At 41.5% G+C, this 67,500-nt stretch overlaps 2 protein-coding genes and 1 long non-coding RNA gene across 4 annotated transcripts in view; 2 read left to right on the top strand and 1 right to left on the bottom strand.

Moving 5' to 3' along the window:
- stk38b (serine/threonine kinase 38b) overlaps positions 1-5,681 on the top strand; it is a 27,734-nt gene extending 22,053 nt beyond the window's left edge. The window contains exons 10-14 of the mRNA XM_036559599.1: positions 468-585; positions 777-900; positions 3,279-3,374; positions 4,064-4,158; positions 4,596-5,681. Coding sequence (XP_036415492.1) covers positions 468-585; positions 777-900; positions 3,279-3,374; positions 4,064-4,158; positions 4,596-4,729 — 567 coding nt within the window. The 3' untranslated portion in view covers positions 4,730-5,681. The remainder of the gene's footprint in view (positions 1-467; positions 586-776; positions 901-3,278; positions 3,375-4,063; positions 4,159-4,595) is intronic.
- Positions 5,682-10,832: 5,151 nt separating this feature from the next.
- cacna1sa (calcium channel, voltage-dependent, L type, alpha 1S subunit, a) lies at positions 10,833-55,679 on the bottom strand. Of its 2 annotated transcripts, XM_036559049.1 has the most exons (44): positions 55,543-55,679; positions 54,319-54,511; positions 51,726-51,831; positions 45,008-45,147; positions 44,619-44,761; positions 43,367-43,519; positions 42,988-43,193; positions 42,434-42,537; positions 41,906-42,051; positions 41,121-41,202; positions 39,094-39,254; positions 38,378-38,603; positions 37,320-37,527; positions 36,616-36,736; positions 33,211-33,325; positions 32,715-32,814; positions 32,515-32,584; positions 32,151-32,283; positions 30,827-30,956; positions 30,266-30,325; positions 29,557-29,663; positions 29,326-29,413; positions 28,891-28,998; positions 28,439-28,491; positions 27,302-27,448; positions 26,542-26,743; positions 25,924-26,082; positions 25,505-25,615; positions 25,150-25,233; positions 22,159-22,206; positions 21,496-21,522; positions 21,117-21,242; positions 19,851-19,916; positions 18,337-18,428; positions 18,102-18,261; positions 17,742-17,869; positions 17,549-17,645; positions 16,270-16,372; positions 15,743-15,844; positions 15,038-15,168; positions 14,836-14,961; positions 14,357-14,559; positions 13,805-13,937; positions 10,833-11,062 (listed from the first exon to the last, which is right to left on the bottom strand). In XM_036559049.1, exons 2-44 carry the CDS (start codon positions 54,504-54,506, stop codon positions 10,859-10,861), a joined length of 5,397 nt encoding a protein of 1,798 aa, XP_036414942.1. In that variant the 5' UTR covers positions 54,507-54,511; positions 55,543-55,679; the 3' UTR covers positions 10,833-10,858. The 2 variants fall into 2 exon arrangements, with proteins under 2 accessions (XP_036414942.1, XP_036414943.1); XM_036559050.1 differs by lacking the exons at positions 51,726-51,831; positions 54,319-54,511; positions 55,543-55,679 and adding an exon at positions 45,490-47,511.
- Positions 11,058-15,354, top strand: LOC118799300. Its single transcript, XR_005006107.1, has 3 exons — positions 11,058-12,919; positions 13,820-14,562; positions 14,843-15,354. It is a non-coding gene; the product is annotated as an uncharacterized LOC118799300 (long non-coding RNA).
- Positions 55,680-67,500: the final 11,821 nt, after the last annotated feature.

Consider the following 67,500-nt stretch of genomic DNA (forward strand, 5'->3'; position numbering starts at 1 on the left):
GCCAGAATGTAACTGCTGCACCATTTAAGGTGGAACAGAAAATTCAAACTTCACTAACAGGATACAGGGAGGTGTGTGAGTGGGAGGTGGTGAGCAGTGAGCACCCTGTTCATTGGGAGGGTGTAAGTTTCCTTACTGATAAAACTAAAGAGCCCAACAAGCCCTGATTGGCCTACATTGGGAAAAAATCAGGGAATATGACTTTTTTCACTGAAGCATCACTTTAATGAATAATGATTATCAGCTGATTAGAGCTGTATTTGATGTATTTTTGTAAGAAAATGTGTAATGCTGTAAAATTCCCGATTTTTATTTTTATGTTTTGTCCTTTTTGTCCTTTTCCCACTACAAACATTGCAGTAGATAAAAAGTTTGGGCGCCCCCTGATTCAGAGTCCCAGCTGAGCCTTCATAATGGGCTGTTATATCAGCAGTAATGTGGACCGACTGCTCTGATCTCTCTCTCAGGCCTTCTCCACCGTGGGGACTCCGGACTACATCGCCCCAGAGGTGTTCATGCAGACTGGATACAACAAGCTGTGTGATTGGTGGAGTCTGGGGGTCATTATGTACGAGATGCTGATCGGTAGGGCCGTCACTGTCTGACCTGAACACATGACTTTAGTGTATTTCTGAGACCTGAGAAAGATAGTTTTCCTTTTTTTATTTGACCATATATTTATTTCAATCTCAGGGACGCGTCACATTCACACAAAGGTGAACCTGGTTTGTTGGTATTGTTTGTTTATATTTGTGTTTATGTGTGTGTTTGTGCAGGTTATCCTCCGTTCTGCTCAGAAACTCCTCAGGAGACGTATAAAAAAGTGATGAACTGGAAAGAGACGCTAATCTTCCCACCTGAGGTTCCGATCTCTGATAGAGCAAAGCACCTCATCCTCAGGTTAGAACTAAACGTATACACTCTTATATACACTAAACGCTTCATTCTCAGGTTAGAACTAAACTTATACACTCTTATATACACTAAACACTTCATTCTCAGGTTAGAACTAAACTTATACACTCTTATATACACTAAACGCTTCATTCTCAGGTTAGAACTAAACTTATACACTCTTATATACACTAAACGCTTCATTCTCAGGTTAGAACTAAACGTATACACTCTTATATACACTAAACGCTTCATTCTCAGGTTAGAACTAAACTTATACACTCTTATATACACTAAACACTTCATCCTCAGGTTAGAACTAAACGTATACACTCTTATATACACTAAACGCTTCATTCTCAGGTTAGAACTAAACTTATACACTCTTATATACACTAAACGCTTCATCCTCAGGTTAGAACTAAACTTATACACTCTTATATACACTAAACACTTCATCCTCAGGTTAGAACTAAACGTATACACTCTTATATACACTAAATGCTTCATTCTCAGGTTAGAACTAAACTTATACACTCTTATATACACTAAACGCTTCATTCTCAGGTTAGAACTAAACGTATACACTCTTATATACACTAAATGCTTCATTCTCAGGTTAGAACTAAACTTATACACTCTTATATACACTAAACGCTTCATTCTCAGGTTAGAACTAAACGTATACACTCTTATATACACTAAACGCTTCATTCTCAGGTTAGAACTAAACTTATATACACTAAACGCTTCATTCTCAGGTTAGAACTAAACGTATACACTCTTATATACACTAAACGCTTCATTCTCAGGTTAGAACTAAACGTATACACTCTTATATACACTAAACGCTTCATTCTCAGGTTAGAACTAAACGTATACACTCTTATATACACCAAACGCTTCATCCTCAGGTTAGAACTAAATGTATACACTAAACACTTCATTCTCAGGTTAGAACTAAACGTATACACTCTTATATACACTAAACGCTTCATTCTTAGGTTAGAACTAAACGTATACACTCTTATATACACTAAACGCTTCATTCTCAGGTTAGAACTAAACTTATATACACTAAACACTTCATTCTCAGGTTAGAACTAAACGCATACACTCTTATATACACTAAACGCTTCATTCTCAGGTTAGAACTAAACGTATACACTAAACACTTCATTCTCAGGTTAGAACTAAACGTATACACTCTTATATACACTAAACGCTTCATCCTCAGGTTAGAACTAAACTTATACACTCTTATATACACTAAACGCTTCATTCTCAGGTTAGAACTAAACGTATAAACTCTTATATACACCAAACGCTTCATCCTCAGGTTAGAACTAAATGTATACACGAAACACTTCATTCTCAGGTTAGAACTAAACGTATAAACTCTGATATACACTAAACGCTTCATTCTCAGGTTAGAACTAAACGTATACACTCTTATATACACTAAACGCTTCATTCTCAGGTTAGAACTAAACGTATACACTCTTATATACACTAAACGCTTCATCCTCAGGTTAGAACTAAATGTATACACTAAACACTTCATTCTCAGGTTAGAACTAAACGTATACACTCTTATATACACTAAACGCTTCATTCTTAGGTTAGAACTAAACGTATACACTCTTATATACACTAAACGCTTCATTCTCAGGTTAGAACTAAACTTATATACACTAAACACTTCATTCTCAGGTTAGAACTAAACGCATACACTCTTATATACACTAAACGCTTCATTCTCAGGTTAGAACTAAACGTATACACTCTTATATACACTAAACGCTTCATTCTTAGGTTAGAACTAAACTTATATACACTAAACACTTCATTCTCAGGTTAGAACTAAACGTATACACTAAACGCTTCATTCTCAGGTTAGAACTAAACTTATATACACTAAACACTTCATTCTCAGGTTAGAACTAAACGTATACACTAAACGCTTCATTCTCAGGTTAGAACTAAACTTATATACACTAAACACTTCATTCTCAGGTTAGAACTAAACGTATACACTAAACGCTTCATTCTCAGGTTAGAACTAAACTTATATACACTAAACACTTCATTCTCAGGTTAGAACTAAACTTATATACACTAAACACTTCATCCTCAGGTTAGAACTAAACGTATACACTCTTATATACACTAAACGCTTCATCCTCAGGTTAGAACTAGAAACGTATACACTCTTAAATACACCAAACGCTTCATAATCAGGAGTTTTGAACTAAACTTGAATCAGTTTTACAAAGACTGATATTACGGTAATGATAAACGGTACATTGTACAGCTCTAATGAAGCTGCATGAGTTACGCAGAACACGTTACCGACAGATGGACTGAGGCTCTTATGTGTGCAGGTTCTGCTGTGAAGCGGACCATCGTATCGGAGCTGCCGGAGTGGAGGAGATAAAGAGGAACCTGTTCTTCGAGGGAGTCGATTATGACCATATAAGGTTCTAACTCAAATAGATTTGGCTCTTACTTTGAACTTTATCTAGAACTCTACCCTACTGGTTCTTATGGTGGTATTTATCTATAACTATTTGTTAATGGCCCTTACTGTGATGTTTACCTAGAACTCTAGTTTAATGGCTTTTAATGTGGTGTTTACCTAGAACTCTTTGCTAATGCTCTTACTGTGATATTTATCTAGAATTTTCATAGTGGCACTTGTCACTATGTTTATCTAGAATTGTTATGTTGGCTCTTATTGTAGTGTTTATCTTGAATTTCTTGCTAATGGCTCTTTCTATGGGGTTTATCTAGAACTCGTGTAATAGCTCTTACTGTGGCAGTTATCTAGAACTCTCTTGTAATAGCTCTTACTGTGTTTTTTATCTAAAATCTCTAATAAGAGGATTTTTTCTAGATCCATATTACAACATTAACTGTTTTTGTTCTACTAAAATGTTCTACAAGTTAGTTTCTTTTATCTTGAGCTCTGTTCTCATGTTTGGTTCTCTCTGATTAATGTTTGCTTGAGTTGAGGTGGATTAACTTCTTTTCTTAACCCTCATTACAATAAAGCCTTTTTGGTTTCTGAGGAGTGCAGTGGAGACAGATGTTTGGCTCTGCTGTAAAGGTTTGTTGTGTTTTTGTATCTAGAACAGTGCTGTAATGTCTGTCTCTGTGTGTTCTACAGGGAGAGACCAGCAGCGATCCCCATCGAGATCAAAAGTATTGACGACACCTCAAACTTTGACGAGTTTCCTGAGTCAGACATCCTGCAGCCGGCCGGTGAGTCTGTCTGATCCGCTCTGTGTTCACTGCGGATCTACTGATCCGCTCTGTGTTCACTGCAGATCTACTGATCCGCTCTGTGTTCACTGCGGATCTACTGATCCGCTCTGTGTTCACTGCGGATCTACTGATCCGCTCTATGATTGCTGCTGATCTACCGATCCGCTCTGTGTTCACTGCTGATCTACTGATCCGATTCCTTTATATATCCACAATCTAAACAATACTAAAAATTCAGTACATATGTTTTTATATGTATGTATGTATGTGTGTGTGTGTATGTATGTATGTATGTATATATGATATATATATATATATATGTATATATATATATATATATATATAAAACATAGATGGATTTTTCTGAGGTGCTTTATCTCTCTCTCTCTCTCTCTCTCTCTCTCTCTCTCTCTGTGTCTCTCTCTCTCTCTCAGCTGTAGTCAGTACTCATGCAGACGCGGACTATAAGAATAAAGACTGGGTGTTTATAAATTACACCTACAAACGCTTTGAGGGTCTTACAGCACGGGGGGCCATTCCATCATACATGAAAGGAGGAAAAAGATGAGTGCAGCGCCCCCTACCTTCATCCTGCTCAACACGGACCATAGTTACATTACAGTCATGTCATACATGCACAAAACTGTGCAAAAACCCCAACTTCATTTATTTCATCTCCAGTCAAAACTCAAACCAGCTATTTAAAAAATGACTGATTTTCAGGAGATATGTGTAAAGACATTGGATATAAGATAATCCATGCGCATTAGGAAGAAGAGTCAAAGAAAAAAAGTGAAAAAAACAAGAATTTCTATTGAAAGATCCAAAAGATCTCTTAACAACCACCTGGAAGAGCTGGTCGACCCCAAAACTGCCCCCATCAGATAAACAGCACTTAAAGCTTTCATCTTTGAGAGAGAGGAGAAAATCAAGCTGCAGATCTGACAAAGAAACTTATATTTAACAGCTGTTTTGTCTGGAAATTAAATAAATGTAAGGGGTCTGATTTTTGCACAGCACTGTATCTACAACAAAACTGGTTTATATTCAGCTCTTTAACTGTAATACACACGTCTGATACACGTCGCGTTCCGTCACATATCATGCACATAAGAACTGGACACAGTGCTTTGTCCAGGCCGTCCTTCATGGCTGTACCGTCCACTCTTTACCTGAGATGCAGAAAGTGCAGCAGACCTAGAGGCCTTTTGCCTCTGAGGAGAGTTAAACAGCAGCTGTTCACAGCTGCATTAAAGGAAAACTCCAAAGTTTCTCAACCTGACCTCCTCCTGCTGCATCAGTGGACAGTTAATTACAGCAGACAGTGATTTCAACACGTTTCCCTCAACCTGCTGACTCTAAACTCACTTATTGTAGAAGCCCATTGGCAGATTCAACATTTATGCAAAACATATTTCGAAAGAAAGCATTAATTTCACTCTAACTCAATTTTTTAAGATGTAAACAGACTCATTCAGAGCGGTTCAGAGCCGTTCTGAGTGGTTCAGAGTGGTTTGGTGTGAAACGCTCTGTTCTAGATAAACTTACCGAGTCAGAACTGTTCACAGTGGTGGTGATAGGAACCAGACGTCCACCTCTAAAAGCTCCCTCACAGAAAGTTCCTACATGAAATGGTTATGAATTCACTGCCTGATGACTGAGACACTGTTTTATGATAGTTTAGAGAACTTAAACTCCATTCATGGTGGAGGGATACATGCAGGGCGCTGTGAGGCAAAATAGTCCCCAAAGAAAACTTATTATTTCAGATTTTCCACTATTTTCCATCATCAACATTCCATATAGACTCAGAAGACTCGTGTAGGTTCACTGGTGGTTCTGGATAGTAAATAAAATGTCTATATTTGTGTTGTAGTCATGGCGACCCCTGGTTCCTATCACCACCACTGTAAAGACATCTGAACCATTTCACACCAAACCACTCTGAATCTCTCTGTTTACATCAGAATTCAGCCTCTGCCCATTGACTTCCATTATAAGTGAGTTTGGAATGAAAGAGTTCTCTGTTCTTTTCTAACTTCAGGGAAAGATGTTGAAGTTATCAGCTGTGCTAATTTAAAGTTTACTGCAGATACAGAAAATCAGAATTGGTTTAATAATTGTGGGAGTGTCTCCAATAAAATACACAGTTTAAATACACAATACATTTAACTCTGTCTCTTATACAGACCTGGAGAACAACATTTATAACTCCCGTCCGTGAACAAACACGCACACACACACACACACGCACACACACTCACACACACACACACACACACACACACACACACACACACACACACACACAAACAAACACACACACACACACACTGTTTTTATCTGAATTCTCTGTGGCGAGTAACAATTTTGTAACTTATGCTGGATTTTACCAAAAAACTCTTACTGTATTTCCTAAATAGCCTTTTCATTTTTCCACTATAAGCTCTTTTATAAGCTCTTTGAAAATTGTAATATATATTTTTATAGCTTGTATTTTTACTACTTGCATTTTAGGTTTATTTTTGTATCTTTCACTTTGATGCTGAATGCTGCATTTCATATGTAGTGACGTAAGGACTTGATAATCACGGGAGAAACCAAAGACTTTCTACTTTTTTAGCCAGTTTTACTCTATAATCTGACTTTCTGACTGCGGGAGACGTTGAGCTGCTTCACTTCGGTCTTTTCTCTGCTTTAAATGTGGACGACAGAACAGAACCGGACCGAGACGTTCCTGTAAAGGGGATTACTGACGTCCTCTCGTTCTGAAGCTTTATTTATTTAACGTGTTTATGATTTGCGTTAAGGTACTCGCTGAAGGTACAAAGGTTTAATTAGCGTAGTTTCAAATCTGCTGTCATTGTTGACGTTTTCATGAGAGGAAATATCTGTTTATTGTCTGTCATTCTGGTTTTCTGTCTATGTGCCAATCTGAACTATGAGTTTCCAGAAGAGCGATCAGAGTGATTGATTCGTCAGCCTGTGTGTCATATTAGATATTAAAGTGAGACTTCAGCATCTTCAGCCTGGTCTCTGTCGGCTGTTTCTCTAGTATACGATCGATTACCACAGTCAGTAACTTCAGCAGGTTTGTCTGAAGGTAGAAAAGAACAGGAAGCTCACTGACTCTGAACTGAGCAATAGAAGTCTATGGGCAGACGCTGAATTCGGTCAGTAAATGTTTATATGATCCAGCGATGCTGGACACGGCAGCACCCCGATTTGAAGCCTGCGCTGTTTACGTTAGCGCTGTATTTTTGTTATAGAGGGTTAAAGACGCTTCCCTCGCCAACTGCTGCTCACTTTGGGGCCGCGATGTTAAAACACAAGCAGGTTGAGAAACAAAGAGGGAACGAATATGCATTCTATGAGTTCTAGGCCGGTTCTGAGCCTCATAGCAGCCTAACGTTGTTTTTAAACTTTAAAAATCATCTGACGTAATAATGTCCGCCACCTAAATACACTGGGCCTCGTTCTCCAACCGTCCTTAAGAAGAACTTTGTTCTTAAACCCACTTATGCAGTTTGATGAAGACTCTGACTCACCGATGTTCTCTTATGTGGGATTGGTTCTTAGGTAAGAACAGAATCTACACACACTCAAGAGCACAAAGGGGAGAACAGTTCTGCGCTTTAAGAACACGTCATGAATCTGACAGAGACTTTTTCTTAGGACCTTTATCAAGAACACACTTAAGAACAGACTTAGGAATGAGCCTCGTTCTCCAACAACGTCCTGTTTTCAAACCGTTACATTTCCCGCTTATATGGTGTGATACATTTGGTTACTGTGCCACAAGTCAGTAATATGATTGGTCACTGCTCAGCTCGTTTGCATAATGGTCATCCATCCAAAGCAGGACGGTGAAGATGTGCGTCAGACGTCTGATGTGCTGTGTTTTTTATATTGTTGTCTCTCACCACAGAGATGCTCTGTTTGATGTAAATGATCAAAAAGATTAAAATGGAAAAAGGCAAATCATTTTCACATCATGTACGTCGCTGCAGTCGGGGGAAAAACCTCGTATCTCCATTTGTTGTTTTTCCTTTGCTACATCATTTAAAAATGCCCTGTGTTTTACACTGAGACATTTCATGACGCCCCAAAATCACTTAGAGAAATGTCTGGTTCCATTGACGTACATTAAAAGAGAAGTATGTTTTTCCTTCTCCTGTAAAGTCACCATTGTGGAGATTTGAGGTTTTGTTCCGACAGCAGTGAAATGCTGTGTAAAATTTCTGCACCCCCGACTTACATCTTCCTTTGTTCCTGATGCGAAACGTGTATTTGTAGAAAACCTTAATTCCCCAGTCAGTAATGTAAATCTGTCTAATTCATTCTTTCAGAGATGCGCTAGGTTTGCAAAAACATTTGCTAACGCAGTTTAGCATCTGCCCATTGACGTCCATCATAACCCAGATTAGAGTCGGTGAGCTCTCTGGTTTCTAAGTTCAGGTAAACATGCTGAGGTCACTGTCTGAGATGATCGACTGTACGACACACAGCGGATGGAGATCAGGGTGAAAACGCTGAAGGGCTCCTTTAATCTGGTGTATATTCTGGTGGTGGCATTTTCACTTTAAGACTTTGTATCATATAAATGTAAGTCTGGATAAAAGCAGCTTCATCACTGCTGGAGGTTTGCGGTTGTATGTGTGTGGATTATTCTGTGTTTTGTTTCTAGATTTGATGTAAACCTGCTTTAAACCTGGAAATGGCATAGCTGCTGCAGTGGAACCTGCTTAGCTCTACATGAAATCACACAATAAAAGCTTTCAGACTGAAGGATCTTCAGCTGCTTTTCATCCGTCTCGACTCTAAACGGCTTAAGGTGCTTTTGAAAGTGATGCTTTACCTTGAGAGTAAAGTGAGCTGGTCAGAAAGGCGAAGCTGGAATTTACTGTCACTTAGCTAAAGTTAGCGAGAGTGGAAAGGTGGCTAACGTGGCTAATGCTAGCAGAAAGAGTAAAGTAGCAGCTTTGCTTACTCAGCTTTACGTTCCTCTTGGTGACGTTGGTATTTCTGTAAATGTGTAAATGTGGTAGCCTGGATAAACAGCACAGAGTTCAGCTTTTGTGCTTTTGTTAGTGATAATTTTGCTAAGATATGCTAACAAGAGAATAGTATGTAACTCAGGTACCTCTAAGCTAAGGCCATATATTGCTGCTTTCAAGTCCTGTCAGAAATATCGTATTTACGAGATGGAGGCACACGAACGCCACCGCAACATCGTATTTACTGGTGGGAAACTCCGATTTTTCATTATAAAAAATTATAATGTAATTATATAATTATATAATCAGACTCTCTTTAATAACAGAAATAAAAGTAAACCAACAACATTATTTCCACTTATTTCCAACCAAAACCAATTGAACACAAATCACATCAACGTACGACCTTCGAAGTCGTAAGTAGGATCTTCCGTGGAGGAATTGAAGTTAGTACATGAAAATGTTGGCTAACTTAGCTAACATTATCATGAAAAGTGAGACGTACACTTTTTTGTATAAACACAATCATTTAACCAACAATAACAAGCAAGAGAAATGAGAAGTTAGAGTAAGTTGTGAAAGTTGTAAAGACACATAAATGTGGTAACTGATGTTATTTAGCAATCGCAGCATAAAGTTTATATGTAAAGTTGTTTACATATTTAGCACAAATACTGTAAAGTTGGTGTATTTGTGTGTTTCTGCTGTCAGATGGTGAACATGAGGGTAAAGGTCCATATGTTTGTTTTCACATTTCCGCTGTTACACATTTCAGTTCACTCTAAACACAACAAACAATGAAAAACAACAAATTAAGTCCATCATCTCTTTATTTATTTATTTAGATTCTTCTGCTAATAGAAAACCAGCTCCATCGGCATCATCAGGAACATTTCACAGTTCTAAAAGCGATTATTCTGACTCTGTAATCATATTTAATGTAAATTGTTTTCGAGCCTGTTAAATATTTGCAACCAGAAACACATTTGTGACAAAACAAATTTAAATATTGTTTTGTAAATGTATCCCAACATCTGTCTGTCTCACACAAGTTTGGATCTAAAGGCCCAAAAAATGAAGCCTGGCGGTGTTTATGCCCACCGGATGGCGCTGTAGAGTCTCGTGCATTTTTCAGAGCTCAGGTTGAAGAGACTAAACCATTTTTAGGGACATTTTCATCACCATTTCACAGCAGACACTGGTGGACATATTCGCCATGAGTGAGACAGAAATGTAGGACTCACAGTTTCTCAGTTTAAAGTGTCGTAACAACACAAAATCTCCTTATTGAACATTTATTACGGTGTAATTGCCCCAACACTGCCATTCTGTTAAAAATGTCTCAGAACTGCATAAAATTGTATCTAGGCCAATTATTAAAAAAACTAAAAAATAAAATAAATAAATAAATAAAAATTGCTACCTAGGCTACAGACGAGTGTGTCTGTTTTGCCTAAATATGTTTATCATTAATATAACTTAGGTATTAAGATTAAGGTGTATTTTTCTGTCAATCATTTGTGTGAAGTGTAAAAAAGGTCTTTAAAGTTATGAAAAAGCTGCGTCTATTTTAATGTTTTAAACAACTGAGAAAAAGTGTAATCAAAGCTTTCCTGTCACCACCCACCACCCGCTGCATTATGGGATGTAGCATGTCTAGTCTCTGGCACATTAAACAGTGATTAATATCGGTGTACAGTTTACACCAGGTTCTGTATTTCGTCTGAGTTTGTGGGCGTGGCCGGTGTTCTGGCCCCGCCCCTTGCACGTGCGTTCAGGAGGGCCACTGCTTTTCTCTCCAGCTGGTTGAGGCTCAGGTGCAGCGCTGCAGCCATCTCCGCCTTCGTCACGGCAACAAAGCTGCAGTCCGCAGCCAGCAGAGCCACGCCCCCCGCCTGCAGCACCTGAGGAAACAGGAAGTGAGGAGGAGTCACACCTTTGGAGCCAATAGGTAAACAGATATAAATTATGGCCAAAAATCTCATCACAGTGTAATATTTTACTATCGTTCGATATCGATATTTATTTGAGGCTTCTTCCTGACTGCGCTGAGAAAAGACAGAAGCTTTGGAGCTTTGAAAACAGTGACACCTGGTGGTTTGCAGAAATTACAGCAGCCATTGAAGAACATGCACAGCGTCTCATGCAATGTCAGTTGAAGAACGTGCAGTAAGAGCACCTCCAAATGAACTTATTAACGAGCTGCATGCTGTATGTGTTTCCTTCATTATGTTTCTTTAGACAAGCCCCAGTTCCAAAACCGTTGGGACGGTGTGTAAAATGGCAATTAAAAACAGTAATCAGTAAATTCAGTTGGACCTGCATTCCATTAGAAACAATATTCAGTGTTTAACTTTATGAGCTTCACAGTTTTTTCTAAATATATGCTCATTCCAAATATGATGCCTGTAACAGGTTCCAAAAAGTTGTTACAGGATCATGTTTACACTGAGCTACATCACCTTTCCTTTAACAGCACTTAATAGTCGTCTGGGGACTGAAGACCAAACTGATCCAGCTTTGAAAGCCATTCTTCTATTAAACAAGTCTTCAGCTGTGTAAACAGGGCCTTTGTTGTCGTATTTTGAACTTAATAAGATACACGTTTTCAGTGTGAGGCAGTTCTGGACTGCAGGCAGGTCAGTCTAGAACCCGCGCTCTCTGTTTACGCAGCCGTGCAGCTGTAACAGGTGCAGAACGTTTCTTGGTGTGTCATGTTGAAATAATAATGGACGTCCCTGAAAAAGACGGCGTCTAAAAGGCAGCATGTTGCTCCAAACTGTGTTAAGTGCTAATGGAGTTTTCACAGATGTGCAGATTACCCACTATTACCCCGCCCCCAGTACCACGACAGGTTACCCACTAGTACCTCCCACTAGTACCTTGACAGACGCTGGATTTAGAACTTTACACTGGTAACAATCTGGATGGTTCTTCTCTTCTTTGACCCGGAGAACACAACATCCATTATTTCCATAAACACTCTGACAGTTGGACTCGTCAGACCACAATACATGTTTCCACTGAGCCTGTGTGATGATCTCCATCACAGAAGCATGTCGTTTTTTTAACGCAGTGATGTCCAAAGGGTCGAAGGTCATTCGTAGTTTTCAGCCTTGTTCTTCACGCACAGAAATTTGTCCAGATTTCCTGAATCTCTTGAATATATTTTGTATTGTAGAGGGTGAAATACATTAAATCCTCAATCACTTGTTGAGGAACGCTGTTCTCAAATTGGAGTTTTTGGAAAATATTTTCTTCGGTTTTTTGGAAAAGAGAGAGTCTCAATCCACCCTCGCTCATAAAGGACTTATAACCGAGCAGGATTACATCACCTGATTGAGTTTTTTCAATACTTTGCTCGTCTTAAATTGCTCCTGTCCCAACTTTTTTGGAACGTGCTGCAGAAATCAATTGCAGACTGAGTGCATGTCTAGAAAAAAGCAACGAATTTAGATAAAACAATGAATGAGGTTTAAGATGAATAAATAAATCATTAAATATCTTTGTACTGTTTGTGTTTAAATACAGTCCAACGTAGATTTCAGTTTTTATTTACATTTGTACTTATGTTTTATGTGTTTGTGTTAATTTAGAGTGTAAATGTGCTGCAGTAAAACACCTCTCTGTGGTTTCACTCCGCTCTCTACAGCCTGGAGGACATGAGCTCCAAACTTTAACCATCCCTGCTGCTGATTGGGTGACATCTGAAGCTTTAGAGCTGATCTGATATGAGCAGAAGTCTGCTTTGAAATAAAGAAGTGAGCTTTGTTCCCGTCTGTATTTTGTTCAGGCTTATTGTTTGTGTTTTCTAATACTGAAGTCTGTTTAATATAATATTGTAATATTCCATTTGAACAGTATTTGAACCCTGAAAGAAAAGAAAAGCATGTGGTTTAAGTAAACGGAGCCAGTTTCATTCTCCTCTTCCTCCGAGACATTTTCCGGCTTTTACTGAGAACGTCTGGGGACAACCGTGAGAAGTTTTAGGCTAAGGTTGCATCCAAAACCACGTGCTGCTGTGCTGTGCTTACTAAATTAATGAATGTGTTACTAACGGTACTATTTTGACACTGTTTAGTATGGTGGTACGCGGGTTTGGATGCAAACTAAATGTGGGGGAATGTGGGTTTAGTAGGGTAGGAACACAATTTTTAAACGAATCCAATAAAGGCGTGAAGGTGGAGCTGACAGTAGAGGGCACTGGTGCACTTGTTAACATTGTCTGATACACAACAAACCTGTCATTAGCACATGAACATAACGTAGGTTAGCACTGCTAAAAAAGACCCCCAAAATAACCCAGTTGAGTGTGTAAATGTGAGTAGAACACGTTGAAAAATCTTACAAGAGAAAAACTGTTCTGTTAGCAGTAGCGTGTTGCTGCTAGCTTGTTTTGCTCGTGCTATAGATTGTAATCCGGATGTTAAAAGAGCCGGATCAGGAATTTCGGGGTGGGGTGAACGCTTGTTAGGGCCCAAAAGCATCAGGTCGTCTCCAGACGTTTATTCTAGTTACGAGATCACCGGACTAAGCCTGCAGTAGATATCAGTCGGTCCGTCTCCTGTTCAGTCCAGGCCTTTTACACCATGTTGTCTGCTGTATGTGCTGTTGAAGTGTTTTTGTTGGCTGAGCTCCGCTCTCACCTCCTGAATCAACAGATCAGCAGCACTCACTGGACCCTGCACTGCCCCCCTGCTGCACACTGGGTAATGAAGTTCACTTGTGGATGGAGAAGCAGAGTTGCACTGGACAGAGCCCACACCCTCGAATAAAAACCTGAAAAACAATCACTTTATCATTACAGCCCACAGCATTCCCCACTACTAGATCTGAAGGTGAACATTAATCAGCATCGGTTTTGGAATTTTAGAATCAATTCTAATAAATCATAACATTCAGTAAAAGTATGCGCTCCACCATAAGATGCTCAGACTATTTTCACATGTAAAGAAAGCTTAATGTATTGTTTTTATGGTCTTTATTCCACTACTGTTGGAATATTAGTTGGTCATTATATTTGTGTATGCAGCGTATTTTTAGAAATAATTGAGACATACAAACATTTTCAGTTGAATCAAACTGAACTGTGCTGAAATTTGAAGTTTCATGATGCACTAAATCAGAATAAAATCAGATAATCAGAGACTGACAGCCAGAAAATAAAGAGTTTGAAGCACTTTGCCGCTGGTTCTGACCTGCGTGTGAGGCTGTTGTTGTTTGTGTTGTTGTTTGTGTTGTAGTTGTTTGCGTAGCTGAGGTAAGATGGTGAAGCCTCAGTCTCCTCCGTCCTGCTGTCGGCTACATGCAGGGGGCGCTGGGAGGTCACCTGAGTGGGCAGAGGGGTTCCCCGCTGGAGACTGAAGGGGTCGACATGGTTCCCAAACAGACCGCCCGCACGCTGGTAACCATGGAGACACATAAACAGTGTAATATTCAGCAATGATCATACTACTGATAAGTCACAATTATTAATTATGAATAATTACAGTTATCCCACTTGATTTTTTTCATGGAATTTGTTTATAACGTGTGGTTTCATGTACCAAAAAGGCTGAATGGGTGGAGCTAAACTGCTGTAGGCTGAATGGGCGGAGCTAAACTGCTGTAGGCTGAATGGGCAGCCATATGTAAATATGTATATCGATGTGCTTGTGAGCTGTTTTTTTTAATGTACCCTGTAGATGGCATCCTCTGCGGCCTCGTCCATGGCCCGGTCCATCTCCTCCTCATTCAGCAGGTCACCCGATATCGCCCTCTGCAGTTCCGGAGCCGCCTCATCCTCGATACTCCTTAGCCCAGCCTGCAGGAGGAGAGAGAGATTAAAGAGGTCTGCCTGCTATCAGTGCTGTGAAGAAGAAGACTCTGTGTTTTTCTACCTGAATCTCGTTGGTGGTTTTGTTTTTGGCCGGCCGGTAGCCGTAATACTCCTCCTGCCGCTTCATAAACTTCCTGAAGTGCTCCTGGATCAGGAATGTGGCATAGAACTTCCCCACGGTCACCTCGTCATCTGAAACACGAGGATATGTGAGATACAGAATCCTTATGTATCCCTAAGTGGTGTCAAAGTTAAAGCATTAACAAACTAAATTAATAAAGCTCCATGTTTTCTCTCTCAGTAGGTCAATGTTGCTCTTGTGGGTTACAGTATTCATGTAGAAAGTATGTCCTGTAAATAACTTTCCAATGTCCAATAAATGGCCAATATATTTTACCAACATTCTTCTCTTTTGATGTCAATCCTAATCTCGGGTAGGGCGAATGTAAACATTATCTTAACCAATCACAAGACTGATGTGTTTTGCCCCGCCCACGCAGCTTTAACTAAACTGTGTTCCCCCTATGGTCCCTCTGTGTTCAAGTCAGAGAAACTTATAGAGAGAAAGCTAACCACCAAGCAAAAGCTAACCACCATCGAACAACATGGGACCCCTGAGTACCAGGGGGTCTTTCACACACTGGCTATGACGCTGCTTTTTGTGATTAATTGTGAGTAACTGTTTTAATGGTCTGACAGCTCTGTGACTGTTTTCAACTGCAAGTGTGAAAACATTCAACCGCTGAGCTCTTATTCCTCTGCTCACCTCCGATAGGTGGGATGACCTGGTCCAGCAGCTTCATGCTGGTTCTCTTCCAAATCTTCTTTATAATGGCCCGCAGCTCCTCATTGGCTTGCTGGAAATTACCTGACCGTTCGGACAGACGCAGAGTGGGGTCACATGAGAGACTTAGTAGTGTATATAAATCATGTATGCCCAAATCCTGAATTTATCTTATATTTCATTGTGTTTTTTCCTCTTTAGTTCCATGTTTGTGTAGTTAATTTCTTTCTATACAACCATTTTGCCTTTAGGACTGATATATGCAAATGAGCTCTGATTGCTGCCCTACTGTGCTGCATTATAGTTGTGACATCACATTCATAATGAATTCAAAACAGGCTGCAGTTTAGTTTACATATATGGACTATATGAACTGGGGAATAAACTACACTCTATGAAACTGTTTACATACTACATCAGACTCTTTCATTTAAAAATTGAGTTTTCTGTGGCATACGCCGTTTAAATATTTCACAATATTGCAAAACGTGCAAAACGTGTATGCTTACCCTCTGTTTTGATCCTGAGTGCAGTTCGGACCAGAGCGAACAGTGTGGCGTTGAAGGTCACGGTGCCGTCACTGTTTAGCGGCATGTTCATGGAGATCAGCCTCTGCAGACACAAACACACAAACACACCTGTCAGATAAGAGTCCATATGTGGGTTCAGTTCCTAATAACAACAGAACCTAAACATTAGTTTCATAGTAGTTACTAAGCAATTTGCAGGAGCAGTAGTGGCCGATGTACTGGTTTATCTGGTAAACCAGCTGAAATGCTTTTTAAGGTGTTAGTTTTGTCATTATCATTATGCTGGTATGCAAATAAATGCAGACAACATGACGTACAAACAGTGCAGAACATGCTGAGTCCCTCAACTCTCATGTAGTGGCTGCAGTCTGAGGTCAGGTAGTCCAGTTTAAGGTCAAAGCATTCACATCAGACTGTAATGAGTTGAACGTATATTTATAGGTAGGATATTTTGGTTTAAAACGTTTAAAACACTGAGTTAATATGCTGTACTAATGATCTGCACATGCTCAGTAGGACCGCTCGATGGGGAGGATAAATTGTTAGAGCCAGCCGGCTGCTTCAGGCGACGCCGCGGTCTCGGCCTACAAGCCGAGAGGCTCCGCAGCTCCTCAGCTAAAACTGACAGAGTGAACGTCTGTAATATTTACTGAACTCCAGCAGCGTCTGACGCTCGGAGATTAAAGCTCGAGTGTGAGAGACGCACAAACGAGACAAACGACTTTCAGACGGAAAACTACATTCAGCAGCGTTTAGAGGAGCCGCTGTGGGCTTTACACACACTCACCTTCATCTCGACAGGGTTAGAGAGACACACTGACATCTGACTGAATATTGATCAGTTCTGTTTTTACTGTTTCACCCAGTAAAAATATTTTATCATATTTATCACTTCAGCTGATAAATATGATTCTTATTAAAAGTGAAGGGACGTCCAGAATAACACAGCACTGTTAATCTACAATAAAGGTTACTTAACCATCCAAAATGGTTTTATCTTTATAAAATTATAGAAGTAAATTGTGTGAATTACTGTGATATGTAATGAAACCATCAGTAAATTTTTGCCCGTATCATCCACTACTACATGATATGAATGAATAATTCATAGTAGTTAATGAATAATTCATAGTAGATACTGAATAATAATAGTCTTATGCTTAATAATAATAATAATAATAATAAAGCAAAAGTTTTTGCGGTTCACTATGGGGTTTTGTCTTTGTGAGTCTGAGTCAAGGGGACGTGTGTTAGTTACCTTGCAGGCGACGCGGTGGGGGCAGAATTTGCCAAAGCCAAGTGGGGGCTGGATCCTCCGCAGCAGAGTCACCACATCCAAGTGTTTAATGCGCCCCCTGGAGGACAGCAGAGATATTACAGCCTAGTTAATCATCCTCTGCAGCAGAGGCTTCAAACTGCTGTAATGACTGACTGATCAGTCAGTTACTCACGTGGCTTCAGGGTCGTACTCCGCCCAGATCTTCTTAAACTCGTCCAGATGATGCGGCCCGAGGATGGACCAATCACGGGTCAGATAGTCAAAGTTGTCCATGATGACGGCCACAAACAGGTTAATGATCTAAACAGGTGCAGGTGAGCAGTCAGTGTGTAGTAGTGTGTAGGTTGCATGATTTGTATTTTTATTATTTGTACACATTTTACTCTGTAAAGCAACACTGGATATTAAACGGACTGTATACAAACAGAAAAAATACATGAATAAATAAATGCATCTATAAATCACATATATTTAAATATATATGTGTTAATGCACACACTTTTGTGCTCATGTCTATGTGTGAGTTATTCACCAGGAAGGCGCAGAGCATGTAGAAGCTCATGAAGTAGAGAACGGCGAATCCAGCGCCGCAGGTGTACTCCTCCCCCGGCAGGTAATCTGATTTAGGGTCGCAGCGCTGACCGTACAGGCACCCCAACATCACCTCCTGCCAGCCCTCACCTGTAGCACACCTGCACACAACTGAGTCAGCACCCCACCTCATCTGATATACCTGAGCTCCAGGTGATACATCACATAGCATTTACCTGAACAGCACCAGAACGGCCTGTGGAAACGTCTGGAAGTTGTTGTTGCGATTTATCACTGTTCCATCAATCAGTGCGATCTTCCCGAACACCTGCAGGGGGTCGAACAGAACACAGATGATAATTTATCCACCGAACGTTTAGAGCAGAGTGTCAAACTTAAACACTAAAAGGGCAATTTTAAAAAATCCATGGGCCGGAGAACGCCTATGTTTCTATTGCGTTTTATTTTAGAATAACATTTTGCTGTAACTGGCAAAACTGCAACAGCAAAAAAGGCACTTGAAGTAAACCCTGAAATGTTACATGAATGCTAGAAATAATAAATATATCAAGTACAAAATTCTTCTTTGGTGTTTGGGTCCCATGCTGACTGGCAACTCCAGTGTTGTTCAGATGCTAACCATAGCAGATGCTATGCTGATTCTTCAATGTCAGTAAATGTTTGTTTTATCAGCTGTTCTTCTGTAGAGTCTCTGTTCTAGTGCGGTTCTGCGCTCTTCCTCACAGTAACTGAGATCTTCCTCGTCTCCTCTTCAGTAGAGTCTCTGTTCTAGTGCGGTTCTGCGCTCTTCCTCACAGTAACTGAGATCTTCCTCGTCTCCTCTTCTGTAGAGTCTCTGTTCTAGTGCGGTTCTGCGCTCTTCCTCACAGTAACTGAGATCTTCCTCGTCTCCTCTTCTGTCTTCAGTGTGAGAAATGAGGAACAGTCACTCTTCACTCCAAACTCTTGGGAAACTGGGCGAGTTTTCAGATTTACAGATCTGCTGCAGCTCATTGTAAAGTTTTTCAGAGGAATCCGGGCAGAGTTGCAGTTTCTAGGCTATGAAGGACCAACTGGGTGAGCCAGTCTGCTACAGCGCCACCCTGAGGCAGAGCAGTGCTGCAGCTCTAGTTAGTTAAGAGCACTAAAGACAGAAGCTGATTGTGGGTGAATCAGATAAACAATCAGCTTCACTGAATTTGAGCATCGGCCGTCATAATGGGTTTATTTTTAGGGACTTTGAGATAACTGGGAGGTTCTGGTATATTAACACCTTGAAGAAAAAAACCCCAAAAAACAACAATATATAAAATATATTTTATATATATAAAATTGTGGTGAAAAATTTACCAGCATCTTTTTACTTTTCAACAGTAAATAGATATTAGCATGGTAGCACTGGGGTTGGAGGGCTGATAGGTTGGCAAGATGAACAGGTCAATAGCTGAGTGAAGTGTTTCACATTCACTGATGTTCTCACTAAGGATAAAGCCCTGTTACACAGTCTTATGACTGGAGTTGGAAAGCATTACAAATCGGACAGCAATGTTATACATTTCTTTTCCTGACTGAACAAAGAACCTTTCAGAGAAGATATTAAAGAAATCCAGAGGGATCTTGGGCCACATTTGAAGGTTAATATTTGTTTATCCAGCCAGCCAGCTAACCTCTGTGTGCTGCTGACCTATTACACTGTACACAATCCCTGTTTGTGCCATAATAAGCAAATGTGAATGTGTGTGTTTCTCACCTGCATGCCTATGACAGCGTAGATGAAGAAGAGCATGACTATAAGCAGAGCCACGTATGGCAGAGCCTGCACACAAGAAACAAAATCAATATAATATGTTAGAATATCATCAAAACACAAGAGCAAGTAAAAAATTAGGAATCATGCGTAAATCATCATACAACATTTATTTGTGTAGCGCTTTTTACAACTAGTGTTGTCTCAAGGCAGCTTTACAGGAAATCAGTTTATGGAATAAATCATTATACACCTGCCTTAAACCATGTGGACTTGTTAAGTGATCACTAATAGACTTGCTTATGTGGTAACTGGTGCTGTATGTCACACCAGTATCTATTAGAAGGACTTGATTAAGGTACCTGGATGAATTTGATGAAGACACCTGGAAGGATTTGATATAGGTACCTGGAAGGACTTGATGAAGGTACCTGGAAGGATTTGGTGAAGGTACCTGGAAGGACTTGATGAAGGTACCTGGAAGGATTTGGTGAAGGTACCTGGAAGGACTTGATGAAGGTACCTGGAAGGATTTGGTGAAGGTACCTGGAAGGACTTGATGAAGGTACCTGGAAGGATTTGGTGAAGGTACCTGGAAGGATTTGGTGAAGGTACCTGGAAGGATTTGATGAAGGTACCTGGAAGGATTTAATATAGGTACCTGGAAGAACTTGATGAAGGTACCTGGAAGACCTTGATGAAGGTACCTGGAAGGATTTGATGAAGGTACCTGGAAGGACTTGATGAAGGTACCTGGAAGGACTTGATGAAGGTACCTGGAAGAACTTGATGGAAGGATATGATGAAGGTACAGGGAAGGTTTAGATGAAGGTACTTGGAAGTATTTAATGATCATCCCTCCAAAGATTTGATAAAGGTACCTGAAAGGATTTGAGGAATGTACCTGGAAGGACTTAAAGTACTTGGAAGGTTTTGATGGAGGTACCTGGAAAGATTCAATGGAGGTACATGAAAGGGTTTTGCGGAGGTACCTGAGTGGATTTGATGGCATTCACCTGAAAGGATTAGGTGAAGTTCAAGGGAAATATTTGATGTAAATATTTAGACAGATCTGATGAAGATACCTAGAAGGATCTGACGAAGATGCCTGGAAGGGTTTGATGAAGATAACTGAACAGATTTGATGAAAGTACCTGGAAGCACTTGAAGAAGGTAACTGGATATATTTGATAAAGATGCCTGGAAGGATTTGATGAAGATAACTAAACAGATTTGATGGAGGTACCACGAAAGATTTGATAGAGGTACCTGGAAAGATTTGATGAAGGTCCACAGCAGGTTCCGAATTCCCTCAAAGCGATTCAGCAGCTTCACCAGACGCATCACACGGAACAAACGGAAGAGTGTTATGGATACACTCATATTTTCGGAGTCCTGTAAACAAACACCAGTCAGCGAATCTCTCATTAATTCAGTTTAATGATTAGATGATTATTGCAAAGCACAAATATGATTATTGAAGATTATTAAAATCACAGATATGCAGATACAGAAACATGTTTTACAAAAAATGACAAAAGAATTTGCTGAGAAAATCAGCAATTTGTGTCATTGTAAGCTTTCAGGAAAAATACATGCAAAATTACAGTCTATTATTTTACCAAACACGGAAAGGGTCAGTACTCACGGCTATAGTCTGCATTGGGTTCACATCCTGAAAAGAGGAAATAGATAAACAGTTTTCAGTCATGAAAGTGCAATTATTTTCAGATAAACCAAGCAGATGTTGTTTAAGCAAATGTCATTGAGATCACTATTGAGCATAAATTGATTTGTGAGTTTGGACCGTGCTTTCAACAGATAGTGGCAGTATAAGGGGAGACTGATTGAGGGGGGGTGGGGGGGACTCTGAGAATTCAGGATATAGTTCTGGGGCCGTTAAGCTGCTGTTACTGATGTAAAAGAGGTCAAATGAAACTAAAATGTGACAAACTGTAAGTAGTGAATACTGTGAGAGCGCCCCCTGCTGTTCATCAGAGCATCGCCGCTCCCCAGTTTCAGTCTCCATTTCCCAAACGCTTTAGCCAAGCTTGCTTGGAGCTAGAAGGCCTGATCTCACTCTTTTTTGCACAGTGGCAGGACTGATATAAGACTGAGGAACAGGGAGGGAGGGGTGCAAAAACTTTGTATAGGTATAGATGGGAATTTATTGGGCATTAGATTGGAAGAGGGGAGGGGTTCCAGGCATGGTCCTCCTGACAAATTTCAGTCCAACATTTCAAATGGAAATTAATATCAACTTTGCAGTTTGGTGTAAGACTGAAAACATTGACAAGTGTGAGACAGTTACCGCACAGCCAGTCAGACAGTAGAGTCCACCCTGAGCAGCAAGAGCAGCCTGCAGGAGGGAGAAAGAGAGAGAGAGGACGAGTTAGGTGTGTGTAGATACGTGTGTAAGTTTGTGTGAGAGTTGCTGGCGAGGAATGAATGTGAGAGACAGATCCCCGTCCACTTTATCAGAAACCCCTCCCTTGTAGCTCCACCTTGCTGGTGTATAATTAAGACTAGAGGACTCCAATAGGACAAACACAAACGATTGAGTGTTTGTTCCGAAGGCGTGTTTGATTGCTGGAAGATACTAGAACGTTCTCCTCTCGTTCATTCTAGCTCATTTTACTTGTCAGTTCTTTTCCTGAACATTCTAACATTGTGTCCTAACAGCAAGCGAGACGAGCGAGACACGACGACAAAACCAAAACTCTCCCACGTTACGAACCCGGCTGTAATATTCCTGACGACTGTCGTCTTCTGCTGCTGCTTTGTGTGTTTTTTTTGTGTCTCTCTCTCTTTGTGTGTTTCTGTTGAATTATGTGCTGGTCTGGGAGTGGCCACATGGGGGCAGGTCACTGACATGTCATGCATTTTTGTGTTCATTATTTTCCCCCCAAAATAATTTAATAATACAGAACATATACCAAATTATTCAACGGTATCTCTTTTATGTGAATCAATTGTCAGTGCATCCATAAAATAAAAAATTGTTAATTTTTGCCACCAAAAGTCTAAAAATATCAGTTGCTGCAAGCGTCCAATCATATATGTTGATCAGGGAGTTAAGGTAGTTTGGGGTATTTTTGTTTCTTTTATTTTCAGGTTAGTTAGTTTGGTAACCATTAGTTGTTTTGTTGATTATTTTAGGCATGCGCTCGTCACCAAAGTTACCTTCACCTACAGCAGTTAAAGCAGCACAAAATTTGAGGATTTGGAGCCCCCTCTGGTGGAAATGTGTCACTGCACACAACATGTGGAAGAACATTTTGTACTGTGGGTTGTGCTTCAGACCCCCATAAGCAGATGAATCTGACTTTTGCGAGTGCATTGAAAGAGAATTCAAAGAGAATTCATGGTTCATGGTTCTATGTTATTAAAGAACCCTCTGAAGAACCATCTTTTTAAAGAGTATAGCGTAGCTAGGTCTCAATCTATTTTCTGATAGGTCTGTGGTTTGTTTACATTTTGACTTGCTGTTTCCAGTGTAGACGTCGTCACGATGCGATGCAGTACTAGATTCGATCGCTCGCTTGCTTGCTGTAAAGATGAGGGACCCAGTGAGTGCAGACCTGTACGAGGCAGAGTTTTCCAGTAAAGTGTGCGGGGATGATAAACAGAAGGGAAGCAGGAGAGAAGAGAGTTTCTGAAGGAGAAGGAATGAAGGACACACCAGAGATGGTGAAGCTTTCTTCTCCATTACAGAAACCAGCCTGAATCTTTCAATCACTCTGCATAAAGAATCTCCTCAAATCAGTCTGAATCAGTCACTGCGCTGCTGTTGTAACAGAAACGAAAGCCAGGTGATGGCGACAGGTGTGACGGGAGACAGGTGCAAGTGAGGGGGCGTGGCCAGAGCATAGGTGGAGCCAGAGAATTTGTAGTTAGGAAGAACTGCCACTCAGTAAACTCATGATGGAACACTAGAGGGCGCTTCTGAGAGGGTCCAAAATAAATATGCATTGTAAATTTTTTTGTACAAACATTTAATCCAGCACAGCGTTTCAAGATTGTTGTCATATTATTTTGACACCTTTCAACTCAGTTTTACAGTTTTAGGACTTTCCGAAAGTGCCTGTTTATATTGATGACCTTTGTAATCAGCCAATGAGCTGAGCAGCTCCAGCCAGTCAGCACTCAGCACTTACCCAACATTAAAGGAAGTTCCTGCAAACATATTTAAATAATATTTTTTATCTGTTCAGATAAAAAAATTCACTGAAGACTCTCTCTGGCGCCCTCTAGTGTTCTGCACTGATGTTTTTATAACTGGATGAACAGAAAGAGGGTAGGCTCCCCCAAAACTGGAGCTGTGTGGAAGGAAGCAGAGGGCGGAGGTGGAAATGATTGACAGCTGTGCGCCACAGAACAGTGGTGGGTGGAGCTTGGGGGCGGAGCCAGGGGAGACAGGTACAGGTACTGACCGTCTCAGGTGTGCTAGAGTTGAAGAGGAGTGCTGGCGGGGGAGTTTGGCGAGAGCGCCTCTGGTGAATTGTGGGATAAATACAGTCCAGACAGTCAGCACAATAAAAACCTACAGCAGCTACATTTACCTTTAAAACCTACAGTTAAAGCGACAGTTCAGACAAAAATCTGATCTTTTTCCCACCCAACCTTAAACGTAGAAAATTAGTGAAGACGTGTTTGGTGTCTAAATGTTTGCTTCTTTAGTTTTAGTACTGGACCTACGTGGCTAATGTAGCTAACAGGTAATGGAAGCTTATACCCCACCGATTAGCATGATGCTAACTGCATGTCTAAATCATCACAGACTTCTCTCAGGTTTTTTTAACTGCAATTTAATTTTAAAGAGAAATCTCAAATCTCCCTTACTGTACTACAGTAAAACTCCTCTGTAGCATTGGGATTATTTGCACAACTGTACAAATGTTCTTTTTTTCAACACATGTTCATATAATCGTGGTTTATTATGTTATATTATATTATATTATATTATATTATATGTCTACTCAGACCTGCGTATGTACAGATATTCACATATCTCTTTAGCTCCTTTCACATCAGCTCTTTATTCTTCATTCTATTTATTGCACTCTATTATATTATTTGTCTCTTAGTTTAATACTTCTAACAGTCTGTGTGATTGTCTGGTCTGTTCAGTGTGGTTCTAATTCTAATTCTGATTCTGATTCTGATTCTGTTTTTTTCAATCTTGTCCTCGTGGTTTTGTGTCTTGGCTGATCAGGGGATCAGTGGATGGACTAAACGGTAAATCTGAACTATCGCTTTAATACAGAAGGTCAGTTCTGAGAGGCTCAGGGAGGAAACTTACATCAATCTCACTAAGAATAACATCAACAATGCTGCCCACAACGATGACGAAATCAAACACGTTCCAGGGGTCCCCAAAATAGCCCTGAGAGAGAGAGAGGAGGGAGAGAGAGAGAGGAGAGAGAGGAGAGAGAGAGAGGAGAGAGAGAAGAGAGGAGAGAGAGAGGAGAGAGAAGAGAGAGAGAGAGAGAGAGAGACAGAGAATCAGTGACATCAGTGCACATCAAGGGCAGTGTAGTTATTTAAGTAAATGACAGCATATGACGTCACCTTGGCTATGGCATTTTGGATAATGCAGTACAATACATGGTCACTTTTGCATCATGGGTAATGTAGTTAATGAGGTAAAAGCTCACCTTGGCTTTAAAGGCGCCGAGTTTGAGGATCATCTCCACAGTGAAAAGCACTGTGAAGATCACGTTCAGCATGTCGGACAGGTGAGTGATGTGCTCTGACTGATTACAGTGCTGCAAGAGAACAGAACAGAATAGAACAGAATAGAACAGAATAGAATAGAACATAGAGGGATGATACAGCAGATACTCATTTGCAAGTTGCTTTATTACCGTATATACAATAATACTTATACATACTTATAAATGTTTGGATGTTTTATAAAATATTTTATCATTTGCAAAATGCAGTGAAATTGTTTTGGCAACATGGAATCTGAAATCCTTTTTATTGTTTAAACTTTTTTATATTTATATTTTATATTTTAAAAAATCAAAACTTTAGCATGGCAGTGTATTTGCGGAGAGTGTTGCGGAGGTACCTGCATGCCCAGGCACATTGTGTTCAGCATGATGAGGAGAAACATCAGGTATTCGAAGTAGCAGGAGGTGACGATGTACCACACCTGGTACTGGTAGGGGTTTTTGGGAATGTAGCAGCGGAGGGGGCGGGCCTTCAGAGCGTACTGCACACACTGACGCTGCAGAGACACAACACACACACACACACAGGTGTAGCTAAGTAGTTGCGTGTTGTACCTAATCAGGTGTGTGTTGTATCTGAGTGGTTGAGTAGTGTACCTGAATAGGTGTGAGGTGTACCTGAGCAGGGTGAGTGGTATACTTGGGTAGGTTAATGGTGCAGCTAAGTAGCTTATTGGTGTACCTGAGCAGATGGGTGGTGTACCTGAGCAGGTGTGTTGTACCTGAATAGGTGTGTGGTGTACCTGGGTAGGTGAATGGTAATAAGTAAGAAAGTGGTGAACTTTGCAGGTAAGTGGCGTGCCTGAGCAGGTATTTGGTATATCTGAGCAGGTGGTCATGTACCTGGGCAGGTGAAAGGAGTACTTGAGTACTTGTACTTGAGGTGAAGGGTGTACTTGGTGAGTGGTGTACCTGAGCAGAGTGAGTGGTGAGGTGTAAGTGAACAGGTGATTTACCTGATTCTTGTCCAGTTCACAGTTTTTGTACTCCTGCTCTCCCTGCTCCTGGAAGGTGACGATGACGAAGCCGACGAAGATGTTCATCATGAAGAAGGCGATGAGGATGAGGTAGACGATGAAGAAGATGGAGATCTCTGTGCGGTTGTTGTACACAGGGCCCCTGTTCTCCATGTTGGAGTCTATGGCCGTGTACAGCAGCCTACAAACGCAGACTATGGAGTTACTGCAAAGTCAACATGTTTATACCCAAAAAATCCGAACCGAGATTGAACAGAGGGTTTACTGCGTTACACTGAGGTTCAACAGCAGTTTTAACATTAGAAAGACTGTCTGTATAATAAACTGTAGATATATTAATTTGTGCAGAATAGAGATAGAAATCATGCAGTGATGATAACCGTGATCAAGTGAAGGTAAATACATGATGGTGATTGTGTGATGAATGGGTGATGAATGGGTGATGGTGAATGGGTGATGTTGAATGAGCGATTGTGAATGGGTGATGAATGGGTGATGGTGAATAGGTGATGAATGGTTGAAGATGAATTAGTGATTATGCATGGTTGATGAATGGGTGACAGTGAATGGGTGACGGTAAATGAGTGATGATGAATGGGTGATGAAGGATTGATGGTGAATGAGTGATAAATAGGTGATGTGAATGGGTGATGATGGACAGGAGATAGTGAACAAGTGATGATGAATGGGTGATGGTGAATGGGTGATGGTGAATGGGTGATGGTGAATGGGTGATTACTTGGGCCAGCCCTCGAAGGTGGACACAGTGAAAAGTGCCAGCATGCCGTTCAGAATGTTGTCGAAGTTGAAGTCACTGTTGATCCACAGTCGCTGGCAGATCTCCATCTCATGCAGCGCGTTCTCCTGATAGTGGATGTAGGTTCCCCTGAGAACCACGCAGAGCAGTTTAACATTACGGAGGTCGAGTTCTCAGAGAAATATACTTACAATCAGACAATCGGCCACACCCATTCATACGCTCCAGCACTCGGCTCCGCCCCTGACTCCTCCTTCTTAGCCTCTTACACCTGTTCTTCATAACGGACTCATTCAGACCACTATACAAACTCAGCCCTTCACACTGCTTAGTGACAGAACAGGCTGTTCAGTCTTTCTTCCATCTTATGTTTAGATATTCTAACGAATGCTGAATTTTCAATGTATAATGCAGTTTTCTGAGCCTTTTTCTACTTACGTTTACTTATTTACTCTACATGAACTAAGCTTTACCTGCCTTGTACAGTGATGAGTTTTAGTGCCTTTGGTGAACCAAGACTATCAGTGTTAGACCTTCTGTTCTGTCCTGTTTGGCCTATAATTGTCAAAACACCCACTTATAAAATAAGGCTAGTTTCACACAGAGGAATTTGACCTCCGCATTTAACCCATCTGTGCAGTGAATGTACATACACACATACATACCACCCATTTTTTACATTACATTCTGCCCATAACGACTTCCCTAATAGTAGTTTAGTGCTAAGCTAATGCTGATGCACATTTTTTGCCTGAATAAACAGACAAAAAGCTAGTTTTATCTGAGTCTTGTAACAGTCATTATCATATATCTGAGTTTGTGTGTATCAGTGTTACAGTCACTCTCTCAGTAAAGAGTCCTGCATAGAGCTGCTCCTGCTTAGAGTACGACTCATATTCACAGTCAGCGACACACCTAGAACCTACAGAAGGACTAGAATGAGCATAATTGGTTGATTTGCTTCCTTAATATGTTGGTGGGATAATCTGACATGTAAGAACTTCAGTCCAGCTCCTGAAGTCCTGACCAATGGGAGAGCAGCTCAGCTGAATCCACCCAGATGCCACAGACAGAAAATAACTGACCCTCTAAAATATTAAACAGAAGGAAAAATCGTACCTGCACTCTTTCTCAGTCATCTTCAGTGGGTCTGTGCATCTGTAAAATTTACCCTGCGAAACAGAACAACTCACAGTAAAGCTGGTTAAGAAGCGGCTAAACGGAGCTGCTCAAATAACTCATAACTCATTCTGCTGACTTCCTGTTGCTAATCGGCTAGAAATGGTCACTTTACTCTGTAGGTCTGTGGTGGGACTACTTTACTTTATGGTGAAGAAACGGCCCATATAGTGAACATATATTTGAAACAATGTTCTGGGTTTTTTCATGACTGTGTAGAACTGTTATATAAAAACACTGAACACTGAGGTGGTGAGTTACAGTGATCTACTGCGACTCAGTCACAGCCGTGATGATGTTCACCACAATGCACCGCCTCCAGTGTTCTTCTGCTTAAATGAACGATGATCTCTCTCAAACTCTCCTCTGCTTTGATCTTTGGAGTTTCTTACCTTGAAGAGCTGGACTCCTATGCAGGCGAACATGAAGTCCAGCAGCATGGTCACCAGCACGATGTTCCCGATGGTTTTAATGGCCACAAACACGCACTGGACCACGTGCTGAGGCACAGGAGACAGAACACAGCATCAGCCTGTGATACTATAGACGGCTTCGCCAAAAATCAGTGTTGATAATTTGGTCATGCAGTTAGCATGATGCTAATTGGTGGGGTATTAGCTTCCTTGAAGTTAGCTACATTAGCCTCGTAGCTCCAGTGCTAAAAGTGAAGAAGCAAACTTCAGACACTAAACATGTCCTGGCTGACTAACTATGTTTGGGATGAGGTGGGAAAACTGGTGGGTATTCGAGATTTGGCCGAACTATCGCTTTAATGATTTTAGTATGTGACCAGAGTGTACTGACTGTAGATCAGCGCTGTAACTGACCTTCAGTCCTTTGGCTCTGTTTATGGCTCGTAAAGGCCTCAGCACCCTCAGCACTCGGAGAATCTTCACCACAGAGATAGCGCTGGACCTGCAGAGAACCAGAGGAGAACATGATTTTGTAAAAGGCGCAATTTTGATAAAAATTATTATTATTAGTATTATTATTATTATTATTATTATTACTATAGCAATTCAAAACAGCAGCAGACTAAAAGTGAATGGGTAACTCACTCCATTCCCATCGACAGCAGAGAGACTCCGACCACTATCAGGTCCAGGATGTTGAAGGAGTTTCGGCAGAAGGAGCCTTTGTGTAAGAAAGCTCCGTATGTGGTCATCTGGAACAAAAACAGAGTCAAACAAACTGAAAACATACAAACAAGCTCAGGGAAAAGCTGCTACAGCTCTAACAGGTGTTACAGCTTTTCATAACCATCACAGATGTTACAAGCATTGCAGGTGTTACAGGTGTTATAGGTGACATAGCTGTTACAGATGTTACAAGTTATACAGCTTATAGAGCTGTTATCAGTTACAACTGTTACAGGTATTACAGGCGTTACATGTGCTACATGTTCTACGAGTGTTGCAGTTTTACTATTCAGCACAATCTCATCTGTATATATGTTATTGGTTATATAGCTATTACAGATTTACAGGTGCTACAGCTGTTAGAGGTGTTATAGGTTACATCTACTACAAGTGTTACAAGTAACAACGTTACAACAGTTACAAGTGTCACAAGTTACAGGTTACAGGTGTTACAACTATTACAGTTGTCACAGGTGTTTAAAATGTTGTAGTTATTACCAGTGTTTCCGCTGTTACAGGTTACAATTGTTACAGCTGCTACAAGTGTTACACGTAATACAAGTTATAGCTGTTACAAGTGTTGCAGGTGTTCCATGTGTTACAGTTGTGACAGGTGTGACAGTGCTACCTTCAGCACAATCTCAGCTGTGAAGACGGATGTGAAGACGATATCTGCGTAAGCCAGAACCTACAGATAAAAACACACCACCAACCCGAGAGATCATTATTGTCATGTTATTAAATTTAACGCAACAGTTAATCAACTTCTTACAATCCCTCCACCTCCCCCAAAGGTAGTCAGTCCATCATGGCATATTTAGTGTCTGAAGTATGAATGACACACTGTATGTCCATGTTTATGTCCATGTGTCATAAACCAGATAAACGAGTCTATTATAGATTACTGAACAGTTCTACACGGTTGATGATTTAGATATTCAGTTAGCACAAAGCTAATCGGAAGGGGATAATCTTCTATTACTTGTTAGCTACATTAGCCTTGTAGCTCCAACGTCCTGGGTGACTATGTCTGGGTTAAGAGAGGAAACTTATCATTTACATTTATCGGTTAGTTAAAAAGTCGTCTCAGGTTTGTCTTTATGAAATGCTGCGGTGAACAGACATCATTAGGTTCTTTCATCTTTCTCAGGTGTTTCTCACTGAGCTCTCTGAGCTGGTACAGGTGTACCTGGTTTCTGAAGCTCATGGGGTCTATGGGGTCCTCAGCAGCCAGAGAGATGCTACTCAGCAGGATGAAGAGGAGGATGATGTTAGTGAAGGTGGTGGCGTTGATGATCCGGTGGCACAGCTTACGGAACCTGGAGAGAAAATAGGATTAAATAAAAAACAGAATTCCTCACAGAAAAGAGAGCTGAGAGCAGATCAGCTGCAAAAACACGTCTAAACAAATTTTAACCAATAGTGTGGATCATATGAACATTATAGAGGCTTTTTAAATGAAACAGTAGAAGCCATATCGCCCCCTACACTTCCTGTAGAGTATTACAGTCTGTCAGAGTGACTGTGTGGATCATATGAACATTATAGAGCTTTTTAAATGAAACAGTAGAAGCCATATCGCCCCCTACACTTCCTGTAGTGTATTACAGTCTGTCAGAGTGACTGTGTGGATCATATGAACATTATAGAGGCTTTTTAAATGAAACAGTAGAAGCCATATCGCCCCCTACACTTCCTGTAGTGTATTACAGTCTGTCAGAGTGACGGTGTGGATCATATGAACATTGTAGAGGCTTTTTAAATGAAACAGTAGAAGCCATATCGCCCCCTACACTTCCTGTAGTGTATTACAGTCTGTCAGAGTGACTGTGTGGATCACATGAACATTGTAGAGGCTTTTTAAATGAAACAGTAGAAGCCATATCGCCCCCTACACTTCCTGTAGTGTATTACAGTCTGTCAGAGTGACTGTGTGGATCACATGAACATTATAGAGGCTTTTTAAATGAAACAGTAGAAGCCATATCGCCCCCTACACTTCCTGTAGTGTATTACAGTCTGTCAGAGTGACTGTGTGGATCATATGAACATTATAGAGCTTTTTAAATGAAACAGTAGAAGCCATATCGCCCCCTACACTTCCTGTAGTGTATTACAGTCTGTCAGTGTGACTGTGTGGATCATATGAACATTATAGAGCTTTTTAAATGAAACAGTAGAAGCCATATCGCCCCCTACACTTCCTGTAGTGTATTACAGTCTGTCAGTGTGACTGTGTGGATCATATGAACATTATAGAGGCTTTTTAAATGAAACAGTAGAAGCCATATCGCCCCCTACACTTCCTGTAGTGTATTACAGTCTGTCAGAGTGACTGTGTGGATCATATGAACATTATAGAACCTTTAATTAATCAACATTTTTTTACTTTTTTTCATTCAATAGCTTGGTTGACTAATCATTCCACTCCTGGTACAGTATCGCTTTATGAAATATGATTTTATTCACTGCAGTACTGAGCACTAGCACTGTGACTAAATGTCCACACTGACTTGTTTTGTGGGCCAAAGATGAAGAAGGAGCTGGCCTCAGGCATGGGCACCACCGTCTCCTTGAGCTGCAGGTCTGCCATTGGCCGAGGCCGAGGACTGGTGGGGATCTCTGGCTCCTCCTCCTCATCGTCACCTGGAAAGTGTATGATGTACAAAGATAGTAGAGAACTCTATGAGTAGATAAATGCCATAGAACCAAAAGCCTCTACATCTCCAACCGCCTTCGAACGGCCAGATACAGCAAACTACACGCTCGTATGTGTAGCTGTAACTCTTTATTTACGTTCTGTATCACCTTTAGTTAATCATGTAACTGTGAAACAATAATATCTCTAAACGTAGGTTACATGCAGCAGCTGCTCACCTGGAAAATCAGCAGGTGGGAAAGGATCCTTGATCTCGTTAACATTGGATTCAAACTCGTCCACCTTCAGCTGCTCAAAGGAGACATGCGGTCCTGCGTTACTCAGAGTGATATTCGTGCGAAGGTGTAGAGGGTGAAGTGATCATTATCTCTGATCTTTATTAGGCAGATGTTACAGTGAGATATGTGTGACCTCTGACCTTCGCTGTTGTCGGGATTCCTTCAGTCTTTGCTCTCTGCTCCGCCAGTTTCTTAGCCAGTGTGGACTTGTCCTCATCTCCTTTATCAGACAGGTTAGCTCTGCAACAGACAGCAGGATCAGACAGGTTAGCCTAGCTTTGGACAGATCAGCTTAGCATTAGTAAGATTATTTTAGCATACAGAAAAATCAGACATATTGGCTTATGATCCAACAGAATCTGACAGTTTATCAGACATTAGACAGTTTATTAGCATCAGACAGCAGGATCAGTCAAGTTAGCATGAGTTCTAAATCAGACAGCACAATCAGATAGGTTAGCTTAGCATCAGACAGGCTAGCTCTGCATCAGACAGCAGGATCAGTCAAGTTAGTTCTGCATCAGATAGTAGAATGAGACAGATGAGCTGAGCTTCAGACAGCAGAGTCAGGCGGGTCAGTAGCAGAACGGTCCTACAAATCAGAGACAGATTTGACCTTCGACATTTGTTCCACACCTGAGCAGCTTTTTGCGTTTTTTCTCCTCTGCTTTCTCTTTCTGCGCTGAGGTCAGACTCTCGGCCTCGGCCAGGTTGTCCACCGCGATGGCCAGAAACACGTTCAGCAGGATGTCTGCGGCACACAGCTCAGAAAACACTGACAGACAAACAACATACATTTATACATCTGAAACGAACTGAACTGGATATTGGTCTGTGTGAACCAGCAGGTGTTTATTGTGTGTAAACGCTGTGTGTTTATTGTGTGTAAATGCTGTGTGTTTATTGTGTGTAAATGCTGTGTGGTTATTGTGTTTAAAGGCTGTGTGTGTGTTTATTTAAATGCTGTGTGTGTTTATTGTGTTTAAATGCTGTGTGTTTATTGTGTTTAAAGGCTGTGTGTTTATTGTGTTTAAATGCTGTGTGTGTTTATTGTGTGTAAATGCTGTGTGTGTTTATTGTGTGTAAAGGCTGTGTGTTTATTGTGTTTAAAGGCTGTGTGTTTATTGTGTGTAAATGCTGTGTGTTTATTGTGTTTAAAGGCTGTGTGGTTATTGTGTTTAAAGGCTGTGTGTTTATTGTGTTTAAAGGCTGTGTGGTTATTGTGTTTAAAGGCTGTGTGGTTATTGTGTTTAAAGGCTGTGTGGTTATTGTGTTTAAAGGCTGTGTGTTTATTGTGTGTAAATGCTGTGTGTTTATTGTGTTTAAAGGCTGTGTGGTTATTGTGTTTAAAGGCTGTGTGTTTATTGTGTTTAAAGGCTGTGTGGTTATTGTGTTTAAATGCTGTGTGTGTTTATTGTGTGTAAATGCTGTGTGTTTATTGTGTTTAAAGGCTGTGTGTTTATTGTGTTTAAAGGCTGTGTGGTTATTGTGTTTAAAGGCTGTGTGTTTATTGTGTTTAAAGGCTGTGTGTTTATTGTGTGTAAATGCTGTGTGTTTATTGTGTTTAAAGGCTGTGTGTTTATTGTGTTTAAAGGCTGTGTGGTTATTGTGTTTAAAGGCTGTGTGTTTATTGTGTGTAAATGCTGTGTGTTTATTGTGTTTAAAGGCTGTGTGGTTATTGTGTTTAAATGCTGTGTGTGTTTATTGTGTGTAAATGCTGTGTGTTTATTGTGTTTAAAGGCTGTGTGTTTATTGTGTTTAAAGGCTGTGTGGTTATTGTGTTTAAAGGCTGTGTGTTTATTGTGTTTAAAGGCTGTGTGTTTATTGTGTTTAAAGGCTGTGTGTTTATTGTGTTTAAATGCTGTGTGTTTATTGTGTTTAAAGGCTGTGTGTTTATTGTGTTTAAATGCTGTGTGGTTATTGTGTTTAAAGGCTGTGTGTTTATTGTGTTTAAATGCTGTGTGGTTATTGTGTTTAAAGGCTGTGTGTTTATTGTGTTTAACGGCTGTGTGTTTATTGTGTTTAAATGCTGTGTGTTTATTGTGTTTAAAGGCTGTGTGTTTATTGTGTTTAAATGCTGTGTGTTTATTGTGTTTAAAGGCTGTGTGTTTATTGTGTTTAAAGGCTGTGTGTTTATTGTGTTTAACGGCTGTGTGTTTATTGTGTTTAAATGCTGTGTGTTTATTGTGTTTAAATGCTGTGTGTTTATTGTGTTTAAAGGCTGTGTGTTTATTGTGTTTAAAGGCTGTGTGTTTATTGTGTTTAAATGCTGTGTGGTTATTGTGTTTAAAGGCTGTGTGTTTATTGTGTTTAAAGGCTGTGTGTTTATTGTGTTTAACAGCTGTGTGTTTATTGTGTTTAAGTGCTGTGTGTGTTTATTGTGTTTAAAGGCTGTGTGGTTATTGTGTTTAACGGCTGTGTGTTTATTGTGTTTAAAGGCTGTGTGTTTATTGTGTTTAAAGGCTGTGTGTTTATTGTGTTTAAAGGCTGTGTGTTTATTGTGTTTAACGGCTGTGTGTTTATTGTGTTTAAATGCTGTGTGTTTATTGTGTTTAAAGGCTGTGTGTGTTTATTGTGTTTAACGGCTGTGTGTTTATTGTGTTTAAATGCTGTGTGTTTATTGTGTTTAAGTGCTGTGTGTGTTTATTGTGTTTAAAGGCTGTGTGTTTATTGTGTTTAAAGGCTGTGTGGTTATTGTGTTTAACGGCTGTGTGTTTATTGTGTTTAAAGGCTGTGTGTGTTTATTGTGTTTAAAGGCTGTGTGTTTATTGTGTTTAAAGGTTGTGTGTTTATTGTGTTTAAAGGCTGTGTGTTTATTGTGTTTAACGGCTGTGTGTTTATTGTGTTTAAATGCTGTGTGTTTATTGTGTTTAAAGGCTGTGTGTGTGTTTATTTAAATGCTGTGTGTGTTTTTGTGTAAATGCTGTGTGTTTATTGTGTTTAAAGGCTGTGTGTGTGTTTATTTAAAGGCTGTGTGTTTATTGTGTTTAAATGCTGTGTGTTTATTGTGTTTAAAGGCTGTGTGTTTATTGTGTTTAAATGCTGTGTGTTTATTGTGTTTAAAGGCTGTGTGTTTATTGTGTTTAAAGGCTGTGTGTGTGTTTATTTAAATGCTGTGTGTTTATTGTGTTTAAAGGCTGTGTGTGTGTTTATTTAAATGCTGTGTGTGTTTTTGTGTAAATGCTGTGTGTTTATTGTGTTTAAAGGCTGTGTGTTTATTGTGTTTAAAGGCTGTGTGTGTGTTTATTTAAATGCTGTGTGTTTATTGTGTTTAAAGGCTGTGTGTTTATTGTGTTTAAAGGCTGTGTGTGTGTTTATTTAAATGCTGTGTGTTTATTGTGTTTAAAGGCTGTGTGTGTGTTTATTTAAATGCTGTGTGTGTTTTTGTGTAAATGCTGTGTGTTTATTGTGTTTAAAGGCTGTGTGTTTATTGTGTTTAAAGGCTGTGTGTGTGTTTATTTAAATGCTGTGTGTTTATTGTGTTTAAAGGCTGTGTGTTTATTGTGTTTAAAGGCTGTGTGTGTGTTTATTTAAATGCTGTGTGTTTATTGTGTTTAAAGGCTGTGTGTGTGTTTATTTAAATACTGTGTGTGTTTTTGTGTAAATGCTGTGTGTTTATTGTGTCAGGTGAGCAGGATTGCGTGTTATGCTGAAAGCTGCAGTTGTCCGTTTTATCTTAGCATGGCCGACTTTGTGGAGAGGTGTGAATAGTTTTTCACCCACCATTGCTCACTAGCAGCTCAACACTTCACACACAGACAGACAACAGAGTTCTAGTTCATCTGATAACAGAATTACAAGAAAACAATATTTTATTTTATAATATTAGTTAAAAATGTCTGAGTTGGTCTTCATTACACTGGTGGAGTGGCCACTAGGGGGCATTAAATTGAAACCTAAACCACAAAGCAAATGTATATGATGATTTCTGGCAGGTGGAACGCTGATGAACAGCTACGATGTGTGTTTACGTTTTAAACAGACAGACTCTGACGCCGTTGTGAACAAACACACATCCACACAGGCAGGTGTGAAGGATACAGTTCCCACAGACGAAGAGGATGATGAAGTAGATGCTGACGAGGATGCCCGGCATGACGGGACCACCATGAGCCATTATACCATCATACATCACACTGTTCCAGTCTTCACCTGTTAGAATCTACAGAGAGAGAGAGAGAGAGAAAGAGAGAGACAGAGAGAGAGAGACAGAGAGAGAGAGAGAGAGACAGAGAGAGAGAGAGAGAGAGAGAGAGACAGAGAGAGAGAGAGAGAGAGAGAGAGACAGAGAGAGAGAGAGAGAGACAGATACAGAGAGAGAGAGAAAGAGAGAGACAGAGAGTACTGAATTATTCGTTCCACCTTAAATGGTGCTGCTGTTATGTGCTGCACAGAATGCAGTGTCCTAGTTTGCTAGTGTATTCAAACTTTAGCTCCACCTTAAATGGTGCAGCTGTGACATTCTGGCACCCCATTTAAGGCGGAGCTAAAGTTTGAATACACTAGCAAACTAGGAACAGAAAATTCAGTAGTTAATCACCAGCTTCTTTTTCGAATTTTCATTCCACCTTAAATGAGACGCCAGAATGTTACAGCTGCACTATTTAATGCTAATTCACCAGCTAACCCTAACCCTAACCCTCAAATAAGGCATGAAAATGTAATGGCTGCATCATTTTTAAGGTGGAGCGTAAAGTTCCAATGAGAAGCTGCTGAATCCCTGGTTTCTCTCAGCGCCTCGGTACCTGGAAGACGGTGATGAGGGCCTGGGGGAAGTTGTCGAAGTTGCTCCGCCGCACGTTCTGATCGGTGAAGTTAAATTTCCCTCCGAACACCTGCATCCCGAGCAGAGCGAAGATAACGATGAAGAGGAAGAGGAGGAGGAGGAGGGAGGCGATGGAGCGGACCGAGTTCAGCAGAGACGCCACCAGGTTACTGAGAGACGTCCAGTACCTGAGACACAGAGACACTCAGCAGCGAGACCCACCAGACCTTCATGCACTATTTACGTTAAAAAAAACAGATTTTTTAAATTCCACATGAACTTTATTGAATATAATGATACTCCATTATAATAAATTTGAACATTACAGAATCAGTGATCTGGTGTCAAAGCACCAATGCATCATTACACCTCCACTCTCTGTACATTCGGTATACATTTTTATGCATATATTTTAATTTAGGGGCTAATTTGAATATAAAATGGCACAATGGAAGCATAAAATACATTTATCTCCTTCACAGGAGGAGTTAAAACGTTCTTAACTTTCAGTGTAAGTTAATGTAAAGAGACTTTAGTCATTTTGGAGCTTTTCTTTTGATTCAATCATCCTGAAATTGTCCCACAGTGTAAAGATCAGCGGCTGTGTTCAACTGATATAGAAAAGGCAGCAGCTCAGAAAGCTACTTAAGTATTGAGTTACTTATAGAACTGCAGTGGAACCTCTTAGAACCTCCAGCATCTGTCAGCACAGAAACTACGAGGCTGAAAGTGGCTTCTTGTTCGAATTTTTCATTCTGTCTTAAATGTAAAGCTGCACCATTTAGAGAGAAACAGAAAATTCAGTAATCATTTGCTACCCTCTTATTTTTGGTTCCACCTTAATGAGGCACCAAATTGTAACAGCTGCATTATTTAAGGTGGAATGGTATATTCAGTTCTTTTCCATCAGCTGTTTATTAAAATTTGGGTTCCACCACAAATGAGGTGCCAAAATGTAACGTCATTTAAGGTGGACCAGAACATCCAATTAAAAATCTGTATAGAAGCTGAAATTATAAAACGAAGTGGAGTGTGTACTTGGTGACTTTGATGAGGCGCAGAAGGCGAATGCAGCGCATGACGGAGATGCCCATGGCGGACATGACGCCCATGTGGACGAGGATCAGCTCCAGAATCCCCACAGAGACCACGAAGCAGTCGAAACGGTTAAACAGAGACATGAAGTACGACGGCAGCCCCAGAGCGTACATCTTCAGCACCATCTCCACCGCAAACAGCGACAGCAGCGCTTTATTCGCGCTCTCTGTGGACACAAACAGGAAAACCATAAACAATAAATCAACATCACAATCCAACTTTGGTGTCCCACAAGGCTCGGTGCTGGGTCCTCTTCTCTTTTCACTTTACACTCGTTCTTTTGGTGATGTAATATCCTCTCATGGTTTCTCTTACCACTGCTATGCTGAAGACACTCTTCTACAACTAATGCTTCCCTTTCCACCTTCTGATACCCAGGTTTCCAGTTGCATCTCGGCATGTCTGACTGACATCTCTTCATGGATGCTACTCATCCCTGCAACTACCGGTCCTCATCATGATCTCGAGAACTCTGTGATTGTTCAGTCTGAAGATGCAAGAAGTCTTGGTGTGATTCTGAGTGGCCAGTTATTGTTCTCAGCTCGTATTGTGAGCCTGACTCGGTCATGCAGGTTTCTCATTAAGTTAGTTAACTATAGTATATAGATATATATATATATCCAGAGTTTGATAACTGCTGGTCTGTGCTGTCTGACCTTGGAAGTCTGTGAGCGACTGGGACTGCATGTGGTGCTCTGTGGCGATGACGAGTGTGTTGAAGAACACCAGCAGAAACACCAGCCAGTAGAAGAGTTTCGACTTCACCCACACACGACACTTCCTCCTGAAGAACCGGTTCCAGCGCCGGGCGTGACGCCTGAGGAGGACACAGACAGTTTGGACAGTACATTAAAAATCATACAGGCCAATAAAAGTAGAGTCACCGAAACTGAGATATTACTGATGTGAAGGTCTGAATCTGTGACCAGTGGATGAAACACATGGTGGAGTCCTGACTGGTTCTGATGGGCGATAAGTTGGAAATGGATTGATAAGATTGGTTGTAACGACTCAGGAAATGTTCATTAATCGATATGTTTTATTTCACTGGAAACAGAAACACCTGATCAGTCATTCTTTATTCCATTTATATTATTTATTTGGAAAATGAATTTTCTATCATCATTTTTTGCATTTTATTTATCGGCAAAACATCCACAAGCGAACGAATTAGGGACCACTTTCAAAAATGTTCTGTCATGATATTTGTTGTTGGGAGTGAAACATTATTGCTATATTATGATTAATACCAATAACACCTTTATTACAGACATTAAAATGTTTTCTCCATTAACGTTTTCTTTTCTAAAACTCTTTATATCTGATGTTGTTACAAATAGATACGCATCATTTTGGAATGAAACTCTTCATGAATGCACTATGTGGCCAAAAGTAAGTGGACACCCTTCCAAATTATTGAGTTCAGGTGTTTCAACATCAAGCACACAGCAACACAGTCTCCATAGACAAACACTGGCAGTAGAGGGTCGCACTGAAGAGCTCAGTGACTTTAAACATGGCACTGTTACAGGATGCCACCTTTGACCACAAATCAGTTTGTTAAACTTCTGCTCTGCTAGATCTGCCACTATAAGTGCTATTATTGGAAAATGAAACAGGTCAGCCACGAAGCGGTAGACCACACAAACTCACAGAGCAGGGAGTAAAAATCGCCTGTCCTCTGTTGCATCAGTCATCACAGAGTTCCAAACTGCCTCTGGAAGCAACATCAGCACAAGAACTGAGTGTCAGGATCTTTATGAAATGGGTCTCCATGGCTGAACAGCTGCACAGAAGCCTAAGATCACTATGCGTAATGCCAAGTGTCGGCTGGAGGGGTGTAAAGCGTCGCCACTGGACTCTGGAGCAGTGGAACCGTGTTCTCTGACTGATGAATCAGCTTCTCTATCTGTCAGTCTGATGATGAATCTGGGTTTGGTGGATGTCAGGAGAACGTTACCTACCGGAATGCAGAGCCAACAGTACAGTTTGGTGGAGGAGAGATGATGGGCTGGGCTGTTTTTCAGGGTTTGGGCTCCTCAGTTCCAGTGAAGGGTGATGTTGATGCTACAGCACAAAGACAATTTACTCAGTTATCTGCTTCCAGCTTTGTGTCAGCAGTTTGGGGAAGAGCCTTTCCTGTTCCAGCGTGACTGAGACCCCTGTGCTCAAAGCAGCTCCATAAAGACATGGAGTGACCTGTTTGGTGTGGAGGAACTCCAGTGGCCTCACAGAGTCCTGACCACACTGAACACCTTTGAAATGAACTGGAACAGAGATTATGAGCCAGACCCTCTCGTCCAACATCAGTGTCTGACCTCACAAATGCTCTTTTGACTGGACACAAATTCCCACAGACACTCTCCAAAATCTTGTAGAAAGCTTCCCAGAAGAGTGGAGGCAGTTAGAGCCACAAATAGGGGCAAAATGGGACGTCCAACAAGCTCATATGAGTGTGATGTGTAGTATCCACATACTTTTGGCCATATTGTGTATATTTATATTTATTAATCTTGATTTGTGGATTTGTGTTGGAACTAAGCTCAGTTAGCAGCCCTGACTGAACTCCTGAGCTCCTCATGCATGAGAACCAGCTGTGTTAGAGAAGTGTGAACTCTGAGCGGTGCAGAGCTGAGGTTCCCCAGAGTTTTGGACTCGATCGTTCTGGGGTTTTGTTTCTTACACGTAGTACATGAGGCGGTTCAGTCCCTCCAGCTCGTACAGACTCTCCGTGTCTGAGCCTCCTTCCTGCAGCGGCAACAGACCTGAAGGACACACAGGCACAGCAGCTCATCAGTAACATCGTCCAGAGTGAAATTTACTGAAATTATTAAATTATTTCAATTCATTTTTCTGCCGATATGGAAAAATAATATATTCCATGTGTATTTATCAGATTTAGTTTTGCAATGTATGAAAATGGCAAAAAATGTATTTGTTAAATTTATATTTAAAATGCTTTATCAGCATTTATTATTATCTGTGTTCAGCTGTGTGTAATGAAGGTTACGATGTAACTAAACGTACTGACTGTGATCTGCACTGTACTTTACATTAACCACGTACGTCTGCAGTCAGACTCTCACACACAATGTATTTCACATAAACAAGATATCAGATCATAACTGCATTTTCACAGAGTATCAATACCCACAACACTCGCTTCTGTCCTGTTAAAGGATCATTAGATCAGATTTAAAATGAAGATACTGGAACACAAATTCATCTCTAAAGGTATCAGACAGTGAAGGGCATCAGACAAGATTTTGGATATTTTCATACATTTTTAAATGGATTTGACAAACACATTTACACACAGTTATTTTTGTCTGTGTGTAATATTTCCCCATGCATTTTAAAATAAATGTATTTTAAAATATATTGGGTTCATATGGCAACATATTCTAAAATATATTTTAGTGTTTGGAATGACTCAGAGACAGATTCCTCTGCTTTGGTCAGTGTTACCTTGTCTGTCCTGGTCGTTGTCCATGACCTCGGCCTGTGCGATCCACTCCATATAGCCCTTCAGATCCTCATCCAGCTGCTGCCTCTCACGAAGCTTCTGATATTCTCCACTGCGGGAGCTCTTCTCTCGCTCTTTAGTGAACTCACTGCGCAGGACAGGAGCACAAACACACTGATACACACAACATCATCACCACCGCACACTCAGACTGAGCGCCCAGGTATACGTCTCTGTGAATCTGTTATCATGCAGTGTTTGAGCAGGAGTGCTCCAGATGTTGGTGTGTTGTGGTGCAGTTACATGTTTAATGTCAGTTAAAATGTTTAGACAAGAACTGTAAGAGTGTTCATGAGTGATATTCGTTTATATATAAGATGTGTTTGATTATCTTAATAAATACGTTCAGCTGCTGGGGGGTTTTGAGTGAACGCTGGGCTGTTCTGTTTCACTCTGCAGGTGGGAGAGACGTGGCTGCATTTCCATATTGAAAAAATGAGCCTTTAGAAGGTTTGGTGTTGGACACTGACCCACAGAGGACGCCTAGAACCAGATTTAAAATGAAGAAGGAGCCCAGAAGAATCAGAGTCACGAAGTAGAGCCACGGCCACTCCATCCCGACAGCATCATTAACCTACACACACACACAAATCATTATCACAGGTTCATGAAAAGTATGTTTGTCTAAGCACAGCTAGGTTTGTTTAAACCTGGGCTAAAAGCACACTGTTTCAGTTTGGCTTCATTTTTTAAGAATTTAGTTTATCAGTTTCATAACATCTTTCATTTTACTTTACAATAATAATAAAAAATATTAGTGATAATAATAGTTCCACAGAGACAACACTATCAACACAACACAGCTGTGCTTTTAGTGTATTAGGCCCATGATTATGAAATAACCTGATAATCTTTACTTCTACTTTATTAATTTAACCCCTTAAATGGCCAGAGTCCGTCAGCAGGCCCAAAGTTTTGCTACACGTGTCTATAACCCAAGAATAGGTTCCATATGTTTTATAGTGTGTAAAGCTGTACAAATTTACAGAATGTGCTGTGTAAGTAATGCTGATGGGACACAGACCCAGTAGAGGACGTCGGTCCAGCCCTGCGTGGTGATGCACTGGTACACAGTCAGCATGGAGAAGCCAAGGTTATCGAAGTGCGTTATGCCGTTATTGGGCCCCGGCCAGCCCGGCCTGCACATGGTACCGTTCACAGTGCAGCGACGCCCATTTCCAGCCTCGGCACACGGAGACGCCTTCTCATTCTCCACCGTGGAGATGATCTCTGCAGCACAGACAGTGTCACTTGTATTGTGGTACAGATTACTGACAAACTGATTCAAAATGTGATATGTTGCCTAAAGTATGATACGGTAGCTGTACCAGCTAAAATGTGAACGTATATAATGTATCAGCATTTTATTTTGTTTTCTCTTCCAGCTCAGTGAGAAACGTTACCTGTTCCAGTGTAGTAACAGGTTTTGTGCATCTTGCATTTGAAGAGTTCCAGACCAATGATGGCGTAGATGGTGACCATGAAGAAGACCAGCAAGCAGATGTGGAACAGCGGCAGCATGGACTTCAGGATGGAGCTCATCACCACTTGCAGACCTGAAGGAGGCAGAATTGCAGTGAAAGTTTGGTGGTTGATGTTTGATATTTTGCAGTAGATGTTGGGTGATTTATGTTTGGTGATTTATGTTTGGTGGTTGACGTTTGGTGTTTGATATTTTGCAGCAGATGTTGGGTGCTTTATGTTTGGTGGTTGACGTTTGGCGGTTGATATTTGGCAGTACATGTTGGGTGCTTTATGTTTGGTGGTTGACGTTTGTCGGTTGATATTTGGCAGTACATGTTGGGTGCTTTATGTTTGGTAGTTGATGTTTGGTGGTACATGTGTTTAGTAGTGGATGTTTGTGTTTAGTAGTGGATGTTAGTGGTCGATGACTGATGGTAGGTTTGTGGTGATTGAGGTTTGGTAATGGATGTTTTATGGTTGATGTTTGGTAGTGAATGGTAGAGAGTGCTTGGTAGTTGCTGTCTGATGGTTGATGTTTGTAGATGGATGCTTAGTGTTTGGTGGCTAATGGTGATGTTTGGTGTGTGGTTGATTGGTTGTGGATATTAGGTGATGGATGTTTAGTGGTTAAAGGTTGATGTTTGGTGGCAAATGTTAGGTAGTGAATGGTTGGTGGCTGATGTTTGGTGGTGGATGTTTGATGGTGGATATTTGAAGATGAATGGCTGGTGGTTGATGCCTGTTGACTGATATTTGGGAGGAGATGTTTGATGCTGAATGTTTAGAGATCGATGTTCGATGGTGAATCTTGATGGTGATTTGTGGTTGATGGTTAACGGCTGATGTTTTCTTTGTTGATGTTTAATGATAGTTTGATGATGAATGTTCATTTGTGAATGTTTAGTGGTTGACGGTTGTTGATGGATGTTTAGAGGTTGATGTTTGATGCTGAATGTTTAGTGGTTGATGGTTGGTGGCAAATGATTGACAGTGAATGTTAGTGGATGTTTGATGGTTGATGGTTAGTGACTGATGTTTTGTAGTTTACGTTTGATGGTAGTTTGATGGTAAGTGTTCATTTGTGGCTGTTTGGTGGTTGATGGTTAGTGGCTGATGGTTAGTGGCTGATGTTTGGTGGTGGACGTTTGATGGTGCATGTCCATTAGTGGATGTTTGGTGGCTGTGACTCACTGGGGACCCCTGAGACAAGGCGTAGTGGCCGCAGCACTCTGAAAGCCCTCAGTGCCTTCATATCGAAGCCTCCGCCCTTCTGCTCCACTGGAGCTTCTACCCCACTGATGTTATTGATGAAGTCCACAACGATGGTGAACAGCCTGAGACACAGAGGGAGCATGTTAGACACACTGTCAGACCCAAAGAGACTGAAAAGTTCATCCAAACCTTCCTAAATCATCTGCTATTTGTACCTCACTGAACCAAGTCGAGGAGTTTTCTACCGACTGTTAGTCGTAAGTATGAAAGTTTTTTCTTATGACTTAAATTGATGAAAGTTGTTGTTTTGCAGAAAGGAAATACACCCTGAAACTTATGGTTTCTGCCTTAAGAGCCTCCTTTCTTACCCCATGGTGACAATGACAAAGTCCAAAATGTTCCAGCAGTTCCGTAGGTAGGCGTCTGCGTGGAAGAGCAGCCCATACGCCACTATCTTCAGGAAGCACTCGAGAGTGAATATGATCAGGAAGATGTACTCCAGACTTTCCTGCAAACACAGAGCTGCAGTCATGAAATGCTTTAAACGTACCTTTTCATCAGGGCTGCAGTTTTAGTGGCTGTTTCTCTGAATATTAATGTAACCCTCACACACCCTGCTGAACAAATGCATTCTAAACTGCTTATGCTGGTTTAGCTGGTCACCCAGCATGGTCTTCAAGGCTGACCAGCTAAACCAGCATCCAAAACACAACATAAGTTGTACTGGTTTTTCTAGCAGGGTCATCTCAAGTCAGAAATTGGCTAAATGCACAAGACGGCTCAGTTTAATTCTCACTATGCCTTTGATATTGTTCATATGGTGGAATGTATCTCACATCTAAAACAATACCTGACATGTTTTCCATATGGGAACACACTAACCTAGCCACGAGCTAACACACCACAAACTAACCCTCTAGCCACGAGCTAACACACCACAAACTAACCCTCTAGCCACGATCTAACACAGACACTCCAAACTAACCCACTAGCCACGAGCTAACGCACTCACTCCAAACTAACCCTCTAGCCACGAGCTAACACACTCACTCCAAACTAACCCACTAGCCACGAGCTAACGCACTCACTCCAAACTAACTCTCTAGCCACGAGCTAACACACTCACTCCAAACTAACCCTCTAGCCACGAGCTAACACAGACACTCCAAACTAACTCTCTAGCCACGATCTAACACACTCACTCCAAACTAACTCTCTAGCCACGAGCTAACACACTCACTCCAAACTAACCCACTAGCCACGAGCTAACACACTCACTCCAAACTAACCCACTAGCCACGAGCTAACACACTCACTCCAAACTAATCCTCTAGCCACAAGCTAACGCACTCACTCCAAACTAACCCAATAGCCACGAGCTAACACACCACAAACTAACCCACTAGCCACAAGCTAACACACCACAAACTAACCCACTAGCCACGAGCTAACACACTCACTACAAACTAACCCACTAGCCACGAGCTAACACACCACAAACTAACCCTCTAGCCACGAGCTAACACATTCACTACAAACTAACCCACTAGCCACGAGCTAACACACCACAAACTAACCCTCTAGCCACGAGCTAACGCACTCAGTGCAAACTAACCCTCTAGCCACGAGCTAACGCACTCACTACAAACTAACCCTCTAGCCACGAGCTAACGCACTCACTCCAAACTAACCCGCTAGCCACGAGCTAACGCACTCACTACAAACTAACCCTCTAGCCACGAGCTAACACACCACAAACTAACCCTCTAGCCACGAGCTAACACAGTCACTATAAACTAACCCTCTAGCCACGAGCTAACACAGTCACTCCAAACTAACCCACTAGCCACAAGCTAACACATTCACTCCAAACTAACCCTCTAGCCACGAGCTAACGCAGTCACTCCAAACTAACCCTCTAGCCACGAGCTAACGCACTCACTCCAAACTAACCCTCTAGCCACGAGCTAACGCACTCACTACAAACTAACCCTCTAGCCACGAGCTAACACACTCACTCCAAACTAACCCTCTAGCCACAAGCTAACACAGTCACTACAAACTAACTCTCTAGCCACGAGCTAACACACTCACTCCAAACTAACCCTCTAGCCACGAGCTAACACACCACAAACTAACCCTCTAGCCACGAGCTAACACACCACAAACTAACCCGCTAGCCACGAGCTAACACACCACAAACTAACCCACTAGCCACGAGCTAACACACTCACTACAAACTAACCCACTAGCCACGAGCTAAAACACCACAAACTAACCCTCTAGCCACGAGCTAACACACCACAAACTAACCCTCTAGCCACGAGCTAACGCACTCACTCCAAACTAACCCTCAAGCCACGAGCTAACGCACTCACTACAAACTAACCCTCTAGCCACGAGCTAACGCACTCAGTGCAAACTAACCCTCTAGCCACGAGCTAATGCACTCACTACAAACTAACCCTCTAGCAACAAGCTAACGCACTCACTACAAACTAACCCTCTAGCCACGAGCTAACACACTCACTACAAACTAACCCTCTAGCTACAAGCTAACACACTCACTACAAACTAACCCACTAGCCACGAGCTAACGCACTCACTACAAACTAACCCTCTAGCCACGAGCTAACACACTCACTACAAACTAACCCTCTAGCTACAAGCTAACACACTCACTCCAAACTAACCCTCTAGCCACGAGCTAACGCACTCACTACAAACTAACCCTCTAGCCACGAGCTAACGCACTCACTACAAACTAACCCTCTAGCCACGAGCTAACGCACTCACTACAAACTAACCCTCTAGCCACGAGCTAACACACCACAAACTAACCCTCTAGCCACGAGCTAACACAGTCACTACAAACTAACTCTCTAGCCACGAGCTAATACACCACAAACTAACCCTCTAGCCACGAGCTAACACACTCACTACAAACTAACCCTCTAGCCACGAGCTAACACACTCACTACAAACTAACCCTCTAGCAACGAGCTAACGCACTCACTACAAACTAACCCTCTAGCCACGAGCTAACGCACTCACTACAAACTAACCCTCTAGCAACGAGCTAACGCACTCACTACAAACTAACCCTCTAGCCACGAGCTAACACACTCACTACAAACTAACCCTCTAGCAACGAGCTAACACACTCACTACAAACTAACCCTCTAGCAACGAGCTAACGCACTCACTACAAACTAACCCTCTAGCAACGAGCTAACGCACTCACTACAAACTAACCCTCTAGCAACGAGCTAACGCACTCACTACAAACTAACCCTCTAGCAACGAGCTAACGCACTCACTACAAACTAACCCTCTAGCCACGAGCTAACACACTCACTACAAACTAACCCTCTAGCTACAAGCTAACACACTCACTACAAACTAACCCTCTAGCTACAAGCTAACGCACTCACTACAAACTAACCCTCTAGCCACGAGCTAACGCACTCACTACAAACTAACCCTCTAGCCACGAGCTAACGCACTCACTACAAACTAACCCTCTAGCCACGAGCTAACGCACTCACTACAAACTAACCCTCTAGCTACAAGCTAACACACTCACTACAAACTAACCCTCTAGCCACGAGCTAACACACCACAAACTAACCCTCTAGCCACGAGCTAACACAGTCACTACAAACTAACCCACTAGCCACGAGCTAACACACCACAAACTAACCCTCTAGCCACGAGCTAACACACTCACTACAAACTAACCCTCTAGCTACAAGCTAACACACTCACTCCAAACTAACCCTCTAGCCACGAGCTAACACACTCACTCCAAACTAACTCTCTAGCCACGAGCTAACACACTCACTCCAAACTAACTCTCTAGCCACGAGCTAACACAGACACTCCAAACTAACCCTCTAGCCACAAGCTAACACACTCACTCCAAACTAATCCTCTAGCCACAAGCTAACACACTCACTCCAAACTAACTCTCTAGCCACGAGCTAACACAGACACTCCAAACTAACCCGCTAGCCACGAGCTAACACACCACAAACTAACCCACTAGCCACAAGCTAACACACCACAAACTAACCCACTAGCCACGAGCTAACACACTCACTACAAACTAACCCACTAGCCACGAGCTAACACACCACAAACTAACCCTCTAGCCACGAGCTAACGCACTCAGTGCAAACTAACCCTCTAGCCACGAGCTAACACACTCACTACAAACTAACCCTCTAGCCACGAGCTAACGCACTCACTACAAACTAACCCTCTAGCCACGAGCTAACGCACTCACTCCAAACTAACCCTCTAGCCACGAGCTAACGCACTCACTCCAAACTAACCCTCTAGCCACGAGCTAACGCACTCACTACAAACTAACCCTCTAGCCACGAGCTAACGCACTCACTCCAAACTAACCCTCTAGCCACGAGCTAACGCACTCACTACAAACTACCCTCTAGCCACGAGCTAACACACTCACTCCAAACTAACCCTCTAGCCACAAGCTAACACAGTCACTCCAAACTAACCCTCTAGCCACGAGCTAACACACTCACTCCAAACTAACCCTCTAGCCACGAGCTAACACACTCACTCCAAACTAACCCTCTAGCCACGAGCTAACACAGTCACTATAAACTAACCCTCTAGCCACGAGCTAACGCACTCACTACAAACTAACCCTCTAGCCACGAGCTAACACACTCACTCCAAACTAACCCTCTAGCCACGAGCTAACACAGTCACTATAACTAACCCTCTAGCCACGAGCTAACGCACTCACTACAAACTAACCCTCTAGCCACGAGCTAACACACTCACTCCAAACTAACCCTCTAGCCACGAGCTAACACAGTCACTCCAAACTAACCCTCTAGCCATGAGCTAACACACCACAAACTAACCCTCTAGCCACTGTACACACACACACACATATTATATATATATATATATATATATATATATATATATATATATATATATAAGAATGGACCCAAAGAAATGACCCAAGATTACTTAGAAAAATGTCTGGTTCCATTGATTTCTAATGAAGTAGTCATTTCAGAGGTACAAGGTTTTGTACATATGTATATGTATAAATATACACAGTCTGTGGTTTGAGCCACTGTGGAGAGAGTGTGAGGGAGAGAGATCTGCTTTCACTACAGGAACTCTGAGAATGACCTCATTAGCACCAGAGCCACGAGCGGCCAAGCACCCACCACGGCCAAACATCTTTATTGTCTCCACAGATATAAGCGTATGTGTGTGTGTGTTTGTGTGTGTGCGTGTGTGTGTGTGTGTGTGCATGTCAGAGAATGACGTTGTGAAAATAGATGAGTCAACAGCTCCAGCAGCTATTTGAGGTTTGAGGCCTTAATCGGGCATTAAATCTGCACTCACACGCTGTGAACATGTATATTTGGTCAGACCGCTGATCTATAGTGACTAATAATGACGACCACAACGAGCCTGAGACATTACAAATCTGTAAACTATGAAATACAATCACAGCAATGCATTTATAATGTCCCTCAGGTCAGTCATTCAGCCTAATGAGAAACTGTAGAACAGACTGGTTTATATCACAATACCTACATTTAGAGTCAGTTATTCATTCAGCCTAATGAGAAACTGTAGAACAGACTTGGTTTACATCACAATACCTACATTTAGAGTCAGTTATTCATTCAGCCTAATGAGAAACTGTAGAACAGACTTGGTTTATATCACAATACCTACATTTAGAGTCAGTTATTCATTCAGCCTAATGAGAAACTGTAGAACAGACTTGGTTTATATCACAATACCTACATTTAGAGTCAGTTATTCATTCAGCCTAATGAGAAACTGTAGAACAGACTCAGTTTATATCACAATACCTACATTTAGAGTCAGTTATTCATTCAGCCTAATGAGAAACTGTAGCACAGACTCAGTTTATATCACAATACATACATTTAGAGTCAGTTATTCATTCAGCCTAATGAGAAACTGTAGAACAGACTCAGTTTATATCACAATACCTACATTTAGAGTCAGTTATTCATTCAGTCGTTCTACAGTTTCTCATTAGGTTGAATGGGATTATTAGTGTTCTATAAATCTTGTCTAATGTAACAACAGTGGATATGAAAGAATGTGTTTGTGGGCGGAGCCCAAGTAGATCAGTTCACAGAGAGCCGTCCAGGAGCTAAACTTATGTGAACGTATACTGTGTGTGTTCTAAATTTAAAGGTTTTACGCTCTCAGTGGAGAGTCTGAACAGCTGCTGCTCTCAGTCAGTCAAGGACAGAATGGACACTCACACTCGCTGGAGAACAAAGAGAGATCAGCGCAGCAGCCAAACACCGCTGACCATCTCCACTGAGATCTCTGACTCCCTGTGTGACGCAGCACTGATATTCTTTACTAATCCCACCAAGAATAAAGCGGAGCCTCCCTGAGGACAGAAACATCTGAGATCTCCTTCACATCTCTGCACTTTCTCCCAGACGACCATGAGATCAGGAGAACGATAAAGGAGGCTTTAGCTGAAGACTGTCCTGAAGTTCCTCCCCTGGCACTGTGTAATATTGTTAAAGCTGAAAGAAGCTTCATTACTGAGTGAGGAGAATGTAAACAGGCTAAAATACGGTGAGTGTGAGCTGCTGCGAGTTGCCTGTAAAGCCTGAAACAATCATTTAAAAGTCAGAGGCGACAAGTTTTTCACACCACGTCGTACGTCTTTACATATTAACGTCACACACAGACTCAAAAAGAAGGTCTGGCTCGATGTTTCGGCCATAAATGATCTCAGAATCAACATCACACTGATGAAAATGTGATGACAGTAGTAGATAATTGACTCACATCCTCAGAGACGCTCCTTCACCGAGTTTAGACTGAGTTCTCTCTGAATTCTCTTTCAGCCTTACACAAGATTCATCTGCTTGTGGGGGTCCGAATCTACAAAATGCTCTTTCACATGTTGCGTGTAATTACACATTTCCACCAGAGTGGGCTCCAAATCCCCACATCCTACATAGTGTAGCTTTAGGCAGGGATTTTTCAGCTTGTTTTGCAGTGTGTGTGTGTTTGTGTGCTCACCAGGTTGCTGTTGGTGTTGTTGGTGTCCTCCTCAGGCATCGGCATGAACACCGCCAGAGCTACACAGTTAGCGAAGATGGTCAGCAGGATTATAATCTCGAACGGCCTGAAGGGAGCGGTCAAGGAGAATAAAACAACACCACAACAGACTCTCTCTAACTTGCTAAAGCTTTCGGTTCTTCGGAAGATCTTTTAACTGCATGTTACGTGTCTGAAAGTAGATCCCAGTGTTTCTTCTACTTATTTTAAAATGTGTCTTTTTGGATCTTAAACTCAAGCAGAAAAAATTTAAACATCAGAGAGGATTAAAAAACTAAATTCAACTCAATACAAGCTGAATTTTCTCAGCTTCTTGGAGACAAAGCTGCACAAACCACCTGTTTTGAATGAATTGTTTTATATTGACACAAGAAACAGCAGTTTAGCTCCATTCATTCAGCTACAGCAGTTTAGCCCCACCCATTAAGCCTACGGCAGTTTAGCTCCACCCCACCCATTCAGCCCGCAGCAGTTTAGCCCCACCCATTCAGCCTACAGCAGTTTAGCTCCACCCATTCAGCCTACAGCAGTTTAGCTCCACCCATTCAGCCTATGGCAGTTTAGCTCCACCCATTCAGACTAAAGAACAGAGCTCATTTACATATATCAGTCTTAAAGGCACAGTAACAGATCAGCCTGTTTAAAAATAAATTCTGTGTGTTTTTGGAACATAAAGCCACACAGACGTCATCAGTGGAGCTCAGGGGGGAAAATCATCAGCTAATGTAGATACGAGCTCTTTAACTGTGTCTGCAGCAGCTCAAACACACGGTGAGAACACTGATCGGTTCCAGTTTTTTATGATGCTCTAACTGTTAAACGCACTGTCTGTGTTCTAACACACCTGTGACACACACAGTGGCTCAATCAGGGCCTTTAGTGACCTTTGACCTTTTGGTGAGCAAACCCTTTTGTGTGTGTTTCTGTAAATCTGTGTGTTTCTGCTGGAGTGTTCTGTGTGTATGTGTGTGTGTGTGTGTCTGTGTGTGTGTGTGTGTGTCTGTGTGTGTGTGTGTACATTCTCTGATCTTAGCGTGTCTGTTTTTAGTGTGTGAGAGAACACAACAGCTGCACACACACACACACACACACACACACACAGCAGGGTTGAGAAGGTGTTTTAATGTTTTTAACTCTGTTAAAGTATGAAAATGCTGTAAAAATAAAAAAAAATGTTTTACTGAAATCAGTGTGCTTATTATACATGTGTGTTTACATATGTAAATGCATATACATGTAAATGCATCTATATATATATATATATATATATATATAGCTGTTGTCGGAAGAAAACCTGGTATCTCCAAAATGGTAACTTTACAGGAAAAGGAAAAACCTATTTTACTTTTAATGTAAGTCAATGGAACCAGAATTTTTACCAAGTCATTTTGGGCTGTTTCTTTTGGTCCATTCTTCATAATGTAAAGGGCAACAGGTGTTTCAGAGGTATGTCAAAAACTGAAAAAATGACAAAAATGAAGATATGAGGTTTTCTTCTGACAGCAACGATATGTATATATATATATGTGTGTGTCTGTGTGTGTGTGTGTGTGCATGTGTATGTGTGTGTGTCTGTGTGTGTGTCTGTGTCTGTGTGTGTATGTGTGTGTATATGTTTGTCTTTTAAAGGCCTCATATAATGGAAAACCACATTTTTGTAGCGTTTTTGGAGATAAAAGAGTTGTACTAAGTAAACTGTCTCGGTGTTCCAGTATATAAAGGAGCAACTAAACTGCAAAGAATTAAAAACAGTCGGTTTAACCTGCCCATACTAAAGACGTTTATCATCCTGGTCTGCTTTTGAATGAGGCAGCCAATCAGAACAGACTTTATTTACATACATCAGTCTTGAAGACATGGTAATAAAACAGTTTTCTACTGCAAATTCACAACTGGTGTGAAACGTTTGTGTCATGTAAGTGCAGCGTACACTCCTGTGAAAAACAAATGGGCCAAGCTTTGTGTCCACAGCGCCTCCGACTACGGGCCCTTTAACCCTTCAGCACTTAGAGCTGCACTACATGTGTGGAAGGTTCTGAACAAAGCTAATAATAATAATAATAATAATAATAATAATACAATCATTTGAAAATGTGCATTGTAGTAATATAACAATAACATACTATTATTATTATTATTATTATTATTATTTTAAGAGTGTACTCTTCTAATGCTTGGCTTGGTTCTATAGCAAAAACTCCTTTGATGTAGAACCTTTACATTATTTGAAATTCTTTATACTTTAAAAAGGTTCCCAAATCTCAGGAGAACCCGTTTTAGAACCTTCACTTTTAAGAGTGTAATTAGACAGTAACAGTTTTAAAACTCTACAGTAAACACTGTCATTCAGTGATCTCCTGTTTAGTGCAGTGCTATAGAGCTGAATTACTGACACCTCAACCTCCACCCCCCCCTTCTCTCTCCCTCTCTGACTCTCTCTCTGTATCTCTCTCTTTCAGTGCTGAGACGTTCCTGCTCTGAGCTCAGAGGAAGGTGTCTCACTCCTGTGTGAGGAACCTGCTGTAAGAGGTGTGATGGTCTGTGTGAAGGATACTTCCACTCCACGATGCTGATGCAGGCTTTGCGGAAAGGGTTCTTCAGCGTGAGGAAGAGGAGGGAGCGGGCGGGCCGTGGGTTCCCCCCGGTCGCCTGGAGCTTCTTCAGCTTCTCCCTCTGCTTCCTCTTCAGCGTCTCCTCATCCATGATGTAGGAGCTCATCGGAACCTCGCCGCCACCCTCCATCTCACCTAGAACACACACATGCTATAACTAACATGCTATAACACATGCTATAATACACTACAACACACTCTGTGACACACTATAACACACTATAATACACACAATAACTCACACTATAACACACTATAATACACACAATAACTCACACTATAACACACTGTAACAAAATATAACACATGCTACAACTCACACAGTATAACACACTATAACACACTGTAACAAAATATAACACACGCTACAACTCGTACACTATAACACACTATAACTTTATGCTATAACACACTATAACACACACTATAACTCACACGCTATAACACACTATAACACACTGTAACAAAATATAACACACATGCTACAACTCATACACTATAACACACTATAACACATGTTATAACACCTGATGTATATAACACACCCACTATAACACTTCTGCTGTAATACACCATATAACACATTCTATCTCACACCTGCTGCAACACACCTGTTATGAACCTTCTACTATAACACATGCTGTAACCATGCGCTATAGCAAATGCTACAAAACCAGCTATAACACACACTTTATAACAAACACGCTACAACAACTGCTATAACACCACTGAAGCACAGGCTGTAACACACGCTTTAACACTCTCACTGTAATGCACCCTGTATAACACACATCATAACACCTACTGTAACATGTGCTAAAACACGCTATAACACCGCTGAAACACAGGCTGGAACACACTTACTATAACACTCCCGCTGTAACACACACTATAACACCCTCCATAACAGCTACTATAACACTCCTGCTCTAACACACAAGCTATGATTCAACTGCTAGAACACACCATAACATACGCTATAACACTCTTTGTTATAACACACACTATAACGCACGTAATAACACATCTGCTAACCTAGTTTTCACACACTCACTAACACTGTTATAACATACACGCTAACCCCGCTATAACACTCCTGCTATAACACACACTATAACACCCTCCATAACACCTACTATAACACACATGCTGTAACACACACTCACCAGATTTTGGGCAGTTATTCCACTCTGTCTGCTCCTGTATGAACTTCTCTCTCCACCTCAATCTTCACAACTGGTCTCCACCAGTCTGTACTCCCTCTCTCTCTCTCTCTCTCTCTCTCTCTCTCTCTCTCCTCTCTCTCTCTCTCTCTCTCTCTCCTCTCTCTCCTCTCTCTCTCTCTCTCTCTCTCCCTCTCTCTCTCTCTCTCTCTCTCTCTCTCTCCTGGTGTTGGTCAGTAGAGCAGCTGTCATTCTCAGAGAACAAATATAGACAATGCATGTCAGTCAGTGAGGGGGAGGAGCGGAGAATGTGGTCAGAAGTCTGCTGGCCGTAAAGCTGGTCAGGACCGAAGAGCGTCTGAGCGCTGTTTTTTAGTTTATATCACTCTGATTGCTGCTAAACTGCTAAAGCTCTGCTCTGATAGGTCAGCGAGTTAATGACCCCTGGTGTCACCTTACTGAGGAACCTGTCAGGCTAATCATCACTGAGTCCTGCTGGCCGTTTCTGCAGCGTGGACTGGACTGGCCATACATACCGGCGCTAACAGTTGCTTAAAGTGATAGTTCAGCAAAAACTCAAATCTGAACTGAAAGACTTGCCTGCTATCGAGGCAGCAGATACACTGTCAGAAATAAAGGTACTAAACTGTCTCTGGGTCAGTGCTCCTCTGGTCACTGGGGTGGAACCCTCAAGGCTCCATCTCAGTACCTTTAGTCAGGGAACATAACTGAACCATAATCCACTGAAATGATATGTTCTAAGCTGTACTGACTCCACACACCCCGTCTCGTCTCCAGGCTTTTATTTTACTGTTCTGTTTAAAACATTCGGTTATGAAAAGGTACAAATATGAACTTTTCACCTGGAAACACTTATTTAAGGTTCACAATCAGACCTTAAAACCACTGTTGGAGCTTTGAGGGAACATTTACACTGTTTGTACCTTGATGATGAAAATGTTCCTGAACAGAACCTTTATTAATAACAGTGCAGACCATCAGGGCTCTGAACACCTCGCACCCAATGCCCCCCCTCCCACCACCAGATTACCTCATACTCCACTGACATCAGCATCTGATCACTGAGGTGGTCCCAGAACTCCCCCCCCACACCCCCCCACACATTACCTTTCTCCAACAACACGCCAGCTAGAACACTACAGTCAGTACACAGCTGTACAAACGTACCTGTATACACTGGAGATCATCACTTCTGTATGACAGGAATATATATATTATTTAATACTGCTTATACATACGTATACATGTTTACTTTCCGAGGACACTTGAGTTTCCATTTAGCTGCTATTGCACAGCATTTTCATTTGCACTCATATTGCACACTCTTATGCCTACCTTTCCTCTATTTGTGTGCTCTCTTCACTCACTACTTGGCCTTTATGTTGTGTTTGTTCAGTGATGTGAGGCAGTGCAGGGGAGGAATTTCACTGTACAGTGAAACTTTTTCTCTGCGCGTCAAAATAAACTCTTGAATCTTGAATCGCAGAGGTGTGCGAGCCCCTAGAGGTTCATGGTGGTATTACAGGGAGTTCGTGAGGCGGCAAAGATGACATCACTGTCAAATTAAGTTACATTTTATTTCTCACAAGTAAAAAGAGTCAAAATTGTAACACTTCAGCACAAAAAGTGAACGACTCACAGAGTTATTGTGAAGTGCAACAAGTGAGAAAGGTTAATGTTTCCATTCAGTAATGAAGTTATTAACATAACCGTGTGACAGTGTAGAGGAGGGGTGCACAACTCCAGTCCTGGAGGGTCAGTGTCCAGCACAGCTTGGAGGCTTCTCTGCTCAAACACACCCACCAAACCTGGCCATTAACAGACAAGCACAATCAGGTGTGTTTTTAAGCAGGTACATCACTCTCCAGGACCGGCGCCGTGCAGCCCTGGATTAGAGTCAACCTGAAATCAAATCTGTTAGTTTGTGTTCCTGCTCATGTCATATCACTTAAAAGACTTTAGCCCCGCCTCTAAAACGTCTGGAAGACATTTGGAAGCCGTACATGAAAGCCTGGCCACAAAGTCGCTTCTTTTGAGTAGTTTTGTTTAATGTTTGGGGTTGAAGGAGTTCAGCAGACATAAAGAGTTGGGGAGCTTTGCTACAACTGACAGACATCAAACACAGTCCATTAGTTTCCTGACCAAAGTGTGGACACGTCACCGTCAGTGTGGACGTTAGTAACAGTGAAGATGAAGCCATAATGGCTTGCTCTGTCCTGCAGGGTCAGGAGTGAAGAGTCCAGCAGTCATTTATTATCATATCATACATTTCTTGCACCTGATTCACATCATTAGCTAAAGATCATGTCCTCCTGGAGCTGATGAAGGTCAGTTAGAGCAAAACACTAAAGTGGACTCGGGAGCCCCCAAGGACTGGGCTGGGAAAGAGTGTTCTGTAGATCCAGGTCACCTGGCTGAGGTGTGTTTTCTGCTTCAGGTGTGTTGCCTGGCTCAGATGGGCTACTTGGCTAAGGTGTGTTACCTGACTCAGATTCAGATATATTACCTGGTTTAGGTGTGTTACACGGTTGACGTAAATGACCTGGTCCAGATATGTCACCTGGTTTAGGTGTTTTACCTGGTTCACATGTGTTACCTGGTTTGCATGTGTTATCAGGTTCAGACATGTTACCTGGTTTAGGTGTGTTACCTGTTCAGATGTGTTACCTGATTCAGATGTGTTACCTTGTTCTCATGTGTTACCTGGTACAGTTGGGCTACCTGGTTCAAGTTCTGATGTGTTACCTGGTTGACATGTGTTTACGTGGTTCAGGTATTTTACCTGGTTCAAGTGTGTTGTCTAGCTCTGATGTATTACCTGTTTCATGTCTGTTACCTGGCTCAGGCTTGGTAACTAGATCAGGTTTGTCACATGTTTCAGGTAATTTACCTGGTTCAGGTGTGTTACATGGATCAGATGTGTTACCTCTTCAGGTGTTTTATCCGATTCACATGTGTTACCTGGTTCATATGTGTTACCTGGTTCAGGTGTGTTACCTGGTTCAGGTGTGTTACATGGTTGGGGTAAATTACCTGGTTCAGACATGTTACCCGTTTCACGTGTGTTACCTGGTACAGGTGTGCTTTCTCGTTCGAGTGTGTTACCATATTTCTGATGTGTTACATGGTTGGCATGTGTTACATGGTTGACGTGTTTACGGGGTTCAGGTGTTTTACCTGGTTCAAGTGTGTTATCTAGCTCTGATGTATTACCTATTGTGTTACCTGGCTCAGGCTTGGTAACTAGATCAGGTTTGTCACATGTTTCAGGTAATTTACCTGGTTCAGTTGTGTTAACTAGCTCAGATGTGTTACCTGGATTGTTTCTCAGCACAGTCCTTGGGGGCCACCAGATGATCCAAATTTTTGCTCTAACCTGACTCTCACCTGTACAGGTGTTCAACGTTGTTAATGCCATGGCTCAGGTGTGTCAGTTGTGGGATATTTGCAGTCAGTGAGGGGCCACGTCGGAGCCCGATTCACATGTCTAGCTTCCACTGGCTTCACTGTGGAGCTCATGGGAGGAGCTTGTGGGCGGAGCTTCTCCATCACCGCTTCCCATGACCTCTGGTCTGTCGTGACCCCGCCCCTCCTCCCGTTCCTCGACCAGTCTCTGCAGGTGCTTTATGTAGCGGATGGCGGCCCTCAGCGTCTCCACTTTGCTCATGCGCTTGTCGGCGGTCCCGCCGGGCAGGTGGTCTCGGAGCTTGGCGTAACCCTGGTTCACGCACTTCACCCGCTGCCGCTCGCGCTCGTTCCTCTTCTGGATGAAGGCGGGCTCGAAGGGACACTCGTACAGAGGCCCCAGGTAGGGCAAGTACGGGCCGTTATAGAGTCCGGCCTGAACCCTGCCCGGATACAGCAGCAGGGGGAGGGAGCGGAGCTGAGCGTGGAGACGATTATCACTGTGTCCACCAGGGGGAGACACTGCGCAGTGCAGGCTGCTCTGGCTGAGGTGGCAGTACGGATGGGAGAACGTGGAGCTCATGATGGATTTGAGATCAATCCGTTTCCTCCTGAACTCACAGCGCAGGCCAAAGAAACACTGACCGTGTTACAGTGAGCATGAGAGCAGTTATTATTCAGGAGATGATGGACACTAATGTGTCCAAATACGTTTAAAAATCACTGTTTGCTTCCATAGTTCTGGTCAGTAGTGTGTTGAACCAGCTTCATCATCCTCTTCTTCATCCTCACTGCCTCGTCATGGCTCTGTGGATGAGCTTCTGTTGGAGGAACCAATCAAGAGCTTTCATTTCTTCTTTCAGTCGCGGTTCTGGAAGGAAGAACACAATCACACCCTGCTTCAGCCTCCTTTAATCATCAGAGAACACATCTCTAAGGCTTTTGTGTGAGGAAGAGAGAAGCGTCTCCTCACACTTTCACACTTTTTATATATTTCATATATTTTCTCATATATATTTTTGTATTCATTACATTTTCATAACTTATTTCAGTACAGAGTGTGTAAGTGTGCACTTGTGACCCCAGTTGTTGCCCCATCAGTGGGTAAGCTGTCAAACTATGTGGGGTAAGATGTCACACTGGATTTTGTAACAAATAAAAATAATCAATTCATTGTTTTTTTATTATTATTATTATCACTGTGGACTGGCGACCTGTCCAGGGTGTATCCTGACAGCTGGGATAGGCTCCAGCACCCCACCGCGACCCAGAGGGATAAGCGGTTTAGATGATGTATGTATGTATTATTACTGTTATTTTTACTTCACATTTGAAATGAAATAACACTTGAATGACCATTCACTCTTAAAAAGCTGGTTCTTCAAGGGCTCTTTAGTTAATTAATGGTTCCATATAAACCATGAACACTCAGAGACCCCTTTGCATGCCTAAATGGTTCTCTGCATTGTCAAATGGTTCTTCAGACTGATGGAGAATGTGCTGTATGACTGCTCCCCGGGCGCTGTGGATAGGGCCGCCCACCGCTACGGGCAAGTGTGCTCACTGCCCCCTAGTGTGTGTGCATTCACTAGTGTGTATGTGGTGTTCCACTGCTCGGACGGTTTAGATTGCGGAGGTGAATTTCCACATTGTGGGATTAATAAAGGATAACTTCATTTAATTTGACATCACAACAGTAGAAAACAATTTTTGGTGCTGTATAGAACCATATACAGCACATTCTCCATCAAGCTAAAGAACCAGTTCAACCAAGAACCATTTAATCATGCAAAAGGTTCTCTAAGTGTTCATGGTCTTATTTAGAACCATTAATTTACTAAGAGCCCTTTAAGAACCAGCTTTGTAAGAGTGTTGATCATGATCAGTCATCAATCGCTGGGTCAGCATTGTACGGCTCATTAAAGCACTCGGCGACAACTAGGAAATCATTTCAGTCATTACAATCTTTCAAATAAGACATTTCAAGCGTTCAAACAAAACTATAATTTGCAAATTCAATAGATTTTCATATATGTTTGCTATTGTTTGTGATATTGTAAGGTTAGCTTAGTGGAGGATATTAGCAAAAGCATAAGAAGACACTTTATTCTCTTCTCTACTAAGAACAAATATATAACTCTGAAGATTTTAACCAGAAGAAAATTATTACAGAAAATGTAATGTTCCAATTTTTTACTTCAGAATCTGGAAAATGGCAATATGCCACAGGATATGACATCAGACCAAGCAGGTACACAAAACTAGCATTCCACTTTTAAGTAACACCGTCTGACATTAACAGTGTGACAGTTTACCCGTGTGACGAGCCGCCCCGCTCTCCCCTACTGTTTTGTACCTTATTAAGCTGAGAAGTTTCTGTATGTGTCTGAGAAACTTTCATGTACATCTACCAGAAACTCACACGTGTACACAGCCTTCCTTTTACATGTGGACGAAGCTTCCAACGCTAAAGGCTAAAGTTTAGAGTCAGAACTGTTCACAGTGGTGGTGATAGGAACCAGACGTCCACCTCTAAAAGCTCCCTTACAGAAAGTTCCTACATTAAATGGTTATGAATTCACTGCCTGATGACGGAGACACTGTTTTATGATAGTTTAGAGAACTTAAACTCCATTCATGGTGGAGGGATACATGCAGGGTGCTGTGAGGCAAAATAGTCCCCAAAGAAAACTTATTATTTCAGATTTTCCACTATTTTCCATCATCAACATTCCATATAGACTCAGAAGACTCGTGTAGGTTCACTGGTGGTTCTGGATAGTAAATAAAATGTCTATATTTGTGTTGTAGTCATGGCGACCCCTGGTTCCTATCACCACCACTGTAAAGACATCTGAACCATTTCACACCAAACCCCTCTGAATCACCCTGTTTACATCTTAGACACAGAGTTATGAGGGGATTTTGAAAAATCCCTTAAATTTATAAAACAGTTTATTGAAAAAAAAAATTTTCTCTGTAAATAAATAAATAAAATAGTCACTTATAACAGCATAATGCATATTTAACTCCAGCGTCAAGTGGCAGAGCAGGAGACGTTTTAGAGATAAAGTAGGCAGTAAACAGTGAAGAAGTGCAGTGTGGTGTCGGGTTTGTTTACAGTGTGATCATGAGTGATGACTCAGGCTGTTTAGAGGAAATTAACGACCTGCTGAACGTACTGAATGTATTCATCCGCCAGGCGAGTCACTCAGGCCAAATGTTGATGTGATTTACCAGCCAGACTGAGATATTAAAGCTGCAGGCAAATGCAGTGATTTCCCCTAATAATCTCTTAATGAGTGCTAATCTCTCTCTCTCTCTCTCTCTCTCTCTCTCTCTCACTGTCTCTCTCTCTCTCTCTCTCTCTCTCTCTCTCTCTCTATCTCTCTCTCTCCCTCTCTCTCTCTCTCTAAGATGACAGCAGTAAGGGGTGGAATTCCCCTTTCAGCTTTCCTAAGCCCGTCACAGTCAACCACAGTAAACATTTAATAGTTGAAACATCTTTTTGAAGTTGCTTTTAAGTGAATTAGTGACAACTAAATAGTAGATATCCTGAGGTGGAAGCTAACGCTAGCCATGTTTTTCCCTGTTGGGTTTTCCCTGTTTGAGTACATTAATATCACAGTACCTTTACTTTCGCTGGAGTTTATTTCTAATAAAGAAAGCTGCTCAACTCGCCTCTTTTCATTCTTAAAAACTGCAAAGTGAAACTTTTCCAACACATCCAGCCTGAGAAACAAGCTTGCTAGCTTAGCGTCTTAGCTAGCAGCTACTGTGTTCTTTTACAAAGTATTTATTTATTTGTTTGTTTGTTGGTTGGTTGGTTTAGTATAGCAAGCACAAATCTTTATTAAAGCCCCTAAATCTGTCTTCACTCAGCCTAGAAATGAGTTTTGGACGCTCTTGTCAGCTAATCCAGCTAATGCCAGCTAACACTGAAGGTAAGTGAATGTGTGAGCAGCCAGTAAACCCAGTAAAAACTTCTTTCTGTGAGGCAAATATTTAACTCAGTAACTCAGTAATTCCTTGAGAAGTTCTTCAATAATAACCTTTTACTCTTTGTTGAGTAGCTTTATTTTATTTCCTTTTAATTATTAGCACTATGCTAATTTTACTTCTAACTTCTACTAACTCCTGATGCTTTAAAGAGAATTTCCACCAATTTTTCAAAATTCCCCCACAGTTCAATGTGTAAGATGGAAACAGAGTGATTCAGAGTGATTTGGTGTGACACGACACAAGTCTTCTGGGTTTATATGGAATGTTGATGATGGAAAATAGTGGAAAATCTGAAATAATAAGTTTTCTTTGGGGACTATTTTGCCTCACAGCGCCCTGCATGTATCCCTCCACCATGAATGGGGTTTAAGTTCTCTAAACTATCATAAAACAGTGTCTCAGTCATCAGGCAGTGAATTCATAACCATTTACTGTAGGAACTTTCTGTGAGGGAGCTTTTAGAGGTGGACGTCTGGTTCCTATCACTACCACTGTGAACAGTTCTGACTCGGTAAGTTTATCTAGAACAGAGCGTTTCACACCAAACCACTCTGAACCGCTCTGAGCCACTCTGAATGACTCTGAATGACTCTGAATGACTCTGTTTACCATTTAATTATGCAGTGAATTTTGGAAAAATGGAATTCCCATTTACTGAGCTCTACTCTTTCTCTTTGTTTGAATATTGCTAAACAGTAAATTTAAGTCGACCAATCAGAACAGAAGCTAAGCTTCAATTAAACAGCTTTAGATTTATAAATATTCTAGTACAGCTTTATACATTATATCCTACAATCTTAGCAAAAAATGGTTCTACACAGCAGGTTCATAAAAAGGTTCTATTACGAACCATATGTATAAGAACCACACAGAACATGTTTTCCATCATGGAAAAGAAACATACATTCAGATGGATATTTGAGGGTTCACAGTTCTAGATATACCCTTGCTTTAACTTAAGAACCCCTAAAGAACCCCCTTTTTTAGGGGTGTACACTCTGTATTTTGGATAAAGAGAAAAGAAAGCTGTACTGGCAAACAGTTTTTGGGATTTAACAGTGAAACTACCTCAAATCCTAGACATTCAATCAAATTTGATCAAATTTTAAGGCAAAAATTCTAATCAAACTAAATTGTGTTGAAGTTTGAGATTTCATGATGCATTGATTCATTTCCTCAGGAATCCCTCATAATAAACTTATCTATGTTATAATAAACAGTTATTAGTACCTGTCACACACTGTACTGTCTGTCTGGATGCTGTTGATTACCTGCTCAGGTGTAGAAGAAGCTGCTGGAGTCCATAGAGGTTTCTGAGAGCATCAGATCCTAAAGCTCCTTCTGTCTCCACACCTGAGAGATCCACAAACACCTGAGTGATGTCAGACCACTGCAGGTGAGCTGATCTTCCTCCCTTTACCACCTCAGAGCGCTCCGCCCCCAACAGGGGTGTGTGTGCTTCAGAGGAATCTGAGCGTGTGTGTGTGTGTGTGTACAGTAGTGGATTTCAAAGAGGAGATGAAGCGCAGGAAGTGGAGGGAGATGGAGTGTGTGTTTTGGGTTTGGAGGGTGGAATTACAGCTCAGTGTTGACTGGCTGGAGTGGGGCAGCTGCAAACACTCATTAACTGTTCTAGGAGCTGCCCTGCACATTCATAATTCAACAGAATTTCAGCCGTCGTACAACAGCCATATTAAAGCCATCATACTGTAGCCACACTACAGCCACACCACAGCCATCAAACTGTCACCACACTACAGCTATCAAATTGTAGCCATACCACAGACATAAAATAGCTGCCATACTTTAGTCAAAACACAGCTACACCACAGCCCTCATACTGTAGCCATACTACAGCCATACTACAGTAATCATATTATAGCCTCACTGTACCCATCATACTATAGCTGCACTACGGCCATACTGCAGTCATCATACTGTAGCTATACTACAGCCATACTACAGCCATCATACTGTAGCTGCACTACGGCCATACTACAGTCATCATACTGTAGCTATACTACAGCCATACTACAGCCATCATACTGTAGCTATACTACAGCCATACTACAGCCATCATACTGTAGCTGCACTACGGCCATACTACAGCCATCATACTGCAGCTATACTACAGCCATACTACAGCCATCATACTGTAGCTGCACTACGGCCGTACTATAGTCATCATACTGTAGCTATACTACAGCCATACTACAGCCATCATACTGTAGCTGCACTACGGCCATACTACAGCCATCATACTGCAGCTATACTACAGCCATACTACAGCCATCATACTGTAGCTGCACTACGGCCATACTATAGTCATCATACTGTAGCTATACTACAGCCATACTACAGCCATCATACTGTAGCTGCACTACGCCATACTACAGCCTCAACTGCAGCTATACTACAGCCATACTACAGCCATCATACTGTAGCTACTACGCCATACTACAGCCATCATACTGTAGCTATACTACGGCCATACTACAGTCATCATACTGTAGCTATACTACAGCCATACTACAGCCATCATACTGTAGCTGCACTACGGCCATACTAAAGCCATCATACTGCAGCTATACTACAGCCATACTACAGCCAACATACTGTAGCCATGCTACAGCCATACTACAGCCATCATACTGAGCATACTACAGCCTACTACAGCCATCATACTGTAGCTGCACTACGGCCATACTACAGCCATCATACTGCAGCTATACTACAGCCATACTACAGCCATCATACTGTAGCTGCACTAGACCCTATAGTCAGCCCATAACTATCAGTGCCATCATACTGTAGCCACTACTGAGTATACTACAGTCATCATACTGTAGCTATACTACAGCCATACTACAGCCATCATACTGTAGCTGCACTACAGCCATACTACAGCCATCATACTGTAGCTATACTACAGCCATACTACAGCCATCATACTGTAGCTGCACTACGGCCATACTATAGTCATCATACTGTAGCTATACTACAGCCATACTACAGCCATCATACTGTAGCTGCACTACGGCCATACTACAGCCATCATACTGCAGCTATACTACAGCCATACTACAGCCATCATACTGTAGCTATACTACAGCCATACTACAGCCATCATACTGTAGCTATACTACAGCCATACTACAGTCATCATACTGTAGCTATACTACAGCCATACTACAGCCATCATACTGTAGCTGCACTACGGCCATACTAAAGCCATCATACTGCAGCTATACTACAGCCATACTACAGCCAACATACTGTAGCCATACTACAGCCATACTACAGTCTGACTACAGCCATCATATTATAGCCTCACTATATCCATCATACTGTAGCTGCACTACAGCCATACTACATCTATCATACTGTAGCCATACTACAGCCATACTACAGCCATCATACTGTAGCCATACTAAAGCCAAACTACATCCATCATACTGTAGCCACACTGTATTTATACTACAGCATTATACTCTATACCTTACTAGAGCCATACTACAGTCACCATATTATATCCCCGCTATAGCCATTATACTGTCGCCATTCTACAGCCATCACACTGTAGCTGCACTACAGCCAAACTACAGCCATCATACTGTAGCTGCACTACAACCATCATACTGTAGCCATACTACAGCCATACTAAAGCCATACTACCGTTGCCACACCACATCCATACTACACCCATCATACTCTACGCTGACTACAGCCATACTACAGTCACAGTGCAGTCATCATATTGTAGCCTCACTACAGCCATCATACTGTAACCTCATTAGAGCTACACTACAGCCATCACTTGAACCACACTACAGCCATCATACTGTAGCCACACTACGGCATCATACTGTAGCCACACTACAGCAATCATACTGTAGCCTCACTACAGCCATGATACTGTAGCCACACTACAGCCATACTACAGCCATCATATTGTAGCCACACTACAGCCATACTACAGCCATCACACTGTAACCAGACTACACTAATAGTACATCCATACTACACCTACACTACTTATACTACACTGTGAGAGTATACTTCACACTCATCGCACCATGCTAAGCACATACTACACCCATACACTCTTAACATACAGTTACAGTTACAGTCATGTACACTCATACTTAGATTACACCCACTGATAAGAAGGGGTACTGCCTCAGTAAGTGTGTACTACACCCATAGTACACCAATACCGCTCTTGTAATGGCTTCAATGCACTCCTATGCTGCCCTCCAGCCATAGTACACTCACACTAACCTATAGTGCACTAAAACTACATTCACTGTGCTGCATCCGTACTACAGTCATCTCACTCATATTACAGACTAATAATACAGACTGCAGATGCTCAAGACATTGATTACGTTTATATGCACTTAATAATCTGATCATTATCAGATTTCGGCAGTTATCTGATTATTAAGTGGTCGTGTAAACACACTCTGATTTGTCAGATCAGATTAAGGTCTATAAATCTGATTAGTAAATCTGATAAAGAGGCTGGATTTG

The sequence above is a fragment of the Colossoma macropomum genome, unplaced genomic scaffold, assembly GCF_904425465.1.
Source record: "Colossoma macropomum unplaced genomic scaffold, Colossoma_macropomum, whole genome shotgun sequence".
Classification (NCBI taxonomy): Eukaryota; Metazoa; Chordata; class Actinopteri; order Characiformes; family Serrasalmidae; genus Colossoma; species Colossoma macropomum.

What these genes read in the sequence shown, in the direction of transcription:
- cacna1sa (XM_036559049.1), bottom strand. Translation starts at nt 54,506, where the DNA reads ATGGAGGGTGGCGGCGAGGTTCCGATGAGCTCCTACATCATGGATGAG. An exon ending in CCCTCATCACCGTCTTCCAG is followed by an intron (nt 36,737 to 37,319) that starts GTACCGAGGCGC and finishes CTCTCTCTGTAG; the next exon opens with ATTCTAACAGGTGAAGACTG. An exon ending in ACAGAGCCAAAGGACTGAAG is followed by an intron (nt 28,999 to 29,325) that starts GTCAGTTACAGC and finishes CCTGTGCCTCAG; the next exon opens with CACGTGGTCCAGTGCGTGTT.